The following is a 72,089-nucleotide window of genomic DNA, read 5'->3' as shown; positions in this document are numbered from 1 at the left end:
ATAAATCTATTGAATCCAAGTTTAAAGCTTTACTGTTTCTGACATCACTATGAATAACATCATATCCTGTTAGGACCTCCTGACCATCATAATGAGAACAAAGAGAATCCTGTAAACTGAGAAAACTGATTATTGGTTCTTTTGATCAACACTGCATGTAGAGGAATATTAACATTAGAGTCCTGAGATCTGCTTTCTTAACACAAGATATTTTTGCTTGAAAGTGGAAACCAGAAATAGTGTGTTTGGCCGCTCCAGTGTCAGAGGACTTGGGGGCGTGACGATGAGTTTTGTGTTTGTACCATATTCGGTGAAGAGCAATCAGGCTGTCACAAGTGGACTGGGAGGAGTGAAGGTGCAGTGAAATGTGCTTTCACAGCAGGATGGATTTAATTCTTAAACTGTCTCTGTTGAGGTTTTGTAGACATGTGACTGCTTATCATGTGACATTAACTTGTCAGCCATTCTGAACGTGGAGTAATCCTGATACATCAAGTGAGTGAAAAACCTGGAAGTATTGGCCCCGTCTCAATATGCGTACTTGTGTTCTCGTGTACTCGTAATACGTCATCAATCGGAGACCAAGTACTGTTCCAATTCAAAGCACGCATCAAGCTGAGAACGCAAAAAAATTCCCGGATGTGTTCTCGCTCCGCCTGTTTTATCGAGCATGCATTGGTGGTGATTTTTTTGTGTTTTTGGTGCAGCTAAATATCCCAGAATACATTTCGTCCAAAACTCAAATGCAGCAATGGTGGAGGAGCGCGGCTAAACACTTTTAAATATTAAATATTACTCTTTCTGGGTCACAAAACTTTATTTTCGGGCAAGAATGTATCTCTGTAAACTTTAAATATCTGCTTGATTTATCAGGATATTTCCAAAAGTGCTCTGATGTTTTCGAAGACGTCTGTTACCCACCAGCTTGATAGCAAACCAAGAGGTCAAGGATCACTGGAGCCCGGCGAGAAGAGCGGATTCAAACCCCCCGCGGTCTTTCATTACTCAAGTTAAATATGATATATACGTCTCTTAGATAACTTTGAAATGTTAATGTTTTATTTCAAACATTAACATTTCAAACAGTGTTTTAAACACTGATTTCCTTTCCGATACGATACCAAGTAAAATTCAGGGTGGTATCGACGATACTGATCCATAACTGACACTCTGTACAAACACGTAATGTTTCATTGTATTTCAAAATCCAATATATAATTGTATTATGTAATTGTAATAATAATATAATAATATAGCTTCATAATGATTACAAGACATCAGACTACTTGTTCTTATTGCTTAATGATGCAGAATTATCATATAGAAATAAAAAAACCTCAAGCGACTCCGCGAGAGACGTCTGTCTCGCCCTAGCAGCACCTGTCCCTCTCCTCCTCTTCAGTTCGCCTCAACATAAGCTCATCATTTTCTACGACAAGGTTAGTGGTGTTGCCACAACAACTCACTGTCGTGCCACATGTATCGCAAACAGTTTCTTGGCTGTTTGTGGAGGTAAAATACGCATATGACTATGAAAGGCGTAAGAGGAAGTAGTTCCTTCCAATTTAGACGATCCGAATGATACAGTTTCTTTCCACTGTGTTCTGATTAATTAAAAACTACAAATTTACCCCAAAGTACTAAAATGTTGATATTTTAATATGAGAATCAATTCTAGAACATAAATTACTGGTATCGAAAGAATCGATATTTCAACATCGATCTGCACACCACTAATGTTAACAGTGTTTTATTTGTTCCTGAGAAAATCGGTTTGGCTGAGATTAGCTGACTCTGGATTAAACCTAACATTAAAAATATTTTCATTCAGCAGGAAACAGTTTAACCGGGAACAAAAACAGCTGTTAATACGTAGTTTACTCTTAGTTAACTATGCTAACCAAGAGTAAACAAACAATTATGTATTCCTGGTTATGGAGGAATTGTGTAACGGGCTGAATATGGATGTTCACTTACTCCCTTCAAATGTGTTTACTAGTTCTATGACCTGTGACCCTGGCACTCTCTTCGTCTTCACACCAGACAGTTTCTATCATTATGTTTTCAACAAGGCCTTGAATTATACTGGACAAGATCTGAAGGCCACATACAGGTTCAGTGAAGGTGGTGTTGAAGGTGTGCAGGTGGATCAGTTTGTCAGAGGAGACACTGTAGAAGGACACAATCCCTGCAGAACAGTCCACATACACTGCTACTTTGTGAGAGAGCGCTGAGGGGAGAAGAGGGATGGCTCTTGCTATGTAATCATGGTCTCCATAGTAACCAACATCATCATGACAGTAGAGACTCCAGGACTCAGAAGTCCTTACAAACCTGCTGTCATCACTGTGTGGTTTATTCTGCAGCTCACTTACTTGTTTTTCTCTTGATGTTGATAATTTGATGTTAATAATTTATTAACATCAAATTATCAACATCAAGAATAATATCTGACAAAGTTGTATTTTACTCTATTGTATATAGTATTTGTATTCTATTTTATTCTATTGTTTATAGTATTTAATTTTATTATATTCTACTGTGTACAGTACTGTGCGCTGTCGATCTTACGTGCTGCACAATAATATTTAATAGTTAGTATTTACTGTTATATTCACATAGGTCATCACGATGATGTTTTGCTATATTTCTGTCTTTTTTTTTGCTTGTTTTCTCCTTTTTCTTTCTCAACAGGTGATCCATGTGATTGATACATGTATTTTTTGTCTGTTTGTTTTGTTGGTTTTTGTTTATTGCCCTTTATCACCGTTCCTCTTCCCCGCTGTTTTTCTTTCCCTCTTTCTTTCCCCCAGTCAAGTCTGTCCCATATTTAGCAAAGTGAAAATAAAATGAAATAAACAATAAAAAGTGAATCCAATACGGCAAGGCTGGGATGGTCCATTTGGTAAAGTCAGTCCGTTGGGCATCTTTCTTTGCCTTTAGACAATAATTCTGATGGCAAAAAACAACAACAACAATTTCCCACGTGCGGGACTAATAAAGGTTCTGTTATCTTAAAGGCACTTACTGTACTGTGATTTTACTTGCACTGACACGCCTACGCTGTCCGACTGGTTCAACAAATTTATAGTCTCACTGCTGTTGTTATAACAGAATTTTCTGCTGCTGGCTGCTGAATTTCTTATCAAGTGAAATGTTTGAACTCCAAAATATTAATGAGTCAGTTACATAAACGATGTGCAGCATTTTAATCCATCTATAATCCATACATCATCATCATCATCAAATCAGCATGAATACTTCATTACAAACTGTCTTTCAAAAGCAAACTGAATCACTGACAGAAAACCAAATAAAACCAAACATCTCAGATCAGCTTCACGTTCTCTGTGAGGCTGATGACCTAATTTTGTTTCATTTCCATAATCATAGAGATTATTTCATCATGTTATCAGGGACAGGTTGATAAAGTTTCCCTTCAAAATAATGTAAACTTGAAGAAAGTTTCCTCCATTGAGTTTATGATTATAGCTCATTATTCTGTCCATGTTATTAAAGTGAACACCAATCGTCTAATTTACAGTGTTGATCAAACTGTTTCTACTGACTGATCTGATTGAGTTTCCTGACATCCATTATTAGAAGAGTAGAAATTCTGTTTTCTATTCAGACAGTAAATAAATGAGAAGCAGCAGAGCTGCTGTCAGTCCACAGTAGAGGCCGATCCTTCCTCGTCTGTGTTTGATGTCTCAGGTTTTCTCTCAGGTTCAGGACAATCCCTCACTGCTGCAGAGACACAAACATCTGAGTCGCTCACATTCATTAAATAACTTTCACTGAAACCTTCAACTCACCACTGACGTTTAGTCGACATCTGTCAGATCTGAAGCCATAATCAGTGTTCACCTCACACAGGTACAGACCCGAGTCATCAGTCCTGAGTCTGGACAGTTGAAGTCTGATTCGTCCTTCTCTGAGGGCGTCTTTGTCACTCTGGACTCGCCCTGAAAACGTTTCATCCTGAGACTCTGACACCTCAGCTGAGCCACTTGTCGTCATGGTGATTTCTTGTCCATGAGTCACATGTTATGGAGTTTGATGGTGACCTGGATCTCTGCTCTAAGGTGGTCTCAAATGTTAAATGTGAACGGTCTCCATCTGTGTCTGACCAGCTTGGCTGATGTCCTTTGACCCCTTTGACGAGGCATTCGTGAACAAACTTCATGTTTCATGTTTGGACTTCTTAATGACCCAGATCTTTAATGGTCCAGCAGGTTATAGATGACAGAATGATGATCAGAGAGGAAGCACATTAATTAATCTAACTATTATTAAACATATTAAAGTTTCAGTGTTTTGACTCTGCTTCTGCGTCGGTTTTGTTTGGAAATACAAGAACAGTTCAGCACTTAAACCTTTCAAATAAACAAAAACTATATTCAGTGTTTGAACTGCAGTGTTGCTGCTTTATGAGGATATTTATTTAGCTCTTAGAGACCAACTCTGAGTCCTGAAATGTGTTTTTATCGTAACATTTCAGGACTTCCTCCTTCTTTGTTTTTGTCAGGAGTTCTGACACAGTTGTTGAAACACATTAGCTTATACGCTCTACTTCCTGGTTTGACAAATGTTTGTTCGGTGAATCATTTTCAGCTGAGTCTGAGAAACGAAAAAAAAAAAACCCGCTCACTTACAGAAAGCAAAAAAGAAAAGCTTTTGTTGTTTGTTATTGTTTACATCTGCCGTCGTGCTTTTATTGTTTGTTTAAATGTGACCGATGATGACGTATTCACTATCAACACTAATCAGGTTATATTATTTATTAAACCAGGTTTAATAATAATCACCAGTGTTTTTTTTTATTAACTATAAAATCGTTATTAACTATAACGACGTGTCACATTAAATGAGCATAAATGTGATCCACGGAGATCTCATGAGTCAGAAATGCCTGCTACCAAAGGCAGGAGACACAAACAGCATTAATAACATAAGTGGCTCCATAGTTCAGTGGTTTTCCCCGGTCAGAGGCCACGAGGACACAGCATTACGTCATTAAAGGCATAAAAAAATCAAATCAAAATCAAAATTGTAGATTTGTCCGCTGTTTACAGATAAAGAAACAAATCATGTTGCAATGAGATAATCCATTTTCTCAGATATGGATAAAAATTGAAATATGTCCTCAGATTTAAGGCTTTGAGGCTTTCCTGTATCATAAAGGACAGAAACCAACATGTTTTTTATTCAAATAAAAAAGCTGGTAAACATTTAACTGATGATTTAATCAATAAATAGAAAATATAAAAGGAAATAAATCTGAGTCTTTCTTTTAAAAAAAACCCCTCAAGTATCATTTTAGTGAAGCTAAAAAAAGGAATTTTTAAACAATACTGAACACGTGACCTTGACGGGTTTTTCGATTATCTATTTGTGAGCAGCGCCCTCTGGCGGTCACATGTTTAGCTATAAAAGTGTATAATGGCTCGTTTTTCTTTTCCAGGCCGGTGTCCGACTGTAATGCATCCAGTGAGCTCAGCAGGAAAACCTCATGCTCGCATGTTTGCTCCCTTTCATGGAGAGGAACGCAGACTTCCTGGATACACCTGACAGAGCGCAAACACACAACAGGTAGGACACACACAGGGTCGTTAAAACTGAGCTCAAAGAAAGTTATTAATAGGTCATATCAAGCAAGGCCACTCTGATATCAACAGCTCCTTTTATAATAGTCATAACAGTTGTCAGAAGAAGAAGAAATAAATATGGTTTAACTGTTTTATGTCCTGATTAACTAACAAACCGGTTACAGATGTTATTTTTTAAATTCTTCCTCTAATCAAAGTGTTTTGTCTTCACAGGGTAACGATGATCTGGATCTTTTTACTTTTCAGTCTGACTCCTGTCTGTGAGTTTCACATTGAAGTAATTTTAGGTGAACAGAATAAACACAATGAGAGGTTTTGTTTAAATAACTCGACACTCCTGTGTCTCCTCTGCAGGTGCAAAAAGGACTCAGCGTGTCTATGAGGCAGAGGAGGACGACAACATCACCATCAGATGGGACAGTCAGCTCCAAGCTGACGTGTCTCTCATCAACATGATGTGTGTTTTCCACTCAGGTGTCACTAAGATTCTCTATAAAATGATCAGAGGAGTGGAGGACTCTGAGTCTCAGCATGAGCAGTTTGCAGGACGGGTTCACATCGACAGAGACGCCCTGAGAGGAGGAAGAGTCAGACTTCATGTGTCCAGAGTCACAGCTGAAGACTCTGGAAACTACCGCTGTGATCTGGCTGCTGATTATAACAAGGTCCTGAGGAGATGGGAGCTCGAGGCCTCTGGTAAGCTCAGCTGGCTGTTATTTTGTTATTTTCCATTTCACTGAGCTTTTTGTTAAAGATCCAGCAGTGCTGCTGCAGCTTGTTTCACACTGACACTGATTTCCTCCACAGAACATTTTGTCTGAACGTGGCCCAGAAAATTAAAGCATCTCCCACAACCCCACTGTCTGAACTGACGGCTGCTGAAGGTGAATGAGGAAACATTACCATGATCGCTCTTTTAATAATGTAACACCAGGAAACAGTGAGCTTATAGCGCCTCCATCTGGACAGGCAGGCTCATTTCAGCTGGTAGCTGAGTGTTGATGTTCAAAATGCAGTTTTTCTGTGAGATTCAGCTGTTGCTGCTGTGATTTTCCTCCTCTATAACACGTGTGAAACTCTGGAGTTTGTACGTGCTTTGTCTCTAGGGGCCACCGTATATATTTATATATAAACATATATAAAAAAAACACATTTTTTAACATTAGTAATTCCTTTTGTGCATAATTTTATATTGTTGTTGATAATAAATTAATTAAAGCAACAAAACAACCTGAAGAGCCGGTTGGGAGCCGAAGGAGCCGGTTCTCTAAAAAGAGCTGGAATTCCCATCACTATACTAAACCTTTCTAATGTGACAATGTTGTCTCTTGTTGTTGTCCCTGGCTCTCTTTCTCTCTCCTTCCCTCCTGCTCTGTTCCTGTGCTACTGTGAGTGTAACTACGGCCCCTCCCCCGTCTGCTCAGCACGAGCGCAAGACTCACGAGTGAAGCAAAAAAAAGTGCGAGAGAGAGGGAGAGAGAAAGAAAGAAAATAACCACAGCTCCCAATAAGGAGCCGGATCGCTCCATTCACTTCAAAGAGTCGGCTCTAAGAGACGTTTCGTTCGCAACTGACACATCACTAAAGAGCACATTAAAGTAAAATGATCCTGATTTAGCTGTTAACGGTTTCTTTTGAAACATAGCCGTTCATTTACAGACAGCTGAAAAGTAAAAATCTAATGATTCTCCAGCTTTTCATCGCTCTGATTTCTCAGCATATTAAAGGGCATAAGCTAGAAATTTGTATCCGCAGTCTCAAGCTCCAAGTGCTTTATCCAAGTGTCAGACTTTTTCCCACTCACCCCAACCAGTCGAGGCAGATGTCAGCCCATCCCTGAGCCTAGTTCTGCTGGAGGTTTGTTCCTCTTGAAATCAACTTTTTCCTTCCCACTGTCACCAAGTGTAAAGTAAGGACAGATTATGGTTTCAGCTCAATGTCACCGGTTAGCTGATTATTACCTTTTTTTGCAATAGCTCTCACTGCGTTGCTAAAATTGACTGCTTAGCTTCTGTGAACTGTTTGTGCTGGAATTTTCATTTATGACTGTTAAAAAGTCCAATTCTTTTGATCTTCGGGCTGAAAGAAGAACAACACTCAGTGTTTTAATGCTCAATCAACAATCACTTTAATCAATACAATTCTCTTTATTCCATACAAACACTTCGAGCATTACAAGCGTCCGGACGGGAGATGTGGACAAAGTCATAAAAAACGTAAACATCCACATTCTTTCTCTCTCAGTGAACCTAAGTTACAACCTTGGCTTCCTGCTTTTCTCCTCCTGTGTGAGATGAGGGAGAATCTCCCGTGCAGTATGTTCTGGTATCTTTGTAATCAGGAAAGCAAGGCCACGATTCTCTGCAAACAGTATTTCTTTATAAATCAGCAGCATAATGCATCATAAAACAGTGTAATTGATTCGCAATAATAAATCAGCAGTATAGTGTAATACAAATCTGTGTAATAATTTCACAATTTCTAAATCAGAAGTATAATGCAACCTAAAACAGGGTAATGATTCTCCAACACAGACATCCACAACCTTTGTCTCTCAAAACTAGGTGCCTCCTGATCCCTCTCTATCTCCTGCCTCCTTATCTCGTGTCCTTGCTGCCCACTTCTTCTCACACTGTGTTCTCCCAGCTTTGGCTCACCAACACTGTGTCCCAGTAACGGCAGCATTCTGTCGCCTCTGCTTCTCACATGAACCTCTGACCTATTCTCCCAATTCTGTGTGTGCTCTATGTGTGAAATTTTAGTAGCCTGACCTATGACCTACTTAAATGAATAATGAATATAATGTTTTACTATGGTTCATACAGCTAAATCTCTAATACTACCATAATCTATTCTTACATGACTCAAATTCAGTATGTTAGTTGCAAATATCCATTTTAGACATGAACAAATGGCAACTAAGATTTTTTTTGTCTTTTACAGAAGCTGCTGATCAGCTCAAACCTCGGAGACCAACTTTAATATCAACAAGAAAAAGATATCATAATTGGAGTGACAGCAGCCGTAGCTTTAATCTTAGTGTTTTTTTTCTGTGGGTTGTGTTGAGAAAGAAATTAAGCCGACGACACCTCTATGCTGATGTAGAGATGTTGAGTGTCTCAGAAAAACAAACTGGGACTGACAGGATTCTCTGTGCAGGACCAACTTTGGATCAGAGCGAATCATCAGTCACATCAACAAAAGACTCTGAGCTGCTTTAATTACAGGAAGTGATGTGTGCTGTGTAACATGACTTATGTTAATTCAGGCTCCTGTTATGCTGGGATTGAATTCACAGCCGTAATCATTAATGTGCCTGAAGGGAGAGATTATTTCTTACTCTTCTGGTTACTGATGGATGTTGTAGCACAGAGCGCTGCCTTTCTGAATCTTTCTGTGTACATATTGTAAATACATATTTATTTTTATGGGTTTGAATTTTTCTGAATTTTCTGTCTATTTTTTTAACTAACTATAACAAATGGTACTGATGATTTACAGAAGATGATATAAGACAACAGAAAACATACCTGGAAATACAAACCAGAGGCAAAATGAAATATTTACCTAAAAACAAACTGAACATGGTCATCAGAGCCAAGCTTCATTAAATACAAACATTTCTGGTTATGTTGTTTAAAGGTATTTTCTATTGACACCCTGAAAAATGAGACGAGGAGACCATCAGGGAAAGTGATCGGCTTCTTTAAATTCTGATCTCATAAAACTGTCAGACTGCAGCTGTGAGTTCAGACTTTCAGGATTCATTTACAGCTTTATTTTTTAAACACTACAGATTAATCTTGTTATTGTGAATCTGAAACTCTGCTGCATTTACTGATTTTAATCCTGTGTCTTATTCAGCACACAGGAGTTTAGTTTTTTCTTCTTTTAAGTTTCCACCTTCAGCCTCGTTGTTCTTTCTTTCCAGCTGAGATGGATTTTAGGTGGAAATGAGACAAACGGTTCATGAGCTGCCAGCACGTTACAGTTTTTCTCGATTGCTAAGACACATTCCTGGAAAGCTGATCTCCTTTTTCCCACACTGTGAACACAAAACCCAATTTTCAAGCTACATTCACAAAACCTCTGACTCTTCTTTGCAAAACCAAACTTTCACCCCAAAACAATTCAAAACTGAACTATGCCATCAAATCATGCCTCAAGTCAATCTAAATTAAATACTCTACTGAGTAGTCACTAAACACTACATAGAAACAAGGAAAACACAATGCTCAGGACATGAAGCGGTAGAAATAAATCTTTATTTAGGCTAAATGCATGTTGAAAACAAAATACCTGGGCATTTCTAACACTTGTACATAGAAAAGAGAATTTGCCAAAAAACAGAAATCCTGTGCATTTACATGTAGCACTTGTACGTAGAAGCACACAAATATAAGTGCATTACTCCGCCACAGCATCATTTCTCCATACTGGGTCAGGCCACAGGACTTCATCTACGTCACAGGCCACATTTTCTCTGGCCAGGCAACGAGGGAAAAAAAACCTGGCATGCCGTATCCAGGCTTGACATGCCTCCACACCCATGTCACCACAGGCCAGTTCCATTGCTTACAAGAGATTTACCCTGGTGTAAGGTTGGCGTTCCTAAACGTTCCACCGCCATGCGGAGAAGAATTCTTCAATTGGGTTCAGGAAGGGGGAGTATGGTGGAATCTACTGATGTTTGGTTGTACCCTTAGTCCGGCCTCCTTCATTGTCATACCATGGACAAGGACGTGATCAATCACAGTAGCTCTGACTTACAGTTTTTTCTGATGGCTTAAGCACATTTTTTGTAACTATTGGCTATTTTTGCAAAACTCTACACACAAATAAGAAAACCTGTCACCCAATTATCAAAACATTGTAGTACTCTTGCAAAAGCGAACACAGCTAGATTAACTCTTCACATCTTCGTAAAAATGGTGTTTTCGTATCAAACAGTACACACAAGCCATCATCTACTAAGCACACAATGCGCCAACTGCACACTGATGGTATGAATACAAAACACATCTGGCTTTTGCTTTCTCTGTGCACAAGGTAGGCCATGTCAGATTGAGGTCATACTTTTCTCATAGGTCTGTAAACATGGAGGGATCCAAACTTCAAGTACTGGTGTTTATTTACACACATCAAAACAAACACAAGTTTTTATTTCCAAGTATAGGATTATTTGCAATCGCCATATTGACTATATGGGTTTCTTGGTCTGCAGTGAACATGCTTCCTCTGCCCCAGCATCTGGTCGTCTAGCAATTCTGTAAAGTAACAATTTCAGTATTTTTACATCTATGGTATTGTTGTGTTTCTCATTGGCATATGGCAGTGCTACAGATCTTAGTGCAAAGTGACTGTACTAACCGATTCTCATTTCAAAATGTCCTAATGATGCTTGCTACAGTGTAGCGGCTCGAGTTAGGCTGGACCCGTTGGCCAGCTTCCCTCAGGGTCATTCCACGGTTGATTACATGGTCCACTATTGTAGCTCTGATGTCATCAGCAATTCTATTTCTTACTCTTCTTACCCTTCCTCTCCCCCCTCCTCGTCCTCCTCTTGTTCCTCCTTGTCCTTGTCGTCCTCTTCATCCTACTACTTCATCTCCACGTCCTCTTCCTCGGCCTCTTCTACTTCTCACTCTTCCTGCTCCCTCCATTGTACTCCACACACAGAGCTTACCTGTATTATAGTGCTTAGGCTGATTGCAAAATGAACTAATTATCTAAAAAAGTTTTCACATGTGACAGTGTGCCAGACAGTTGGCAAAATAGTGTAAATAATGGCCGTAAATGTGTATAGTTTTGCTAGGAGTGCGTTGATCATTTGGGAATTGAGTGTAAAGCAGTGAGTTGTGTTTACAGTTCTGCAAAAAGAGTGCTGTGCAGTGGATTGTAGCTACAGGTTTGCAAAGTGTGTGTTACAAAATGGCAAACTGAGTGCAAAGCAGTGTTTGTGCTTTTAGTTTTGCAAACTCAGTGAGTGGTTTTGCTATAAGTATTAATAGTTTTAGAAATTGTGCTATAAGAATCACAGTTAGGGTTTAAGCATTCAGAAAAAACTGTAATCTGAAATGTGAAAGATTTCATCTCTCACACAAACTCCTTTTTTTGGATGTCTATCCATTGTAGTGCCTCACAAACCAGTGCTCTGGCTTATATGTACCCCCACATCATTAGCCACAAGTGTGATCAATTTTGAGTTGTCGTGTTCAACCGGTGACACCTGAGCATTACTTGTGTTTGACGTTTGCCACCTGTGCTCACCATTATGCAACACAGGTGCATCACAATGACAATGTGTTGACAAGATGTGTCTAAACAGGTGAAAAGTGCTTATGGTTTTGTCAAAAGAGTGACTGATTCAATAAGTGGGTTCAGGCAACTCAGACTTTGGTTCAGACAATAGGGTTTAGTGTTTTAGCAATTGAGAAAAACTGTAAATATCAGTGGCCTGCTGTGCAGTTTATTTATTGTGTTCGACTTCATTGCCTCCATGTGGACTTTTGTGGGAATCTGTTAAGTGGTGAAGCTGAATGATGCCAAATAAATGACAGGTTTAATAATGGACAGCAGGGTGATTTTAGGTTTAAACTTTTAGGGGGACTCAGCTGCCAGTCATGCAGTGCCTTGGAATTAGTATCAATGCAATATGCTGTCTGCAAATGTGATCAACCCTTTTCACATTTGCAAACCTCAATTCAGTTGGATGACCAGGGGTGTAATTTTGAATCGAAGGTCTTTGGGGAGATCTGCCGGTGGGTTGGGGTGGAGAAGATGAGGACAACACCGCTCCACCCAAAAAGCGAAAACCTGGTCGAGCAATTCAGCCGCACGCTGGCTACCCAGCTCGCCATCCTCCCCAGCCAACACCAGCATGATTGGCCCTCTGGTCGTGTCAGACTGCAGTCCAGGAGTCCAGCCAATGCAAGCCTGCTGCCTTGATGTTTGGGCGGGAGCTCAGGACACCAGCGGACTTGGTGTTCAGGTCTCCTCCCGAGCCAGAGATTGCTGGAGGACAGGAGATGGACTATTACAGAAAGCTGAGGGAGCGACTACAGGTGGTCCATGACTGCTCCCACTAGGCCCAGGCCAGCACGGGAGTGCGACAGAAGAGGGCTTACGACACCAGGCACCGAGGGAGAGCCTTTGTGCCTGGAGATAATGTCTGGGTGCACTGCACTTGGGTGTCCCCCAAGCTTTGCAGTCAGTGGCAGGGCCCTGCAGAAGTCTTGGCACAGCTATCTGAAATGGTGTACCGGATCCGCATGCCGGGCCAAAGGCGCACGGTGGTGTTGGGGACTGCTGTGCCCGAAACAATTGAAATGAACATAAACTAAAATGCAACATAAGCATCATGTCAGTGGCTGCCTTATCTGTATGTTTAGGATCATTATCCTCCTGCATTGACTGAAACTGAAGGACTGTTTGTTAACTTCAGTGAGAACTCTGACATTTCTAAACTGAAGTTTATTTATATAGAAGAAAGTGTTAACAAGCTTAAAAGTTGATGTGAGCAGTAAATAAAAAGGGTTAAACACACAGTATCGCTCTCAAACTGCTCCTCTTCCTGGAGTGAAGCACAGCCTGATAACCCTCCCTCTTCTTCCTGCTCTTAAACACAGCACCTCCTCTCTGTCCACGTGTTTCCTCGTTCCCTCCCCTTCAGATCTGCACTTTGAAGATGGGTGTAACCAACATGTGGTGACGTGTAAGAGCTGACAGGCTCCATTCACTGCAGAAACATGTTGTTGAGATCAGAGCTCAGACTAGTTTCAGTTATAAGGAAGAGAAACTCACACAGTCACTGACACTGAGAGGAGAAATGGCACAGAAAGGAGTTCAGCTGGACCGAGAAACCTTCTCTTGTTCCATCTGTTTGGATCTACTGAAGGATCCGGTGACTACAGCCTGTGGACACAGCTACTGCAGGAACTGTATTAAAGGTTTCTGGGATGAAGAGGACAGGAAGGGAATCCACAGCTGCCCTCAGTGCAGGAAGACTTTCACGCCGAGGCCTGTCCTGGAGAAAAACACCATGTTAGCAGCTTTAGTGGAGCAGCTGAAGAAGACTGGACTCCAAGCTGCTCCAGCTGATCACTGCTATGCTGGACCTGAAGATGTGGCCTGTGATTTCTGCACTGGGAGGAAGCTGAAAGCCATCAAGTCCTGTTTAGTCTGTCTGGCCTCTTACTGTGAGAAACACCTCCAACCTCACTATGAATCTCAAACTTTTAAAAAGCATACGCTGGTTAAAACTTCTGTGAAGCTCCAGGAGAACATCTGCTCTCGTCATGATGAGGTGATGAAGATTTTCTGTCGTACTGATCAGCAGAGTATCTGTTATCTCTGCACAATGGATGAACATAAAGGCCATGAAACAGTCCCAGCTGCAGCAGAAAGGACTGAGAAGCAGAAGGAGCTCGAGGTGAGACGACTAAACATCCAGCAGAGAATCCAGGAGCGAGAGAAAGATGTGAAGCTGCTTCAACAGGAGGTGGAGGCCATCAATGGCTCTGCTGATAAAGCAGTGGAGGACAGTGAGAAGATGTTCACTGAGCTGATCCGTCTCATCCAGAAAAGAAGCTCTGATGTGAAGCAGCAGGTCAGATCCCAGCAAGAAACTGAAGTGAGTCGAGTCAAAGAGCTTCAGGAGAAGCTGGAGCAGGAGATCGCTGAGCTGAAGAGGAAAGACGGCGAGCTGGAGCAGCTCTCACACACAGAGGATCACAACCAGTTTCTACACAACTACCCCTCACTGTCAGCACTCAGTGAGTCTACACACTCATCCAGCACCAATATTCGTCCTCTGAGCTACTTTGAGGATGTGGCAGCAGCTGTGTCAGAGACCAGAGATAAACTACAGGACATTCTGAGAGAGGAATGGACAAACATCTCACTGACAGTCACTGAAGAGGATGTTTTACTGTCACCAGCAGAGCCAAAGACCAGAGCTGGATTCTTAAAATATTCACATGAAATCACACTGGATCCAAACACAGCAAACACACATCTGTTATTATCTGAGGGGAACAGAAAAGTAACATTTATGGACCAACAACAGTCTTATTCTGATCATCCAGACAGATTCACTGGATGGTATTGTCAGGTCCTGAGTAGAGAGAGTCTGACTGGACGTTGTTACTGGGAGGTGGAGTGGAGAGGTGGAGTAGCTCGTGTAGCAGTCGCACACAAGAATATCAGCAGAGCTGATGAATGTTTATTTGGATACAATGACAAATCTTGGGCATTACATTGTGACACAAACAGTTTTCAATTTCTTCACAACAAAGTCCAAACTGACCTCTCAGGTCCTCGGTCCTCCAGAGTAGGAGTGTACCTGGATCACAGAGCAGGTATTCTGTCTTTCTACAGCGTCTCTGAAACCATGACTCTCCTCCACAGAGTCCAGACCACATTCACTCAGCTGCTCTATGCTGGACTTAGTCTTGGACCTGGAGCCACTGCAGAGTTGATTAAAGTCAAACAGAGAAGACAGGTTCATGTTGATCCCTGACCATTATATGTACTTGTGTAGTTTCTAAATGAGGCTTTACATTTTAGAAGCTGAGAAGTTCAGTGGTCCATTGATGTGTGAAAATAATATTGCACTGATTCAAACTGTACTTACATTTATATACCTTACATCAATATAAATCTGAATTTGTTCTTATGGCTGATAATCATGTGAGTTTAAATGATACTACTCTTCATATTCAGCATGTTTGAAATCTGTCATCAGTCTGGTTAGTGGTTTTATTCTGTAGTTGCTGTAGTGGGTTGTCAAATGCAACAATATATTGGAGCTGCAGTGATTCATCAGTTAGTCAATGATTAGAGAATTGATTGTTTTATCATTATTTTAGTCACATTTAAAGCTGGTTCCAGTTTCTGAAATGTGAAGATTGTTGATTTTCTTGATCATATATGACTGTAAACTTAATGTGTTTGAGGTTTGAACTTTTAAAATGTAACAAAAAAACATTTTACTCTTTGAGGTTTTTTATATTGTTATTATTGTATTTAGAGTGATGACATTTAATGTCATTTTTCAGACACAGAGACACGTGAAGAAACCAAATCACACAATAATGAAGTGAACACATTTATAGTCAGTGTTCAAGATGATGGATAGAAATGAAAATCATGGAGCATTTATGCATTTTTACGTCTGTGTCACAGAAACTGTTCAGCTATTCTCTGTTTATTATTCTATTTATCAGGAACCTCTGTTGATTTTAGATGTAAAGGATTTTTCTTCTATCACTGAACCTTTTAAGGGTTTTCTCATAGTAGTTTTGGGGAGTTTTTAATTAGATTTACAGCTTCAGAATAACTTTGTGATGTCAGATTAGAAAGTCTGTGTCCAACCCTGGTGTTTGATCAGATGTTTGATCCCTGCAGGGTTGGATTTTTTTATATGAATGTTGAATTTGTTGTATTTGATTTGAGTTAGATTTTTACTGATGAATGATTCGTTGTAAAAAGTGGATCTACCAACAGTTTATTTCTTTGTTATTGTGATTAAAATGTCAAACAAATATATTTTCCACTTTTTGTGTGACAGATCCAGGAATTTCTCTGTCCTGCATGTGGAGAAATCTGCTGTTAGATCAGAACATTAACAGGTTTCAGGTTGTATTCAAACACATATTACTGTGTATCATGTGTCAGCAGGCATGTGTTAACAGGGACTATAAGACACTTTAGTGGCTTTAATGCATATTTATATGTTTAACACAGTCAGGTGCACAGGTTCTTTATACTAAAAAGAGGGAGGAGATGTGCTTCCAAGATTTATTATCCAGACAGGGAAAGCAACTTCACATTCAACCATACAGGGAGGAGGAGTTCAGGACTGAGGCTTACCAGCAGGTGAGAATGATCAACACAAGGGGAAGGCGGATCCATCAAATAAACAAATAAATAAATAAGTAAAAATAGATCAACAGTAGCACTGTTTCGTCTTCTGTGGACTCTGTATCTCCTGAATCAGATAACTCCGCTACTGTGTGTTTGAACTCTAAAGACATTATTCAGAGTGACACCTCGGTGTCAAGTTGAAACTGTCTTTGGCACCATTAACCTAGTTTGCCCAGTGACTGTTACTGCTCCTGAGCTCCGCTCTCCACTTCCAGTTCCTGTTCCCAGGGCAGCTCAGCTGAGGACTGCATCTTTCTGACAAAGCTCAGACAGACTGTTAGCACTGTATGTGCCCTGTGCAGCTACAGTTAGCTTTGCCTCAGCCGGACTTTTCCCCACCTGCTGGCTCTGCATTCGACTCTGCTGGGGGTTCAGGAGAACTGCTCCGGCACCTCCTCGTCTCCGCTGGCGGCTCTGGTGAGCCGGTTCATCCGCCATCTGCTCCATCGCCTGCGGCTGCCACGTTGCCATCTGGTCCAGTCTCGTCGGCTGTGGTTACCACACCATCGTCTGGTTCTGCACCCACCAAGCCTCCACCAGTACGCCCGGTGCCCGAGAATCGTCGCCCAGGCCCTCGTTTGCTCAGTCGCCGCCGCCGTCTTGCACGCGTCCGGCGTCTGGATCTGCTCAGTTGCCTGCACCGCTGCCACTCTTCACTATGGACTGTTATGCCGTTGGCCTGAGGGTGGGCCCCCTAAACTGGACTCATGGTTGACCCAGCTCCTCAGGTTGAGTTTTGGGCTCCTGCTGCTGGAACTTTGATTTCTTTGGACTGCTTTCCTGGACTCCAGCATTTTTGTTTTAAGCTGTTTTCATGTATTTCTGACCTCATGCTGAATTAACACAATGTATGTGACACTGATATGTCTGCTGAAATGTCAAAGCACCAGCAGCAACAGGTGCAACATGCCAATAAATTCTACGGTGCAAACAGCTCAAGTCAGAATATTTTAGACCAAAACTAACAACACTGTGAACAGCGCACAAATATTAACAAACTCATCAGTCTGATTACAGTTTGTTTAGATAAATCCAAGAGGACGGGAGATGTTGATGTTAAAACTGTTGCAGTGTTTTCAAATGATGGGACAGAGAGTGTGCTCCTGAATACTGAGGTGATGGTGACTTTATTCATTTTTATTAAGAAATCAATTCTGTTTTTCTCCCATTGTGCTTGGAATGAGCTTGTTTCTCTTTTTGGTAAAATCTCCCCGACTTTGGAAAACCCTTTCACATGGTACTGAGGAGAGTATCCCACAGCAGGCCTGTAAAGGTTTGCATCTATGCACCTCTGCCTAGATGATACCCATAGATCAGGTGTTGTTGTTGTTGTTGTTGTTGTTGTTGTTGTTGTTGTTGTACCCCAGTTGCTTGGTACAAAACAAACATTTCACCTTGGAATAAAAAAAAAACAAAAGCTTGTGAGTATTTTAGCAGTAACACATTTCATCATTCACGTGAACATTATGTGTAATATTTTACTGAGAAAGATCAGCTCAAAGTGTTGCCACACAGGAGGAAACCCTTCTCCTTTTAGCAGGCTCCATGGAAACAAGCTCCTCTGTGTCACAGCTGAAACTGTTCGTAACTCGCACCAACACTCGAAACACTTTCTGAACCAGCGAGACTTCAGATGTCATCGGTGACATCACCGTCCCTTAAAGAAGTGAGCCTGAATATGAGCTTCATCAAAGACTTCCTGGATTTGTCGACACATGCCTCGTTGTTACATAACATCAATATCCACATTGTACACATGCAGCTATAGTGATGACAGACAGAAACAGGGTGTATGTTGTTAACAAAATGACAAACCAAAGCATCATTACCAGCAAGATAAATCCCATAAACATTAATCAGGTGTGTATAAGGTTCACCTTTTTGTACCTGACACAGAAACAAAAGCACAATGTTGTCTGCAGGTTGTTGGGAAGTCACTCTGAACCTGTGTTCCAGAAAACAACATGGATGTGCAGTTTTTCACTAAAACATGTTTTTATCTCAGATGTAAATTTATCCAGTGAATCGTTGAAACTGTGAAAAATTAGCTTGTTTGTGTTTTGTGACATAAAACACTCAGTGTTCACAACACTCATGTGTGGAAAACACATGACATAAATTATATCATGACCCTGCTCACTTGGTGGGTTTGGGCAGTGTGAATAACCCTCTCAAAGCTGCAGGAGAATAAGCAGGTGTAATGTTGTCACTACTGGAGGTGAAACATTGTCATTGTTTAAAGAGGGAGGATACTTACACACTTCATAAACCAGCAAGAAGACTTTTTCCCAGAAATAGAGTTTTGATTGGTGGAATCGACAAACAGTTTGAGGCTGATTTGGCTGATATGGGTGAATATTGTGCAGATAATGATAATGTGAGACACTTACTGACATGTACAGATGGATTTTCTAAGTATGCATGCAGGTGTCTTCAAACCAAGGCAGGAGCATCTGTTGCATCTGCTTTTGAGGATGAGTGAGGGACGTGTACCTGTTAAACTTCCAACAGATGAAGGCGAGGAGTTTAATAATAAACATTTCCATCAGCTGATGGTTCAGTTTAACATCACACATTTCTCTGCATAAAGCCAGATTGAACCAAGTGTTGTGGAGCATTTTAACAAAAGCTTTAAGGGCCGTATGTGAAAATACTTCACATCTGTTAACTTATGAAGACGTGTAAACGTGGTCCAGGACCTTGTGCTGTCAAGGCCAAGCGCTGCAGAGAGGGGGTTTCTCCAGGTGTGTGGTGGAGTGAGGAGAAGAACAACATGTCTAACCTTTCCTTTCCTTTCCTTTTTCAGAGCAGAGGTGCAGACAGGAGGGCAGGCGGGTGAGTTTTCAGACTTACTCCAGGAAGCTGAGAGGAAGAGCAGCGGCAGCGAGCAGGTAAGTTTCCAGCAGGCAGTGAACAGACAAAGAGGACCAACATCAAAATTTCCCCTCAGAGGTGAAACAAGATCATGATGAAGAAGACTTTAACACATAAAGGCGGCACCACAGAAGAGGGAGACTTTAATGTGGCTGATACGCAGAGGTGGCAAAAGTACACACATGTTGTACTTAAGTAGAAGTACAGATACCTGTGTTAAAAAATGCTCCAGTAAAAGTTAAAGTACTGATTCAATGTCTTTACTTAAGTAAAAGTGAAAAAGTACAGGCTCTGAAATGTACTCAGAGTAAGAAAGTAAAAAGTAGCTGAGCTCTGCCTCATGAGCAGAGAAAAAGAAGGAAAATAAAAAGTGGCTCTATTTTCTGTTGCCTACATTGTAGAGGGCGACTTTGTCTCTAAACAGGAAAATGAGGAGTCAGGGGTTAAAGTGGATTCAGCAGGTGGAGGAACCCTAAAATCAGTTGTAATGACTCAGTGTCTGGAAAAGAATCACAACTCCCATAATTTCTATTGAGAGCTTCAGTAGATTTTCTCAATGTACAGGCTGTGATCAGCTGACCTGCTGCTCTTTGTGGATTTACACAAGTGAATTCAACCAGATGTCAGCAGATGACATCTTTTTTTTTTCTTCCGGTTGCGCCGTAAGATGGCTGCACCAACGACAGCTCCCAGTCATCTCAGCAAAAATTGTATTATTTATTTTGTACTGCTTTCTATTTCTGTGCGCACAGCGCGATCATACACTTGGTATGACAGACAAACGCTTTTGGAGCTACGTTCGTCAGCCAGTTCGGACTTTACAGCGGGTTTTGTTAGAGTGAATTGTTAAATGTTGTCATTTTTATGCTTGCCATCTCTACAAAAGGAATTCCACTGTCCCCCTCCCCAGATTCTCGAGGTTCTGGGTGGGGGGCTGTAGTCTTTTATTACAGACACATCCTTGTGAGAGTCTTTTTGATGTAAGCTCACACACACACACACACACACGCACACACACACACACACACACACACACACACACACACACACACACACGCACACACGCACACACACACACACACACACATTCTTACAGAAGTTCACACATATACATACAATGGTCTTAGAACCATGTGGCGTTGCTTTGCTGTGATGTGTTTTGTGTGAACTGTCTCTCAATAAAAGGCAGCAGGAGGAGGCCGGATTTGGGGTCATTTTCGTGTTAGACACAGACGAGGCCTCCCTTGCAAGGAAAATCGATCGATCGCTGACTGTCTTGTTTTCTTCATGATGAATAAGTCTCTAGAACTAGCCATATGTAAATAACACAATAACTTACAGCAAAATTGGAAAACGTAAAGTCCGACACAAGTCTTTATATTAACGGCCATCAGTCAAACAATACTGTTTGGTCTGGATCTAAACAGAGCGCGTTGTGTGTGACATCTTCTTTTGCGCATGCACACAGGAGCGTGTTTGCTGTCACATTTTATTTGTAGTGTGAACAAGCAGACAAAAAAATCGGATTTGATCAAAAAATCAGAATTGAGCATTAAGACCAGCAGTGTGAACGTAGCGTAAAAGACACTGAGCATAATAACACAGACAGACAGATTTCGCAGCTGCTCTATTCCCACGTTCTCCTGCGTGACTGACAGCCTTCAGTTTGAAATCAACTTCTTAAACGTGTCTCTTAACAGGTGCCATTTTGGGGTCCTTACATACAATCTGGTTGTATTATGTTAAAGCACAGTACGTAGTACTCTGCCAGGCTCCTGACTACGGTAGCCGTAAGGGTAGTCCATCAAGCAATGCTGCTTCAAAGCTTACAAAAGTCATACTAAAACATTTTTGACGGATTTTTGAGCGACGTGTACCACATAAAATCGGTTCGAGGTCATTAAGCCCAACCAGAATTCAGACATAAGGTGCACTGTTGATTTTTGAGAAAATTCAAGGTTTTTAAGTGTACCATATAGACCGAAAAATATGGTATATGAGTTTTGTAAGGTTGATTGTTTCGGGGCAGGAGGCTGGGAGACTTGGCGGTCTGGGATACATCACACAGTTTCACACACTCTTCATTTTGCACTTAATGGTGCTGTTGTAAATGGTGAAAATACTAGTAGTGCTCAAACCTTTGTCGGGACGCTTTCCCGATATTCTCTACAGAATCCATTATTCTGCTGCTCATCTGACACTTTGAATCCGAACAATCTCCAAATAATAGTAGTAATAATAATAATAGTAATGTCCAAATGTTTTCTTTTTACCGACCAGCTCCTCTTTGATAGCTGCCGTGTCTATCTTGTTGCTGCCTGCAGGTGAAGCGATGGGGGATGGGTAGTTGTGTTCAGTGAAGGAGTGAGGCGGGGCAGAGTAACGCTGCATAGAGACAAAAGTGGACGAAATTGCAGCTCCACTAGTTAATTATAACGTAACATAGACAATAAACAATATTGTCACATCTTGTATCTCGTACAAAAGCATATTGATATATTTTAAAAATCGATATATCGCCCAGCCCTATCATGTACCCTCACATCGGTGTTTCCCTCATGCTCCTGTCTAATTCCTGGTTCTCAGTTCCAGGTTTGTTTCCTTGTTTCCTTGTTGCCTAGTTCGAGTTTCTAGTTCCTAGTTTAGTTTGTTGTATTCAACATTTGAGTTTTTCCAACAATAAGCTGCCATTTTGAATTTACTTCCCTTTACTTCCCTGGGTTTGGGTCCTACCTCCTGCCTGCCAAACTGCAAACCATGACAAAGACAAAAAACTGTTTTTATTTGTTGTTGCCTTTAATATATCCTATTACATTGTTTTAAATATTGGATTCCAGAGTAAACTACAGATATGACATTTGCAAGGAAAGTAATTTGTTATTATCAGTGGACTGTCCATAAAAAGCACTGGGATCAAACTGTTGCTCACCACCAAAATATTTCCATTATTCTGCTAATGTGGCTAATTTCCCTCTTTGGCTTTTAGTTGTATAATCTATTTCAATTCAATTCAATTTTATTTATATAGCGCCAAATCACAACAAAAGTCGTCTCAAGGCGCTTCATAGATACAGAGAAAAACCCAACAATCATATGACCCCCTATGAGCAAGCACTTTGGCGACAGTGGGAAGGAAAAACTCCCTTTTAACAGGAAGAAACCTCCGGCAGAACCAGGCTCAGGGAGGGGCGGCCATCTGCTGCGACCGGTTGGGGTGAGAGAAGGAAGACAGGATAAAAGACATGCTGTGGAAGAGAGACAGAGGTTAATAACAGATATGATTCAATGCAGAGAGGTCTATTAATACATAGTGAGTGAGAAAGGTGACTGGAAAGGAAAAACTCAATGCATCATGGGAATCCCCCGGCAGCCTACGTCTATTGCAGCATAACTAAGGGAGGATTCAGGGTCACCTGATCCAGCCCTAACTATATGCTTTAGCAAAAAGGAAAGTTTTAAGCCTAATCTTAAAAGTAGAGATAGTTTCTGTCTCCCGAATCCAAACTGGAAGCTGGTTCCACAGAAGAGGGGCCTGAAAACTGAAGGCTCTGCCTCCCATTCTACTTTTAAATACTCTAGGAACAACAAGTAGGCCTGCAGAGCGAGAGCGAAGTGCTCTAATAGGGTGATATGGTACTACAAGGTCATTAAGATAAGATGGGGCCTGATTATTTAAGACCTTGTATGTGAGGAGCAGGATTTTGAATTCAATTCTGGATTTAACAGGAAGCCAATGAAGGGAAGCCAAAACAGGAGAAATATGCTCTCTCCTTCTAGTCCCTGTCAGTACTCTTGCTGCAGCATTTTGGATTAGCTGAAGGCTTTTCAGTGAGTTTTTTGGACATCCTGATAATAATGAATTACAGTAGTCCAGCCTGGAAGTAATAAATGCATGAACTAGTTTTTCAGCGTCACTCTGAGACAGGATATTTCTAATTTTAGAGATGTTGCGCAAATGGAAGAACGCAGTCTTACATATTTGTTTAATATGTGCGCTGAAGGACATATCCTGGTCAAAAATGACTCCAAGGTTCCTCACAGTGTTACTGGAGGCCAAGGTAATGCCATCCAGAGTAAGAATCTGTTTAGATTCCATATTTCTAAGATTTTCAGGGCCGAGTACAATAACCTCAGTTTTATCTGAATTAAGAAGCAGAAAGTCAGCGGCCATCCAGGTCTTTATGTCTTTAAGACATTCCTGCAGTTTAACTAATTGGTGTGTGTTATCTGGCTTCATGGATAGATAGAGCTGGGTGTCATCTGCATAGCAGTGAAAATGTATGCTATGTCTTCTAATGATGCTGCCTAAGGGAAGCACGTATAATGTAAACAGAATTGGTCCTAGCACTGAACCCTGTGGAACTCCATAATTAACCTCAGTGTGTGAAGAGGACTCTCCATTTACATGCACAAATTGGAGTCTATTAGATAGATATGATACAAACCACTGCAGCACAGTACCTGTAATACCTACAGCATGTTCTAATCGCTCTAATAGGATATTATGGTCAACAGTATCGAACGCTGCACTGAGGTCTAGCAGGACAAGCACAGAGATGAGTCCACTGTCAGAGGCCATAAGAAGATCATTTGTAACCTTCACTAAAGCTGTTTCTGTGCTGTGATGAACTCTGAAACCTGACTGAAACTCTTCAAATAAACCATTCCTCTGCAGATGATCTGTTAGCTGTTTGACAACTACTCTTTCAAGGATTTTTGATATGAAAGGAAGGTTCATATCTGCAGTGAAATTTACAGCCTAAAACGTTGTTTCAGCCCATCACCGTTATATTCAAATTTGTTAAAGAGATGAGATAAATGTAGAGCTTCATAATTTTCCCACAATCATTTAAACCCAATAATAATTAATGCACAAACAGAGAAAAGCTACAAACCAATATCACAAAATTTGTGTTTTTCCTCTTCTTTTATGAAAACGACCACATTACTCATTATTTATTAATAATTATGGTAACTGTTCGTCGTAAAGCATATCTCTGAAAATGTAGGGCACTTTACATCTTTGAAATAAACACCTACTTGATTATACCCCAGCAAGTAAAAACAAACCTTTGACTATAGTAAAGTTATTATGGATAATAGTAATAACAAGATTTACTAGATTAATCTATCCCAGCTTAAACTAAAAAATGGAAACACAGAGGGAGCTGTAAATGAAGCCAGAGCTTCATGGTTTAACGTCAACGATGCAGGAGCTCTTTATGTCTCTGAAGCTGCTGCAGTCGAAGTTGGCAACCACGGTCTTCAGTCCAACTCTGTAGGGAGTCGTGGTAATCTTCATCCTCAGCGTGGCGTTTGGCTCTAACTCTTGCTTGTCACTGTCAATAGAAAAACTTTTTTTTTACATAATATTAATAAAATATTTTTATTTTTTATTTCACTTCAAGCCCCTGTTTGGATGCGAACCTATGACCTAAGACAAAAAGAGGAAACTTAGATTTGTTTATGCAGCATAAATCAAAATCTGAAAGTCTTTTGTGGCCACTTCAGTTCTTTAAAACTAAATTTTAATCAAAATAAAAGGCTATGGATAAAAAAATAAGTATTTAATTATTTCTCTCCTTATTTCCTTTTTGACAAGGGTTTTTTTAACCAGTATATTTTTTGAACTGCTGAGATGATGCAATGACATCTTGAATCAATCTTTTTTGTAACTCTCTCAGAAAGAATGCAGATAACTGTGTTTCAAAAAAAGCATCTTTTTGAATATGGAAAAAACATTCAACTATTCATTAACATCACTTTTAGCCAATCACATTGTTCCTTATACCCTGTAATTGTACTGAGTTATATTATATGTTAAGTCTCAGTACTGACCTTCGTATATAGTCCGATTTAAAAAGGCCACATCCAGTGACAGTCAGGGAGCAGTTTCTCAGCCTCTCATTGAGCGGGTTTTTAAATTCCACCTCCAATGTCATTTCACGGTTCACACGGACTGGCTCCAAAACCTAAAAGAAGCACAGATATAATACAGCATTAATGTGAAGCAAATTATAGAACAAAGTCCAGAATTTTCTAATATCTCATAGAACCTGTTCATCAACTGAGTTCAGGTGAAGCTTTTTTGATTGTCAAATAACCAATGACAGAGCCAGTTTACTGTATACCATGAACACATACTTTGTTATCAAGTAATGACATTAGACTGGATGTGCTTTCACTTCTTGGTATTACCCACAAAGTTAGGATTTTAATGACCTTCATGGAGATGACAGGTTCTTTTAAGGTGATGTTGGTCTCAGTCTGGTAGCATTCATCACAGTCACTGACCACTGCTGAAACCTTTATACTGTCGCAGTTCACCATATATTTACGGTAAGTTGTGAAGGGGATCAGCAAAGGTATGGTCACATCTGTAGGGCACAAGGTGAGAGGCAGGAATGTAAGAACTGATCCAGATATCATCTTGTTCTTTCTAATTTCTTTAATTTCTGAGTCTTGGGGTGGAGTTTGAAATAGTAGCCTCAAATCATAGAAATCTATATTATTTGTTATTTTTTAAAAATAAATTTCAATGCTGAACAGAATTATGAGATAATAACTGCAGACCGTGTCCAAAGAGCAGTAGCAGAGATTGCTGTATTTTCAGGATGTTGCCCGCTGGATTGCCGTTGTAACTCATGGCCTGAGCGTTGACATGGAGAACCGACGGCTTCTTGATTTGATCCTTTCTGCTCAGCTTGAGCCTCAGTTTAATGTCCTGGCCATTTATCGCCTTGGTCTCCTGGTGTTTAAAGAGAAAATAGGACAAAACCATTTTTGACTTTCTTTCTGTCCCTGAAATCAAAATGTTGTCAATTTTTTCAGGTTTTGTTTCAGAAAAAAAAAACGGACAAACAAAAAAACAACATCGTTGTTCCGAACATTTCAAACATTGAATTTTGATTTTAAGCACCACAAGTTGCAAATAAAAAACAAAAAACTGTATCAGGTGAAGCTGAAGTGTGTCCCAGGTATCACAAGCAAGGCACATCCTGGAAAGGTCGCCAGTCCATCATAGAGTTAAAACAGGCCTCAAGTGACTTTTATTTGCTCATTGGTGTTCAAGATCATCCTTACAGGCATGTCCAGAAAGCCTCCAGGCTTCTAGCTGCTATTCTTAAATAATTTCTCCTGTTCCAATCAGTTACACTCTGTATGATTTAAACACTGGTTTCACATGGGCAAAGAGCAATCACCAACTACTGTCAAAGCTAGCCTAAAATCATTTCCAACATTTTTGGGGTTTTTGACCAAATCAACATACTCGTAACTCATCACCTGCACTATTGGCCAGGTTTGGTTCCCTTTGATATTTTCCACGTCTTGAAAAAAAACATTAAAAAAGTTTAAGGATCCCTGTTAAGACACATTTAATGAGATCCAATGGATCTTGCAGAAGCACAACTACAAGGGGAGACTTTTGCTAAGAGACCAAAAAATAGAAGCCATGCTGTATATGGTACAAAGGTAAACATGGCAGTGAGGACTTTGATTTTTATAGGTCCATTCCAGGAAGTTGATTGGTTTTTCTAGGCTCATTCCAAGAAGGGGTCTATAAAAACATACACATACCAAATAAAAACACATTTTCCTAAGATAGTGTTATATACCTTACTAGAGGTATGTCCTCCAAAGCAGATGCTTTTTATATCATGCTGTAATAACACAAAGTTTTCCCAGCCGTGTATTTTGAGTTTTACCTCTTCAATTTTCATCTGAATTTTCTGGGGTGCCTCTTCTATGTCACATCTATGACCTTCCTTCGAGTTCATGCTGACTGCACGTTTGAAGATGTCTCTCTCTTCTGTGCTCCCTGTAGGGAAATACTCATCAACATAACTCTCAAAGCCTGTAGTAGTCTGGTTAGTTTTTAGGGTATTACTAATGGCTCTTTGATAGTGACTGAGTTAGTTTTGATCTGGCAATTAGTTGTTTGTAGTAAAATTTAATTAGGGACTAGCTTCATCTTGCATCTTGGATGTTCCAAACTAATGGATCATAAATAGAATGAATTAATACTGGAATTAACTAATACTATCTTACTTTTTGTTAAGACAACAGATCTCATCTTGTGATCTCAGTTTTTCAGTTCAAAAGTTCTCTGGGATCATTTGAATTGAAACTGCATTTAGCAGTTGTTCTAGGATGTTACTGAACAGTTATCAAAATAATATGTCCAGTTAATATGTGCAATGCAAATGAGCATTGTGGATTTGTTTTACCTTCCCTGTGCTTGCAGCTGTTAGTGATGTCAACTCTTCCCTGGGAGCCAACAGCCTTGGTAGAGATGCTCTGACCCACTGACATGGAGTCAGTGTACATTTTCTTCTTTGAACCGTCAGGACTGATCTGAGAAATGAGACATAGCAACAGAAAATTAGTCAATGCTTTGTGCAAGACTGCACAACTGAATAAGCTAAAGTCACTGGTAAATCTAAACTTATGTGTGTCATTCAGAATAACTTTTGGGCTGAAGCTATCACCATTAAATTGTAGATGATGTAAGTGTGATCTCTGTTTGCTTTTGAGATGGTGAATGAGTTTGAACTGGTAGCCAGAGAAATATGGAGTGAATGTTGGGCTCCTTAATGGTCTTACATCCTGTAAATTAACAATAACATATAAGAAGCAAAAAAGAGCTGAAAGGATTAATTTTTAGTATTTTGATGTCACCTTAAAATTAAATGAGATAAAATGTAGAAAAACAGATTGTACAGACAGACTGTATACTATCCATATAGTTCTGTTATAACAAGGTGTATATCTAAAGCATGGGTACAGACCATCCATTTGACAATGTCAGCGTTGACCTCAGCGTAGACAAATGGTACATCATACTTGACGTCTGTGTCACCACGTAGGATAGCGTTGACTGGAGCTGGACCACAGCAGAATACACCTGGAGCAGTAAAAGCAAAGTCTGACTTTACAAATGTAACAAAAACGTTTAAAATAATTGTTTGTACTTCTCATTGGAATCATTATTTTGTGCATCTGTCTCAGTGAATTCATTTCTAAACAAAAACTAATTAGTTTTTACCTTCACTTTCTTCCTGTGGAGTGGGATCCAAGACCTGCCAGCCATCATAAATACCACCTTTCATGAGGTCTGGTCGTTTCATCCATCCCTCCATCCACACATGGAAGTTCCTGCACAAGAAAGATAAACTTTCCAGTTTATATCGCAGACGTTTTTAAATTGCATAATCTAATAGCTCTGTCTATGTTTTCTTTTTGCTTGCACATCTGACTGACTGTCTGAATGTCTTACCAGACATTTTCAGAGGCCTCCTTGCTACGGACTCCATAGTCATTATAATATTCATCAATAGTGAGGCCATTGTTTGAGTCATGACCAGATTGAAAGTTGGTGACGACACGGCATGGAATACCAAAGAATCGCATCACTGAAATCACAGACAACAAAATGATCAAGTCAAATGACGTCTCAGTCTTGATTAAAGTTCATGGCGACACTGTCCTACACATAAACAACACAGTATTCGCAGTACCTGTACACATTACAGCAGCGAACACCCAGCACTGTCCGTACTTAACAGGATTGCAGCGGTTTTGAAACCAGCGCTGAAGGATGCTAACGCTGCTAGTCCAGCAGGTGGGGCTGCATCCATCACTATAGGTTCCATCCCAGCATCCCACTAGTACACCTTCATCATCATTGGAGTTGATCTGCAAATCAGACAAATGCTGCATTCTTTCTCATCCATTGGTTGCACAAGAGTAAATTATAGTATTCAAAACTTAACTTGTACGTTTTTAAATGAAGTGTTAAATGTAGATTGTAATGTATGTAAATTTGTGTCCTACCATTGCACTGATCACACGGCTAACATAGATGGGGTTACAACGAGCAGAGGTGTCACCAGCTGGGTCTTTTCTGTGTTAGAGTTTGGCATCCAATATTTTGAGACAAATGTCCACCATTTCCTCCTCGAACTGGGTAAGAAGCACAAGTTAGAGCCACAGTACCAAATAATTTATTATTAATCTGGCTGTAAGCTTAGGGATCTTTGTCATGAATTTGTGACCAGTCAGAAGCTCAAAGACCACTTTTTTCATGGCACTGCGTTTCAAATATTCTTCAAATTAAACGGTAAACTTTAATGTTCTTAATTCTCTTGTAGAAAAATAAAAGTATTGTAAAGATGATTTCCAACAGAATATGTTACCGGTGCGTATTGCTGCATGATTATTATCTTTGACCAACATTTAACTTTTAAATGTAAAAATTATTGACAATTGCCTTCCAGTGACTGCATCATGGAAACATCAATATTGTTAGTCTGATTAGTATTCACTTTAGTGCTGATTTTATCTGTTGTCAAGCTCTGTTTTGCAATTTTAACTTATTTTATGTATTTTATGACTATTGTTCCTTTTATTAATTTTGTTCTTTGTGAGGTGACCTTGGGTCTCTGAAAGGCGCCACAAATAAAATGCAGTATTATTATTATTAAAAGAAGTCACCTATGACCAGCAGAAAAATCACAACTTCATCATACTTTAAACCAGTTTGTTTTAGTGCATTTATGTCGTATTCAAATTCGAATCAAGTCTTAAAAAATCTAGTGTCAAATCATAACAAAAGCTGCCTCAAAGCACTTTATATAGGAAGATAAAGACCCTAAAATTATTTTAAAAAGTGAAAAAAAAAATTCTAATTCCTTCTGGTTTTAATGATTCTGGTTTCTCTAAATAATTGTCTGGTTATATTCTTGTAACTTTATGTTGCTGTCAAAACTCAAACATACACATGTAAAAATATCATTTTCATATGGCTGTAATAACACAATAGACACAATAAAAGAGGAAAGATGTTAGATGTCAAGTCACCCCAAGGTCAAACCATCCAATACTCAGGATAACTGGAAAAATCCCAGAGCTTTTCTACAGGCCTCAATTAGTGTTACATCTTGATGTTCTCTACAGTACAATTAGAAAAGACAAGTATGAGTTTTCTCTAAAAACAACATCACAGTGCAGCTCAACAAATCACAAGACTTCTGGAAGAAGAAGACAGATGAGACCAAAGTGCAAATGTTTGGTCAGAATGACATTTGGAGAAAAACCAAACAGAACATATTAGCACAAAAACCTCATATCAACGGTCAGTGGGTTAAGAAAGTCATAAAGCCATGCAGAAAGCAAAACTTTGTGTATTGTTGTTAAAGTAGGTTCTAGAAGCTGTTAAATCATGGGATGTACTTAGTTTTTCATTATGCTGGACTGTATGCTTCAGCTTATTTTCAAATATATTTTCAGCTTTCTTACTTCACACGATACTAATTATTACAGGTCTATATAAAGTATAAAACTGAAAGATAATTGACTAGCTAATCTTTTTGTAACTAACATTCAATTTTTGCGTAACCTTCAAAACAAATAAATTGGCCAAATATGGTAGACTAAGCATGGCAGCACTCTGGTGCTGACCTGTCCAAAGATCCAGGGCCGTGAACCTATGTAGTGTGATGTTCCTGTGTAGACGGTTCCCTCTTCATTCATCACATATTCCTGTCTTTCTCCTTCATCAGGGAGATACACCCAGTCACCTGCAGACACATGCAAATATAATGCAAGCATCTTTAGCAATTTTTTAGCACACTGACTCAGCTTCTATGGTAAGTTCATATATAAAAACAAAAAAACAAAAACTCCTTTGTGTAGAAAGTAACTTCTATTAGTTACAGATTGTCTGTCTTTTTTCTTTTGTTTTACTTATCAGGACTAAAACACTGCTTCTCACCAGAGCACCAGGGGTTGAAGAGCACCACCAAGGTTCCCAGACTGATTGTTTTACCATCTGTCATTGCAGACAGGGAGTATTTCCCCACAGGAGCATCAATTGGTGGGGTCACAGAGAGGGCCACAAAGCCCTTCTCCAGGACAGCACTCCTGTCAATCTCATACCTCCATATTGCTTTGACATCAGTGGTATACCTGGGAGACGGGTTACCAAACTGAGAACGTGTTCCACGTCTTTCTGATGGAGCAGGACCTGACGTAAGGATAAAGGGGGGAAGAGCACTTGTTACACTTCAGCGATCAATCAGTTTTATTTTGTTGTTTTCTTCAAAAAACTCTACTTGCACTGTTTTCAAAATCTCTTTACCCTCAATTGACCTCTTTACTTCCACCAGGTCACTGATGACTATGATTAGGCAATGTCTGTTAACCAGAGCCTAACATAATAGACTGTCAATAAGCTGGAGTATATAAAAAGGATATGTTGTAGAGTTACACGTTTGTTATGTTAATTGTTGAGTTCAAATATAATACCAGTCATGTCCTATGTGGACACTACCATATTAAGAACTTTTAAACATTATATTGTAATATATTTATTTATCAGTGCACTATTTTACAGTAATATTTTGAAGCAATGTGGCATGATGACAAGCAGTGTGGTAGAAAAATTGGCTTTTAAAACCAGTTCAAGTGGCTACCTGTCTCCACAGTGAGCAGGAGTGTGTCCCTGACACTGAATGGCTGAGCCATTTCCAGGGTCAGCAGGAAGGGCTGGCCCCGCCTAACAATCAGCTGATTTCTTGTAATTTCAATGGTGCGATGAGCAGTGTTGTTAGTCACGCAGTGAAAATTCACCTTTTTAATTCCTGCAACAAAAAACACAACAGAAGCACAAATTTAATTATCGTAGGTGCAAAAAACAAATAAATTATCAGCATTATATGAAAAGCCTTTGTTAACTGACATGCTTGAAGTTTTACATGAAGTTATGTTTCAGAAGTGGGAGTGATGGCATTTTAGTCACAGGTTTCCTATCTTACTGTTTTGATCATAGATTCCTCTGCTGTGTCCAGCAATGCCCTCTTTTAAATTTGTCATTTTCTGTTAACGCCCCTTTCACATACTGTAGGCTTTTGAAAACTGTGAAAACATGAACATTCACTGAACTTTCATTTGCATTTCTTCTGTTGCCACCAACCGGTCGGAGCAGATAGCTGCCCCTCCCTGATCCTGGTTCTACTGGTGGTTTGATTTTGAGTTGACAGTTGTTATGATTTGGCAATATAGAAATATATAAGAATAGAACTGAATTAAACTTAATGAAATTCAACTGAACTGATTTTTTTTAAATTCTCAGTTCATCTCATTGACATTTTGACAGTAATTAAAACTAAAGTTTATTTCTTTAACTAGAACTGGCTGAGCTGGTATGGTGATATAGTTGTTTGTTGTCTGGTATTCATCCTCAGAATAAGAAACTCATCTGGTTTCTTGTAGAGATGGCACGATACCACTTTTTTATGTCCGATACCGATACCGATATGAATCCGATATAGTGTGTTTTTTAATCAATAAAACAGTTTTTTAATGTCTTGCTGCTTTTTGTATAAGTTCATACTCAAGTTAAAAAAAACAACAAAAAACACTAAAGCTATTCTGTTATACCTGTATGCAAAAAATACACTGCACCCAAAATATTTCATAGTTCAGCAACACTGATCAATCTAATGAACTTAAACCTACTCCATCCTCCCTATTCTGGTATTTTAAAGAGTACTTAGCAGAAATATTAAGCAACCTAACTAATAGGGCTCTAAAACTCCCAGCAAAAAAAAAAAAAAAAAGGGAACCACCCACCCTCCACCTCATGATGCTTAATTGACGTAATCAACTTTAATTTGATGCAGTGTGAAAGAAATGCACAGAAATCGATTATTTTTCAAGAATAATTAAATAGATTCAACATCTTTCTTCAACAGAATTGCAGACTGCACAGATCGTACCTTCCCAAAGAAAAAAGTACTATAGCTTACTAGGGTATATTAGACTTAATAGTTACTATATACAGTAATGGACTTCTATACATTTTACATTTTATCAAATTAAAACTTTGGGTGTAAGATTCGGATAATTATTTATTAAAAGCTAGACATTTGAAATGAGAATAAGAAAGAAAAGTATGTCTTTGTGCCCCCTTTTCCCTGTTCATGCCCTATCGGCCCCCCTGACTAAACTTTGCTAGATCCGCCCCTGCACAGTTACCAGCCGTCAGCTACGTAGAAAAAGATCCTGGTGTAAAAAGTAATATTAAATAAATTCTAACAACAGCTTATCAAGCTTAAACGTGCTGCTGTTGTTCGCGAAGTGGGCGATAAACAAACAAGAGAGACGGACTTGAGACACAAAAGCCGATCAGCTGATCATTGATCAGTTTCATGATTGAAGTAGCAGCAGGGAGGGAGAGAGAAGAGGCAGTCGCTCCATATATCGGTTGTTAAGCTTAACGCGGGAATGCTTTACAAACATTCAGAGATGAACTTACACACTTGCTTTACTTCTCTCTGGGATTTTGCATCCAAGTCTGTGATTGGCTGGTTTTGTGGCACAAATAACGGTGTAGAGAAAGAGTTGAGCGCGCATGGGCAGAAATGTTGAGAACACAAGCAACACATTGCGAGCGAGCGCAAATGCAAAAACTGAGCGACAGGGGGTGCTATTGTGTGTGTGTGGATAATTTTGTTCACTCAAATCTAGCTTTTCTTCGCTCAAAATAAATTTCTCCTCAAAATACAACACTTGCACCTGCAAACCTTTTTTACGTGCGCTCAATTTTTTTTTTTACGTGCGCTCAGAATAGTGACACAAAAATAACGCCATATTAAACCTGATGCCCTCCAGATAAACACCTGCTGATGTATCTGGGCCGTCTTTCCTCATAACATCATCCCTCAAGAGTCTCTCCACCTAAAGCAATGCATTTTCAGGGACTGTAACATCTAGTCCTTTTTACTGAATGATTTAACACAGCCTCCAATATAAATGTCTGCAAGTAGTCTTCAGGAATATCTCTTCAAGCTTCTTGAAGGACATTCGAAGCTCTTTTTTGTATGCTGACTGCCTTCTTTGTCATCACACTGCATTGGTAGTGTGTTCTTACCCTGTGCAAAATAAATAACAACACATGTTTACCTCCAGGTGAAGCAAAGAAAGTGGTGAGATGAGAGACAAGATGAGATAAGAGATAAGGGAATATGTTTCAATTGGCAAATGTATCACAGTCATGGCTGCAGGGATGCAGATGTTGCACTGGTCTGTTGTGGTGAAGAGAGAGCTCAGTGTCAAAGTAAAGCTGTTGATTTACTGGTTGATCTGACCAGTGGTCACCAGCTTTGCGTAGTGGCTGAAAGAAGTCCTCCAAAGGGTGGCTGTGCTTTGATAATATTTAGTTTTCTTTATATGCTTTTTGTTGTAATTCTGAGCATTTTGTGGCTTATAGTGTTTTGACAATAATAACAATAACTGTAGTTATTATTAACAATAGTAGTACTAGGCCTATTCATTTTAAAGACTCGTGTTTAAATTCCTGAGGCAGCCAGGCTGCCGTTTGTTTTTTTTATAACTCCAAAAATGCCAACATCAATGGCTAAAATGCAGCCCCACATCATGACAGAACCACCAAGATGTTAAAAGATGGCTGCAGATGGCCTCTCTCCTGACCTCCTTCTATACTGATGAAAATTTTAACCAAAAATGTAAAATGTGGATTTTATTTCCACATTTTATGTAATTTCAGACAAACTGTATCTGTTCCAAATGTACTGTCATTTATATATATTGATAATTCAATTATATAAATATATAATTTCTACTCACTGTTCGCCATCGTCTCAGTTATTGGAGGAATCACAACAGTTGCAGGTTTGGAAAGCAACAGCTCGGATCTGAAAACAGTTGCCAATTCTGTAGCCTCCTGCATTTTAACCCTTTAAGACCTACCATAGAACCAAGTCCGCCAGAGCTTATATTATTTTTTTACATGTTGTAGAGCCATTTTTGGGAGCATTTCAAGTTGCTATACATCAATACAACCATTACAGCCTAGATTTTAATAATATGCATGCATTAAGTGCATAGTAATTACATAAATTGCAAAAAAGTGCAATAAACTACAAAAAAATTGAAAATCGTTTTTTTTTTTTTTTAACATATTTCTAGTTAGAGAAATTTAAGAGGCTTATCCCTCAAAACTGTAAATACAAAAAAGTTGCACAAAATAGTTTCCCACCAAAGGAAATTTATTTTGAGTGTCTTCATAGTTTTATTTGTGAAATACACCAATTTTTATATACTGCAGGAAAAACGAAAATAAATATTATAGTGCAAATTTGCAAAAAAGCAGCATATGCATCAAAATAAACTATTTCCAGCAGTGCAATATGAGTCCTAAGCATCCCAGAAACGACACAGAAAGTCATAAAGTCAAACATAACTTTTAAAAACACCAGTATAGGCTCATGAGGCCCTGATGGTAAAAAACTACATTTCCGCGAAAATGACGTCACTTCCGGTTTCGGGCAGGTCATGGCGGACATGCGATAGTTCGCGCTAACGTAGGAAGCAGCATGAACAGCTGATCGGATCGGCAAAGCCTGTTTCTGGAATATTATGTTTTTGTTGCTGCAAGTGCTTTTTATGCAGTTTTTGCAAAGCTATATGTGGAAGGAAACTGTGACCTAGATCAAGCTGATGGTATAAGATGTAAGTACAACTCCTCCGGTTTCATATGCAAAAAAAATTATTGCGCTAGCTTATGTGGTTGCAGTGCTACCGGGATTTAAAAGTAGTTGCGAAAAACGGAGCGTGTCCGCTCTGACCAGTTTTAAAGGGTTAAAGACCCAAAGATACAGGCTGTGACCTACTTAATGACAAAAAAATTCTTGTTGAAACAGGTTGTTGAAAAGACATCTTTCTTTCAAAAATGTGGTCAAACAACCTGTTTAAGGAGAAACTTTTTCTACAGTGTGTTGGGCGAGTTTTTTCAAAGAGAGCTCTTGCTTTCATAAAACCTGTCCAACAGGCTGTTTCAGGAGGAATCTTATCTCATGAACTTGGTCAGATCCTGTAATTATTTAAAAAACAGAAGACATATAAAGGAAAGTAAAATACTATCACTTAGGGGAAGCACAGGGGATGTAGATCAATCAGTAAATCCACAGCTTCACTCTTACACTGAGCACTCTCTTCACCACAACAGACCGGTACAATGTCTGCAGCCATGACCCCGGTCCATTCGTCCATTTAAACATTTTCAATGATCTCTTATCTCATTTTGTCTCTTGTTGTGGATTTTATTGTAATATATATACCTGTATACACTAGACATGTAATCATAGTTACTTTCATAAATTGTGTGTAATCATATACACTCATATATAATATGCACACTCACAATTAAGTTTTTATATAGGGGAGTCACTGTGTTAAGCATTTAATAATAATGGATTGCATTTATATAGCGCTTTTCGGGACCCCTCAAAGCGCTTTACAATTCCACTATTCATTCACTCTCACATTCATACACTGGTGAAGGCAAGCTACAGTTGTAGTCACAGCTGCCCTGGGGCAGACTGACAGAGGCGAGGCTGCCATATTGCGCCATCGGCCCCTCTGGCCAACACCAGTAGGCGGTAGGTGAAGTGTCTTGCCCAAGGACACAACGACCGAAACTGTCCGAGCCGGGGCTCGAATCGGCAACCTTCCGATTACAAGACGAACTGCCAACTCTTGAGCCACGATCGCGATTTAACCTGCATGTTCAAATCACATAACCCACATATTTAGATTAACTATATCTAAAATATATTAATGAAGAATTTGTGCCACTTGTTGTCTGAACACAGGTTGACTAATACTGCTTAAAATGTAACAATGAGGATCAGTAAGAAACCTTTGATAGTGTTATGGTGGCCAACTGTGACTAGTCCAACAAATTGGTTATTCAGTTTGGCTTTGCTAAAGTATGTGCATAGGACCCTTCTCGGCATGCAGCGGAATTTAACTGTGCAGCAGAAGCAAGTAGCTGTGTTTAACTGGACTGCTTCAGGGCGTGTGCAGCCCTTTTAATGACTGTACAACAGAAGCATGTAGCTTTTTGGAATGCGAAGGCCTGTGGCCCTTTCTGGGGCTTTCTGTAAGGCAAAAGCATACGGCCCTCTAAACGGCTGGAAGACAAAAGCATGCGGCTCTTTAAATGACTGTAAAGCCAAAGCGTACACCCCGTTCAATATCTCCGTAAGACAAGAAACCTGGCCTTTGCAGGGCATGTACCTGGAATTCGGGTTCTCGCCTCAAATACCAGAAGGCGAAGAAGTAAACCCTTACTCAGCATGCATAGCAGTTTATGTCTGGCATGCACGCCCAACAAAATTGTTGAATGTACAATGGTCTGCTTTTCTGTAGACTTTCAGACTCAATTTGGCCATTAAACTGTCGAAAGGACCCAATGCAGTGATGGATGAGAGATTGGTTTGCAAGAAGTTATGGTGTGGGGTCATGTATATCATAAGTGGAAGACAAAAGAGAAAAAACAAGAGATGAAAGGATACCCAACGACGGGAGGGGTGATCTCTGTTCCTATATAAGATGAGTTCAATATGCATTTGCTCCTCTTCTGTCTGCTGCTTCGTTCCTGTCTGTCTTTTGTGTGTGTTTGTGCTTTAAGGGGCAATCGTGGCTCAAGAGTTGGGTGTTCACCTTGTAATCGGAAGGTTGCTGGTTCGAGCCCCGGATTGGACAGTCTCGGTCGTTGTGTCCTTGGGCAAGACACTTCACCCGTTGCCTACTGGTGGTGGTCAGAGGGCCCAGTGGCGCCAGTGCCCGGCAGCCTCGCCTCTGTCAGTGCGCCCCAGGGTGGCTGTGGCTACAATGTAGCTTGCCATCACCAGTGTGTGAATGGGTGGATGACTGGCTGTGTAAAGCGCGTTGGGGTCCTTAGGGACTAGAAAAGCATTATACAAATACAGGCCATCTATCATTTACTTTAAGGCTCTACACCCCGGGGTTGCTTTGCTTTTTGTTTGCTTTCTTTCTATGTGTTATTTCTGCTTTTAAATGTACTATTCTGCTGTTCATAAGACAATGTTTAACAAACTCTGTTCTAAGAATTCTACTCTCAGAGAATCATTATGAGTGATTTGATTGTAATTGGATCTGAAAAGCTGGACATCCCCAGCATTCGCAGAGAGAGAAAAGAGCTTTGATTATCCTTTGAGAAGCTTGAAGAGATATTCCTGAAGACTACTTGCAGACATTTATATTGCAGGCTGTGTTGAAGAATAAAATTGGCCATACCGGATACTGGTGTTCAAGGTCAATAGAGTTGTGTAAACTCTTTTTGGAGTATATTGTCTATTTCCATGTACGTTTGCACACAATTCAAAGCACATATTTGCCTTTTTCCTAGCCAAACATAAAGAAATCACAGGTAGCTCAATGCTTTCACACAGTACTACTGTATTATTAGTCCACCAACAGAACAAAGATACATTGATTAAAAAAAAAAAAAAACTAAAACAATTGAAACTGTCAGAGTTTTACCCCTGATACTGCTGGATAAACAGAAACTCACTCAGGAACGAGGTCACACAGAGCTCAAGTTTTCACTCGCGAGAGGGAAGCAGTTGTCTCCAACCCACTTCAACTTGCTTTCCACCTGCAGGTTGTTTTTATTGGTTACACACATGAATATTCATAAAGCTTGTTTCTGTATTACCTATGAGAAACTACTATATCTGGTTACAAAGTGTAATTGTGCTGTGCAAGCATGGTTATACAATGTGTGTGGTTATATGATGGGAGTGCAGCTCTCCCAGATTGTTGTCGGTAGAATCTGTTCTTCTCAAGGCTGCTTGTTCCCCTTATCAAGGTCGTGCACATAGTCATATGCGTGAGTTACATAGATAGCAAACAGAAGCATTCTAGCTTTTTAAATGGCAACCTACAACACATACATTAAACCTAACAGAAGCCTTTTGTCCTTGGCTTTCATCAGCAGGTGTTTATCTGGAGGGCATCAGGTTTAAAACTATAGGCGAAGTGTCGAGTACGTTTTCATCTTTTCAGAGATTTTTCCCAAGTATGTGTTAAAGTATGTAGTCAGAAAAGAATCCAGATGATTTTCTTATTCTGAAAATGAATACATGACGACAAACAACCATAACACCATACCAGCTCAGCTAGTTCAACTTAAACAAATAAACTTTAGTTTTAGTTATTATCAAACTGTCAGTGTGATGAGTTGAGCGTCAGTACAAATCAATTGAATTTAATTTTTCAAAATTTTATTTCATTTTATTTCCATATTGCCAATAACAACAATACTCCTTTTAATGCACTTTATATTTTACACACTTTATATTGAAAGGTAAGAGCCTAAAAAACAGAGAGGAAAAAACAACAACAAGCAGACAACCCCAGCAATCACTTGGTGACACTAGGAACTCCCTTTTTACAGAAAGAAGTACAGTGGCTTGCAAAAGTATTCGGCTCCCTTGAACTTTTCCACATTTTGTCACATTACAGCCACAAACATGAATCAATTTTATTGGAATTCCACGTGAAAGACCAATACAAAGTGTTGTACACGTGAGAAGTGGAACGAAAATCATACATGATTCCAAACATTTTTTACAAATAAATAACTGAAAAGTAGGGTGTGTGTAATTATTCAGCCCCCTGAGTCAATACTTTGTAGAACCACCTTTTGCTGTAATTACATCACATGAGGTCAGGTCAGGAACTTTCATTCTCAGAACAAAAGAAACACATGAAACCCATGTCAGAGCAGCCATAGATAGTGGCACTAGCTATTTTGGAGTTAAAAGAGGCTGTCCTTTTACTGGAGCACTTTCTCATTTTCATGTTGTCAGTGGCTACCCTCCTGACATTGCCCATGATCTCTTCGAAGGCATTGTGCCTGTTGAAATAGCACATTGCCTCAAGTTACTGATATCAAAGAAGTATATCTCCTTGGATGCTATAAACAATTCCATATTGCATTTCCCATACAAGTGGACAGACAAAACCAATAAGCCTCATACTTTGCCACAAAATCTTTCAAGCAGGAAAACCATAGGGGGCAATGCCCATGAAAACTGGTGCTTGTTAAGACTACTCCCATTTCTGATAGGCCCCAAAATCCCTGAACATGAGCCAGTATGGCAGGTCTTGTTGGATCTAACACAGATTGTTGAGCTAGTGGTTTCTCCAGTTCACAGTGAAGAGTCTATTGCTTACCTTGAGAGCAAAATTTCAGATCATCAACAAAGGTATCAAGAGGTGTTTCCTAACAACAAATTGCTGCCTAAACACCACTACATAGAGCATTACCCACAACTAATTCAGCTTTTTGGGCCTCTCGTGGGACTTTGGACCATCAGATTTGAGGCTAAGCACAGTTTCTTTAAAAAGATTATGAAACACACCAGTTGCTTTAAAAACGTCCCTCTGTCTTTGGCTGTGAAGCATCAGTTTATGATTGGTTATCACCTGTCCTCTCCAAGTATTGATAAACCACTGCTGGATGTGTCAGAAGCATCCACTGTCCCATTAGATGTTTTAAAGGAAGAGCTAGCTCAAGCTTTCAAACAGAGAAATCCTTTTGTATCTGAAATACATCCATCCATCCATCCATCTTCATCCGCTTTATCCGAGGCCGGGTCGCGGGGGCAGCAGCCTAAGCAAAGAGGCCCAGACCTCCCTCTCCCCAGCCACCTCCTCCAGCTTATCCGGGGGAACACCAAGGCGGTCCCAGGCCAGCCGAGAGATATAATCTCTCCAGCGTGTCCTGGGTCTGCCCCGGGGCCTCCTCCCTGTGGGACATGCCCGGAACACCTCACCCAGGAGGCGCCCAGGGGGCATCCTTGTCAGATGCCCGAACCACCTCAGCTGGCTCCTTTCGATGTGGAGCAGCAGCGGCTCTACTCTGAGCCCCTCCCGGATGGCCGAACTTCTCACCCCATCTCTAAGGTAGAGGCCAGCCACCCTTCGGAGGAAGCTCATTTCTGCCGCTTGTATCAGCGATCTCGTTCTTTCGGTCACTACCCACAGCTCGTGGCCATAGGTGAGGGTAGGGACGTAGATCGACCGGTAAATTGAGAGCTTCGCTTTTACACTCAGCTCCCTCTTCACCACGACGGACCGGTGCAGCGTCTGCATTACTGCAGCTGCAGCCCCAATCCGTCTGTCGATCTCCGGCTCCCTTCTCCCATCACTCGCGAACAAGACCCCGAGATACTTGAACTCCTCCACTTGGGGCAGGAACTCATCCCCGACCCGGAGTGGGCACTCCACCCTTTTCCGGCTGAGAACCATGGCCTCAGATTTGGAGGTGCTGATCCTCATTCCCGCTGCTTCACACTCGGCTGCGAACCGTTCCAGTGCGAGCTGGAGGCCCTCACCCGATGAAGCCAACAGAACCACATCATCCGCAAAAATCAGAGATGAGATTCTGAGGCCACCAAAGCGAAAGCCCTCCGCCACTTGGCTGCGCCTAGAAATCCTGTCCATAAAAATTATGAACAGAACCGGAGACAAAGGGCAGCCCTGGCGGAGCCCATCACCCACCGGGAACGAGTCCGACTTATTGCCGGCAATGCGAACCAAGCTCTTGCAACGGTTGTATAGGGATCGAATGGCCCGTAGCAATGGGCCAGACACCCCATACTCCCGCAACACCTCCCACAGGACACCCCGAGGGACACGGTCGAATGCCTTCTCCAAGTCCACAAAACACATGTAGACTGGTTGGGCAAACTCCCATGCACCCTCAAGTATCCTCGAGAAGATAAAGAGCTGGTCCAGTGTTCCGCGACCAGGACGAAAACCGCATTGTTCCTCCTGTATCCGAGGTTCGACTAGCGGACGAACTCTCCTTTCCAGCACCCTGGCATAGACTTTCCCAGGGAGGCTGAGGAGTGTGATCCCCCTGTAGTTGGAACACACCCTCCGGTCCCCCTTCTTAAAGATGGGGACCACCACCCCGGTCTGCCAGTCCACAGGTACTGCCCCTGATCTCCACGCAACATTGCAGAGGCGTGTCAACCAGGACAGCCCTACAACGTCCAGAGCCTTCAGGAACTCGGGGCGGACCTCATCAACACCAGGGGCTCTGCCACCAAGGAGTTGTTTAACTGCCTCAGTGACCTCGCCCCCGGAAATTGGCGGGTCATTCCCCTCATCCCCAGACTCTGCTTCCTCCTCGGAAGACGTGTCAGTGGGATTAAGGAGGTCCTCGAAGTATTCCTTCCACCGCCTGACAATTCTCTCAGTCGACGTCAGCAGCGCTCCGCCAGCACTATACACAGTGCAGGTAGAGCACCGCTTTCCCCTCCTGAGACGCCTGACGGTTTGCCAGAATCTCTTCGAGGCAGTCCGAAAGTCTTTTTCCATGGCCTCTCCGAACTCCTCCCACACCCGAGTTTTTGCTTCAGCCACTGCCCGAGCCGCATTCCGCTTGGCCTGTCGATACCTGTCGGCTGCCTCCGGAGTCCCACAGGCTAACCAAGCCCGATAGGACTCCTTCTTCAGCCTGGTGGCTCCCTTCACCTCTGGTGTCCACCATTTGGTTCGGGGATTACCACCATGGCAGGCACCAACCACCTTGCGGCCGCAGCTCAATGCAGCAGCTTCGGCAATGGAGACGCTGAACATGGTCCATTCGGACTCAATGTCCCCAGTCTCCCTCGGAATGCTGTTGAAGCTCTGCCGGAGGTGTGCGTTGAAGATCTCGCGGACTGGGGCCTTTGCTAGACGTTCGCAGCACACCCTCACTACGCGTTTAGGTGCACCAGGTCTGTCCAGCGTCCTCCCCCGCCACCTGATCCAACTCACCACCAGGTGGTGATCAGTTGACAGCTCAGCCCCTCTCTTTACCAGAGTGTCCAGAACATATGGTCGCAGGTCTGGTGATACGATTACAAAATCGATCATCGACCTACGGCCTAGAGCGTCCTGGTGCCACGTGCACTTATGGACACTCTTATGTTCGAATAGGGTGTTTGTTATGGCCAAACTGTGATTAGCACAGAAGTCCAATAACAAAGCACCGCTCGGGTTCAGATCAGGGAGGCCGTTCCTCCCAATCACGCCCCTCCAGGTCTCGCTGTCGTTACCCACGTGAGCATTGAAGTCTCCCAGCAGGACAACAGAGTCTCCAGGTGGAGCACCTTCCAGCACCCCCCCCCCAGGGACTCTAAGAAGGCTGGGTACTCCGAACTGCCACTCGGCGCATAAGCGCAGATGACAGTCAGGACCCGTTCCCTGACCCTAAGGCGCAGGGAACAAACCCTCTCATCCACCGGGAAAAACCCCAACGTACCGGCAGCAAGCCGAGGGGTTATTAGAATACCCACCCCAGCCCGCCGCCTCTCACCAGGGGCAACTCCAGACTGAGACAGAGTCCAGCCCCTCTCCAGGACACTAGTTCCAGAGCCCAAGCCATGCGTAGAGGTGAGCCCGACTATATCTAGCCGGTACCTCTCAACCTCACGCACTAACTCAGGCTCCTTCCCCACCAGAGAGGTGACATTCCATGTCCCTATTGCCAGTCTTGGCAGCCGGGGGTCAGTCCGCCAGGGCCTCCGTTCCTGGCCGCCACCCGGCACACAATGCACCCGACCCCTATGGCGCCTCCTGCGGGTGGTGGGCCTGCGGGAGGATGGGCCCATGTCTCCTCTTCGGGCTGTGCCCGGCCGGGCCCCATGGGGCATCCTCGGGCACCCTCCCCGGGCCTGGCTCCAGGGCGGGGCCCCGGTAACCCTATCCCGGGCAGGGTAAACTGTTCCCTCGATATTCTTTTCATAAGGGTCTTCTGAATCGCTCTTTGTCTGGTCCCTCACCCAGGACCAATTTGCCATGGGAGACCCTACCAGGGGGCAAAAGCCCCCAGACAACATAGCCCCTGGGATCCCTGGGACACACAAACCCCTCCACCACGATAAGGTAGCGATTCAAGGAGGAGTATCTGAAATACACATTGCAAAAAATGTTTGTAGTAAGGGAATACAATACAGGCCTGGTATGATAGTGTCATATGGTTCTTGTGGTGGCTTGCCTGAATTTGCAAGCACACAGTCTACCTCACAGACAGTAAGTTTGACCAAGTTACAGAGGCACTCATCCTGAAGCATCCATGTTTAAAAGAAAAAGGCTCACACAGTGGCTATGCGGGATGGAAGTTGAGCCTCAAATACAAGTTATCAAACTACCGCACACATCTCCGCAAAGTAGGATGTCCTGAAGTATGTGTGAATTCTTTGAAAAATAAGCCAGCTGAGAAATGTTCCCCTGCTTCTGCCGTTAAGCGACCAAAGAGGGGTGAAGTGGATTACTGCCCCTCTTTTCCACTTGGAGAAAGTGAACAGTCCCTTGAGAAGATGAAGGTCGAACTCCTTTCCGATGTGAAGAGGCGCAACAACAGAGAGACAGTCATGGATAAAATGAACAGAACATATGCATTGAGAAGACAAGAAGTCATTTTTGATGCTCCCATGATCAATTCAATTCAATTCAATTTTATTTATATAGCGCCAAATCACAACAAAAGTCGCCTCAAGGCGCTTCATAGAGACAGAGAAAAACCCAACAATCATATGACCCCCTATGAGCAAGCACTTTAGCAACAGTGGGAAGGAAAAACTCCCTTTTAACAGGAAGAAACCTCCGGCAGAACCAGGCTCAGGGAGGGGCAGCCATCTGCTGCGACCGGTTGGGGTGAGAGAAGGATGAGGTGAGAGAAGGAATCAGCAATGTACAAGAGAGATGGCCGGCTCTTTTTTTCCCAGCAGAGGTAATTTAAGTGTGGAAAAGAGGACAGCAAAAAAATAAATAAAAAATGCATTAACCCTCTCAGGCTCAAATTAAGTTTTTGTTGCTTATGCACAACCAAGTCCTGCAGTGGTACTTCTGAGTAAAAAAACAAAAAACTCATAAAATATGTATGTGGGGTAATCAGGTTATTAGTTTTTAACTGTTGCAAATCGGCAACGCCTGCCTCGAGAGGGTTAACTAGTTGTGTCATATGGAAAAGATATATATAAATATTCTACAGTTTGTATCTGTCTTGTGTGAAACTTGTATGAAAAGCATACAAGAGAGAAAACAGATATAAGATCCCTTGAAAAGTTATATAAATGAAACTTGTATGCTTTGGATACTTACTAAAACAATATATGAAAGTGGCCACTTTCATGAGTAAATCATATAAGCCTTATGTGATTTACTATATCAAGCAAGCCAAATCTGATGCAAGTCTTTAATAAGTTGTTTCTATTTCTTTTTCATATGGGAGTGCTTGACTTTATTAGGATGTGTGTCCATATATTGCATAGCAGAGTCCAGATGAAGAACCATGCTCTATACCAGCCATTATTTTAAAATAATTTCATGTTGTTTCAGATAAACGCAGAGTTCAAGCACATCACAACCATGTCTTTACAGTCAAGGTTTCTGTCGCAGCTTGACTATCTCTCCGAAAGTCTCCTGAAAGTGTTTGCAACGCAATCAGGGGAGCAGGGCAGAAATAGGATTTAACTGCCATGATGACAGTAAGAACTTTTAAATTATTTAACTACAAAGTGTATATGCATTGCATTAGGTCAGTAAAAGATTTATACGTTGCATCCATTGCAAAGCTCAACTTTTACTTGTGAGTACCAATTCTACTGAAAGGACCCCATCATTTTCGTCATGCATTTAGTGTCCCACTGTGAGAAATTGATCTTTTTTTATATGATCTGGAAACTATTTAGTCCACTCCCTAAAAATCATGTCAAACTTTTGAAAATTGTTTTGCTGGTGTTGCATGTTGATGACTGGTTCAAAAACTCTATATTTTTTGTCTTTGATCACTTTCTGCTATGCTACTGAAAATGTATCTCTTTTTTTTCTTTGTTATAATTCTTAAGGATGACATTGATGCTTGAAGGGAGTCCGTCATCAAAGGACTGTGCTTCTATCTGAATGAAAATCCTGACATCTTGGTGCTGGAGTACATGGTGAGTGTTTTATGAGTAGATTGTGGCTTTGCAACATTTCAAAATGTATTCAGATAGCCATTTAATTCTCCTTGGACTAGGCAGGCCTAGTAGTCCTCTTTAATAATTTGGATTCTAACACTGAGATTAAAACAAAAGGTTAAACTTGTTCGCTACATCCGCTTTTGTTTGAAAAAAAAAATTGCCCAACTGTGAGGTTGAAAGAAAATCTAAATTCTTCTGAGTGACATAACCTGGCTTGCTGGTGGGCCAATGTCTTTCTAACAAAAGACTAATGTAGACCTTGAATGCCCTTCATTTGAATTAAAAAAAAGTGTGTGTGTGTTCTATTTGTTGTTGTTTTTTTCTTTTAGAAACAGATCGTGAATGGCAGCATGACAGGGCACTGCATATAAAAAAGAGGATTTGTCTAAAAAAGGAATCTTAAAGAAATGTTTTATCTTTAACCAGGATATGACCGAGGCCACTGCACTGACTGCTATAGAGAAAACAACGGGGGGCATTTATGTCTCCAGAGATACGCCAGACAATGACTGTCCTGATGTTGGCATCATCATCGAGGGTGTGGTGGTTCTTCAGGATTTGGATAGTGTGGCCCTTGCAGTTGCTGTGCTTTTTGGACTGTTTTACTCGTTGAACATGAGTTATCCATCACAGCTCCGCTACACCTTTGAGGTAATTCAGAAGGTGGTAATGGAATTGGATGCAACTCAGCTCTCAAGAAAAGCCCACAATTTAAAGACAAAACTGCTCATGTAAAGAAAGTTCACTGTTGCTCTGCATGTGAGGTGGTTTGCTCTCTCGCTTGTTCTCCTGCATTTTGGAGGTTCAATATCAATGACAAATCACTATTGTGTACTTTGTAAATGCCATATAGATGGGGCCTGGCTTGGTTTTGTTTTTTTCCTTTTTGCTCTCTGTTCAAGTTTTCTAATTGGCAGCATTTTTAGATTTTGGTTTATTTGTTTTTAAAAGTGAAGAAATGTAGGGTTGTTCACCCCAAATAGTCCCATTATGGCTGTGTGAAACAGCATTTTAGGTTTAATTCAGTTGGTGTAAGATTGCTTTGATGGTTTTATGTTTTAAACCAAGATGCTATGATAATTGCTGGAATTTTTGAAACTATTTTTTGTATTTGTTAATTTTTTTAAGTCACTCTATCACTGTTATTTCTGTGGCTCTTCAATAAAGGTTTTGACTTGCAAGTGGTATTTTTTTCTTTTTTTAGTAATTAGGGCAAAATGCATAATGTTAATGATAAGGTTAATAGGTAGGTGTTTCCCAATCCAGTAATTTTAGAGTTAATGGTAACTAACATTATGTTAAATTATTTACAATTTTAATTGTTCATTTAATCTTAAAACCTTAAGTAGAATTTTTTGTATTACTGTTCTCTATCAAAACGGTAACCTGTGTTTTTCTGTGTTTTGTCAAGTCAATCATGGCATAGATATTAGACCTTTTAGTTTTGTTTTTTCTCCCCACACAGGTTACCATCTTGAAAGAGAACAATGCGATATGTTATAAAGCTTACATTACAAAATGTGTACTTGATACTAGAATATAATAACAAATTGTTAAATGAAGATAACATGTAGTATTTAAGTGACCAATTAGTGTTGGGTAAAAGTTACTCAATAGTGTTGGATTAAAGTGAGAAAATTATGAAAGAATAAAATATTCCAAGACCTCAAATTACTTCAACAGAACATGTCTCATTCACATTTTATCAACACAGAATTCATAGGTTTATTGAAAGCGAATAACTTGTGTTAATTTAACGCAATTTTTTCATTTGCTGCCAAAGCAAAGCATCTGTGTGCAACAAATGTCCACCATTGAATTAAGTAAATCTAACATGCTCTTTTTTTAGTGTAGTACAGAAGCGGAGGAAGCAAGAAGAATGAGTTGAATAAAGTTTGATTTATCTGACTGCTTTGTTTCTTGTGCCTTATATTCGCGTGCACCTTATGGTCCAAAAAATACGTATTTGACTTTTTTATTTGGCACACTGCGGTTTCATGTTGCAAAGCTCCTCTTTTTAACTTTAGTGGATATTATACATGGTTATGGTCATAATATGTCAGCCCATTTCCACTGGAAATGCCTTTTGGTTAAACTCTCAGCAAAGAATTTGCATTTGCACTGTTAAATTTTTATATATCTATAATGCACATAAAAACAGCTGCTTATTTAAGTGAAAATAAATGGATGTTTTGGTTTTTTTGCACTAATAAAGCTGTGGAGTTGTATTTTGTCTTTCATCAGTTATATCGTTATCGCAAATTTTCAAATATATATTGTGATAAATATTTTTGGCCATATCGCCCTGCTCTAATTGGCAAGGCAAGGCAAGGCAAGTTTATTTGTATAGCACAATTCAACAACAAGGTGATTCAAAGTGCTTTACAGAGACATTAGAAACAAAAACAAATAAAAAGCATGATTTAAAATTGATTAAAACAAGCAGACAAACAAACAAACTAATTAACAAACAAACAAACAAAACAGTATATAAAATCAAAACAGATAAAATCAGAACAATAGATAAAATCAGTAGTTAAAATGCTAGTTTTGAAATTTAAGCTTAAGTGTGGATTTGGTGCTTTATTCAAATGCAGCTGAGAACAGGTGAGTCTTCAACCTGGATTTAAATAAACTGAGTGTTTCAGCTGATCTGAGGCTTTCTGGGAGTTTGTTCCAGATATATGGAGCATAAAAGCTGAATGCAGCTTCTCCGTATCTGGTTCTGACTCTGGGAACTGATAAAAGCCTACGGCAGCCTACGTCTATTGCAGCATAACTAAGGGAGGATTCAGGGTCACCTGGTCCAGCCCTAACTATATGCTTTAGCAAAAAGGAAAGCTTTAAGCCTAATCTTAAAAGTAGAGATAGTTTCTGTCTCCCGAATCCAAACTGGAAGCTGGTTCCACAGAAGAGGGGCCTGAAAACTGAAGGCTCTGCCTCCCATTCTACTTTTAAATACTCTAGGAACAACAAGTAGGCCTGCAGAGCGAGAGCGAAGTGCTCTAATAGGGTGATATGGTACTACAAGGTCATTAAGATAAGATGGGGCCTGATTATTTAAGACCTCATATGTGAGGAGCAGGATTTTGAATTCAATTCTGGATTTAACAGGAAGCCAATGAAGGGAAGCCAAAACAGGAGAAATATGCTCTCTCCTTCTAGTCCCTGTCAGTACTCTTGCTGCAGCATTTTGGATTAGCTGAAGGCTTTTCAGTGAGTTTTTTGGACATCCTGATAATAATGAATTACAGTAGTCCAGCCTGGAAGTAATAAATGCATGAACTAGTTTTTCAGCGTCACTCTGAGACAGGATATTTCTAATTTTAGAGATGTTGCGCAAATGGAAGAAAGCAGTCTTACATATTTGTTTAATATGTGCGTTGAAGGACATGTCCTGGTCAAAAATGACTCCAAGGTTCCTCACAGCGTTACTGGAGGCCAAGGTAATGCCATCCAGAGTATGAATCTGGTTAGATACCATATTTCTAAGATTTTCAGGGCCGAGTACAATAACCTCAGTTTTATCTGAATTAAGAAGCAGAAAGTTAGCGGCCATCCAGGTCTTTATGTCTTTAAGACATTCCTGCAGTTTAACTAATTGGTGTGTGTTATCTGGCTTCATGGACAGATAGAGCTGGGTGTCATCTGCATAGCAGTGAAAATGTATGCTATGTCTTCTAATGATGCTGCCTAAGGGAAGCATGTATAATGTAAACAGAATTGGTCCTAGCACTGAACCCTGTGGAACTCCATAATTAACCTCAGTGTGTGAAGAGGACTCTCCATTTACATGCACAAATTGGAGTCTATTAGATAGATATGATACAAACCACTGCAGCACAGTACCTGTAATACCTACAGCATGTTCTAATCGCTCTAATAGGATATTATGGTCGACAGTATCGAACGCTGCACTGAGGTCTAGCAGGACAAGCACAGAGATGAGTCCACTGTCAGAGGCCATAAGAAGATCATTTGTAACCTTCACTAAAGCTGTTTCTGTGCTGTGATGAGCTCCGAAACCTGACTGAAACTCTTCAAATAAACCATTCCTCTGCAGATGATCTGTTAGCTGTTTGACAACTACTCTTTCAAGGATTTTTGATATGAAAGGAAGGTTGGAGATTGGCCTATAATTAGCTAAGACTGCTGGGTCTAGAGATGGCTTTTTGAGTAAAGGTTTAACCACAGCCAGCTTGAAGGCCTGTGGTACATAGCCGACCATTAGAGATAGGTTGATCATATTTAAGATCGAAGAATTAATCAATGGCAGGACTTCTTTGAGCAGTTTTGTAGGAATGGGGTCTAAAAGACACGTTGATGGTTTGGAGGAAGTAATTATTGAAGTTAACTCAGAAAGATCAATTGGAGAAAAAGAGTCTAACTTAACATCAATGGTACTAAGAGTAGCTGTAGATAATATTACATCTGTGGGATGATTACTGGTAATTTTTTCTCTAATGATAAAAATTTTATTTGTGAAGAAGTTCATGAAGTCATTACTAGTTAACGTTAAAGGGATGGTTGGCTCAACAGAGCTCTGACTCTTTGTCAGCCTAGCTACAGTGCTGAAGAGAAACCTGGGGTTGTTCTTATTTTCTTCAATCAGTGATGAATAGTAAGATGTTCTGGCTTTGCGGAGGGCTTTCTTATAAAGCAGCAAACTATTTCTCCAGGCTAAATGATGATCCTCTAAATTTGTGACACGCCATTTCCTCTCCAGATTACGAGTCATCTGCTTTAGGGTACGTGTTTGAGAATTATACCACGGAGTCAGGTACTTCTGATTAGAGACCTTAGTTTTCACTGGAGCTACAGTATCCAGAGTCGTACGTAGTGAGGAGGTGAAATTATTAACAAGATAATCAACCTCTGTTGGGGTAGCGTTCAGATAGCTGCTCTGCTCTGTGTTGGTACAGGGCATTGAAGATGATAACAGTGGGTGGATTATATTCTTAAACTTAGTTACAGCGCTTTCAGAAAGACATCTACTTTGATAAAATCTACTCTCCACCGCTGTGTAATCAATTATTGTAAATGTAAATGTTATCAGGAAATGATCAGACAGGAGAGGGTTTTCAGGAAACACTGTTAAATGTTCAGTTTCTATGCCATATGTTAAAACAAGATCTAGAGTGTGATTAAAGTGGTGGGTGGGTTCTTTTACATTTTGAGAGAAGCCAATTGAGTCTAATAACAGACTAAATGCCATGTTGAGGCTGTCATTTTTAGCATCTACATGGATGTTAAAATCACCCACAATAATTATTTTATTTGAGCTCAGAACTAAATTAGATATAAAGTCTGAGAAATCAGACAGAAACTCTGTGTAAGGCCCAGGTGGACGATAGACGATAACAAGTAAGACTGGTTTCTGAGTTTCACAGCTGGGGTGGACAATGTTAAGCATCAGGCTTTCAAATGAATTAAAAGTCTGTCTTGGTCTTTCATTAATTAATAGGCTGGTGTGAAAAATTGCTGCCACACCGCCCCCTCGGCCTGTGCTTCGAGGTTTCTGGTATATCTGGTATATCTTTGTTATATTTTTTTTTTCATCACATTCCACCACTCATAATGTTCATATTACAGGTACAGTTAGCCAAATTAAAGTAAAAAAAAACTTAAACTGTGCTTTTATTTCAAATATTGTAAATTTTATTTAAAAATTTCTTTATTTTCTTGCCTTTCTTTATCTTCTTTACTATTTCTTCCCTTCTCCTCACTCGACAGTAAGGTGATCTGTCTCAGCCACAGTAAAGGTCGAAGGTCAGGTTAGGGGACTTTGTAACAACAGGAAGTGTGTGTGTGTGTAGCCAATAAATATTTAATAGACACAAATAAGCTGTCTTGGAGGATGGATATATCCCTCTCTTTGTGTGTGTCTGTGCGTGTCTGTGTGAGTAAATGATTAGGATCATTTATTGAAGAAACTGATTTATTATTGATAAGATTATGAAAGCCATTAATAACAGCTAATTGCATTATTGATTAGAGCCAGTAAAGCAGCTGCTGAGGTTCTAAAGCTCGTTCCAACACACATGCAGTTGTTTCTCCACTGCTTCATAAGACATTAAACTATCTGAAAATGAACATCAGGCTCCTTAATGCTTCATATTGTGATGTCATGGTCCTACGCTCAATAAGCTTATCTTCTCTGACATTAAACTCAGCCTAATTAAAACTAAACACAACCAATCTTTATCCTGTTCTCAAACTGACTTTATACCAATCTTCCCTAATCGCAATCAAACCTAGGTATAATCCTCCAAAATGATTAACTAAACCTACCATTAACCTATGCTCCTTAACCTGTCTCTGTTCTAACCTTGACCTCTGACCCTATCACAAACTTTTAACCATATTTTCTGAAGTTTGACAGCTTTAGCTCATTCATACTACAAGCAATTAATGAATAAAAAATACTATTAATTGACTGGAAAGTTCTTATAACTTGACAAAGAGCCATTCTGAAAGATTTATTTCATTATTATAGCAGTATTACTCTAACATGTAAGAAAACTGAGAGCTACTGTTGAAAATATGCATCATAACCTCGATCTTGCCTTTCAAAAGCTTAATCCTACCTAAACCTGATCTTTCCTATGTATAGGATAAAGCAGATCTTAAACTTTGTCTTTTATGCATTACTATAACCATAATTTACACTTATTCTGATCTTCACATGGCCTAAAAGTAGAGATGGCACGATACCACTTTTTTATGTCCGATACAGGTACCGATATCATAAATTTGGATATCTGCCGATACCGATATGAATCCGATATAGTGTGTTTTTTAATTAATAAAACAGTTTTTTAATATCTTGCTGCTTTTTGTATAAGTTCATACTCAAGTTAGAAAAAAACCAATACACTAAAGCTATTCTGTTATACCTGTATGTAAAAAATACACTGCACCCAAAATATTTCATAGTTCAGCAATACTGATCAATCTAATAAACTTAAACCTACTCCATCCTTCCTATTCTGGTATTTTAAAGAGTAAGCAACCTAACTAATAGGGTTCTAAAACTCCCATAAAAAAAAAAAAGAAAAAGGGAACCACCCACCCTCCACCTCATGGTGCTTAATTGACGTAATCAATTTTTAATTTGGTGCAGTGTGAAAAAAAATGCACAGAAATCAATTATTTTTCAAGAATAATTAAATAGATTCAACATCTTTCTTCAACAGAATTGCAGACTGCACAGATGGTATCTTCCCAAAGGAAAAAGTACTATAGCTTACTAGGGTATATTAGACTTAACAGTTACTATATACAGTAATGGACTTCTATATATTTTACATCAGATTAAAACTTTGGGTGTAAGATTCAGATAATGTTTTATTAAAAGCTAGACATTTGAAATGAGAATAAAAAAGTATGTCTTAGTGCCCCCTTTTCCCTGTTCATGCCCTATCGGCCCCCCTGACTAAACTTTGCTAGATCCGCCCCTGCACAGTTACCAGCCGTCAGCTGCATAGAAAAGGATCCTGGTGTAGAAAGTAATATTAAATAAATTCTAACAACAGCTTATCAAACTTAAACGTGCTGCTGTTGTTCAGCCGCTGGATTTCTCTTTCTGGCGCGAAGTGAGCATTAAACAAACAAGAGAGACGGACTCGCGACAGAAAAGCCGATCAGCTGATCATTGATCAGTTTCATGATTGAAGTAGCAGCAGGAGAGGGAGGGGGAGAGAAGAGGCAGTCGCTCCATATATCGGTTGTTAAGCTTAATGCTGGAATGCTTTACAAACATTCAGAGATGAACTTACACATTTGCTTTACTTCTCTCTGGGATAACTTCCTCGGAGATGAAATGCCGGATTGGTAGCAAGGCTACAAATACACACAGCCGCTCTATCACGTGAGCACACTGCTGCTACCTGCTACGGTTATGAGCTGAGTTATGCCATGTTGCAAGTTTTGTGAGGTGCTTTTTTGATATTTAATGGATCGGATTACATTTTTTACTTCTCTCCATATCCGATCCAGTAATTTATATCAGTATCGGACCGATACGTAATATCGGATCGGTCCATCTCTACCTAAAACTAAACTTACTCTAAGTTTTTTTGTATCCAAACAATTCCTTCCTTTCAATCTGATTTTAACCGTAATTTATTAGGATAAATCTTTATGCTAATCTGAAATTAAAGCTTAAATTAAAGCCAAAATTAATAGCAACATTAAATTAAACTTAATTTGAACCACAATTTAGCCTATACAGGGAGTGCAGAATTATTAGGCAAGTTGTATTTTTGAGGAATAATTTTATTATTGAACAACAACCATGTTCTCAATGAACCCAAAAAACTCATTAATATCAAAGCTGAATGTTTTTGGAAGTAGTTTTTAGTTTGTTTTTAGTTTTAGCTATTTTAGGGGGATATCTGTGTGTGCAGGTGACTATTACTGTGCATAATTATTAGGCAACTTAACAAAAAAACAAATATATACCCATTTCAATTATTTATTTTTACCAGTGACACCAATATAACATCTCCACATTCACAAATATACATTTCTGACATTCAAAAACAAATCAGCAACCAATATAGCCACCTTTCTTTGCAAGGACACTCAAAAGCCTGCCATCCATGGATTCTGTCGGTGTTTTGATCTGTTCACCATCAACATTGCGTGCAGCAGCAACCACAGCCTCCCAGACACTGTTCAGAGAGGTGTACTGTTTTCCCTCCTTGTAAATCTCACATTTGATGATGGACCACAGGTTCTCAATGGGGTTCAGATCAGGTGAACAAGGTGGCCATGTCATTAGTTTTTCTTCTTGTATACCCTTTCTTGCCAGCCACGCTGTGGAGTACTTGGACGCGTGTGATGGAGCATTGTCCTGCATGAAAATCATGTTTTTCTTGAAGGACAGACTTCTTCCTGTACCACTGCTTGAAGAAGGTGTCTTCCAGAAACTGGCAGTAGGACTGGGAGTTGAGCTTGACTCCATCCTCAACCCGAAAAGGCCCCACAAGCTCATCTTTGATGATACCAGCCCAAACCAGTACTCCACCTCCACCTTGCTGGCGTCTGAGTCGGACTGGAGCTCTCTGCCCTTTACCAATCCAGCCACGGGCCCATCCATCTGGCCCATCAAGACTCACTCTCATTTCATCAGTCTATAAAACCTTAGAAAAACCAGTCTTGAGATATTTCTTGGCCCAGTCTTGACGTTTCAGCTTGTGTGTCTTGTTCAGTGGTGGTCGTCTTTCAGCCTTTCTTACCTTGGCCATGTCTCTGAGTATTGCACACCTTGTGCTTTTGGGCACTCCAGTGATGTTGCAGCTCTGAAATATGGCCAAACTGGTGGCAAGTGGCATGTTGGCAGCTGCACGCTTGACTTTTCTCAGTTCATGGGCAGTTATTTTGTGCCTTGGTTTTTCCACACGCTTCTTGCGACCCTGTTGACTATTTTGAATGAAACGCTTGATTGTTCGATGATCACGCTTCAGAAGCTTTGCAATTTTGAGACTGCTGCATCCCTCTGCAAGATATCTCACTATTTTTGACTTTTCTGAGCCTGTCAAGTTCTTCTTTTGACCCATTTTGCCAAAGGAAAGGACGTTGCCTAATAATTATGCACACCTGATATAGGGTGTTGATGTCATTAGACCACACCCCTTCTCATTACAGAGTTGCACATCACCTAATATGCTTAATTGGTAGTAGGCTTTCGAGCCTATACAGCTTGGAGTAAGACAACATGCATGGAGAGGATGATGTGGACAAAATACTCATTTGCCTAATAATTCTGCACTCCCTGTATTTAAACCAACCTAAACCAAATCTTCAATTGACCCAAAATTAGCCTGTATTTATCCTAACCTTAAACATTATCCTAACTTCCCTTACTTTAATCTAGTCTAGTACTAATCCTTCCAATGATTATGATATGATAAATCTAATGCACCCCATTATTTCTTGATATAAATCTGCACCAAAACTTAAACTCCTCTAAGCTTGATGCTACTGTACTCTTGTCCACCAGATGTCATGGCGATCATCCTTTCGCTGCTCAAAGTTTCGTCACATTTTTGGAAAGCCAGCCACCAAGGAGCACAGCTACGGCAGGGTGCCAATCACGCGCAGTGTCCACGACAACCACTACTGCTCAGCCAATCCCTGCTTCATAGCTGTGGTGACTGAGTGCGTGGGAGGCGGGTCCTTTTTAGTCGTGCCCATCCATCATGTACATAGACCTTTTTAATTTAATTTCTTCTGAATTAAAATAGATAAAGGATAAAAATGGGGAAACCTAAAGTTTTAAAATAGTTTCATGTTCTCTCTCTCAGACAGGCAGAGTAGATCCTCAGCATCCGAGGATGTGTGGCCACAGCGGGAGAGTCCTGGACGTCAAGTGGAATCCATTCGATGATTATTGCATCGCCTCATGCTCAGAGAACTGCACTGTTAGTTAATGACTAACTAGGATTAACTTTGGAATTAGGTTTAGGATAAGGATGGGGTTAAATTATTGGGAATTATATAACGTTTAGTCTACAGCACATACACTTTGGTCCTGTGCATCTATTCAGGTGAAGATCCGGGATATCCCAGTCTGTGGAGTCCAACAGAACCTCACCAAGGTCAGGAAGACCCTGATTGGTCACTCCAGAAGAGTGGGTCTAATTGAGTGGCATCCAACTGCTGAGAACCTTCTGCTAAGTGCTGCCTATGACTACATCTAAAAACCACAAACCAGGCGAGAAATTTGGGTGTAGTGATGGATGCAGACCTAAACTTAGAAAAACACATTAAGACAATAACAAAATCAGCTTACTATCACCTCAAGAATATATCAAGGATAAAAGATCTGATGTCTCAACAGGACCTGGAAAAACTAGTCCATGCATTCATCTTTAGTAGGGTTGATTACTGTAACAGCATCTTTACAGGTCTACCTAAAAAATCAGTCAGACAACTACAGCTCATTCAGAACTCTGCTGCTCGAGTCCTCACTAAGACCAAAAAAGTGGACCACATCAGTCCAGCTCTGAGGTCTTTACACTGGCTGCCTGTCCGTCAGAGGATAGACTTTAAAGTTCTGATGCTGGTCTGTGTCTGAGTGTGACACTTTAATCACACTCTAGATCTTGTTTTAACATATGGCATAGAAACTGAACATTTAACAGTGTTTCCTGAAAACCCTCTCCTGTCTGATCATTTCCTGATAACATTTACATTTACAATAATTGATTACACAGCGGTGGAGAGTAGATTTTATCAAAGTAGATGTCTTTCTGAAAGCGCTGTAACTAAGTTTAAGAATATAATCCACCCACTGTTATCATCTTCAATGCCCTGTACCAACACAGAGCAGAGCAGCTATCTGAACGCTACCCCAACAGAGGTTGATTATCTTGTTAATAATTTCACCTCCTCACTACGTACGACTCTGGATACTGTAGCTCCAGTGAAAACTAAGGTCTCTAATCAGAAGTACCTGACTCCGTGGTATAATTCTCAAAGATGTACCCTAAAGCAGATGACTCGTAATCTGGAGAGGAAATGGCGTGTCACAAATTTAGAGGATCATCATTTAGCCTGGAGAAATAGTTTGCTGCTTTATAAGAAAGCCCTCCGCAAAGCCAGAACATCTTACTATTCATCACTGATTGAAGAAAATAAGAACAACCCCAGGTTTCTCTTCAGCACTGTAGCCAGGCTGACAAAGAGTCAGAGCTCTGTTGAGCCAACCATCCCTTTAACGTTAACTAGTAATGACTTCATGAACTTCTTCACAAATAAAATTTTTATCATTAGAGAAAAAATTACCAGTAATCATCCCACAGATGTAATATTATCTACAGCTACTCTTAGTACCATTGATGTTAAGTTAGACTCTTTTTCTCCAATTGATCTTTCTGAGTTAACTTCAATAATTACTTCCTCCAAACCATCAACGTGTCTTTTAGACCCCATTCCTACAAAACTGCTCAAAGAAGTCCTGCCATTGATTAATTCTTCGATCTTAAATATGATCAACCTATCTCTAATGGTCGGCTATGTACCACAGGCCTTCAAGCTGGCTGTGGTTAAACCTTTACTCAAAAAGCCATCTCTAGACCCAGCAGTCTTAGCTAATTATAGGCCAATCTCCAACCTTCCTTTCATATCAAAAATCCTTGAAAGAGTAGTTGTCAAACAGCTAACAGATCATCTGCAGAGGAATGGTTTATTTGAAGAGTTTCAGTCAGGTTTCAGAGCTCATCACAGCACAGAAACAGCTTTAGTGAAGGTTACAAATGATCTTCTTATGGCCTCTGACAGTGGACTCATCTCTGTGCTTGTCCTGCTAGACCTCAGTGCAGCGTTCGATACTGTCGACCATAATATCCTATTAGAGCGATTAGAACATGCTGTAGGTATTACAGGTACTGCACTGCAGTGGTTTGTATCATATCTATCTAATAGACTCCAATTTGTGCATGTAAATGGAGAGTCCTCTTCACACACTGAGGTTAATTATGGAGTTCCACAGGGTTCAGTGCTAGGACCAATTCTGTTTACATTATACATGCTTCCCTTAGGCAGCATCATTAGAAGACATAGCATACATTTTCACTGCTATGCAGATGACACCCAGCTCTATCTGTCCATGAAGCCAGATAACACACACCAATTAGTTAAACTGCAGGAATGTCTTAAAGACATAAAGACCTGGATGGCCGCTAACTTTCTGCTTCTTAATTCAGATAAAACTGAGGTTATTGTACTCGGCCCTGAAAATCTTAGAAATATGGTATCTAACCAGATTCATACTCTGGATGGCATTACCTTGGCCTCCAGTAATGCTGTGAGGAACCTTGGAGTCATTTTTGACCAGGACATGTCCTTCAACGCACATATTAAACAAATATGTAAGACTGCTTTCTTCCATTTGCGCAACATCTCTAAAATTAGAAATATCCTGTCTCAGAGTGACACTGAAAAACTAGTTCATGCATTTATTACTTCCAGGCTGGACTACTGTAATTCATTATTATTAGGATGTCCAAAAAACTCACTGAAAAGCCTTCAGCTAATCCAAAATGCTGCAGCAAGAGTACTGACAGGGACTAGAAGGAGAGAGCATATTTCTCCTGTTTTGGCTTCCCTTCATTGGCTTCCTGTTAAATCCAGAATTGAATTCAAAATCCTGCTCCTCACATACAAGGTCTTAAATAATCAGGCCCCATCTTATCTTAATGACCTTGTAGTACCATATCACCCTATTAGAGCACTTCGCTCTCGCTCTGCAGGCCTACTTAATAGTCAACGGTGCAATAGACTCCATACTTGAAATGTGCAATCCACTTGTATTTTTATTTTTATTTTATTCCTATTTATTCTATTTATCCCCTTTGTATATTTTTATCTATATAAGTCTTTGTATTTATATATATGTGTGTGTATATATATATATATATATATATATATATAATATTCTGTAACTCTATAACTTCTGTCGGTGCTGTGCTTATTTGGAACCGAATTTCCCAGAGGAACCCACCCGAGGGATTAATAAAGTTTTATCTTATCTTATCTTACTTGTTGTTCCTAGAGTATTTAAAAGTAGAATGGGAGGCAGAGCCTTCAGTTTTCAGGCCCCTCTTCTGTGGAACCAGCTTCCAGTTTGGATTCGGGAGACAGAAACTATCTCTACTTTCAAGATTAGGCTTAAAACTTTCCTTTTTGCTAAAGCATATAGTTAGGGCTGGACCAGGTGACCCTGAATCCTCCCTTAGTTATGCTGCAATAGACGTAGGCTGCCGGGGATTCCCAAGATGCATTGAGTTTTTCCTTTCCAGTCACCTTTCTCACTCACTATGTATTAATAGACCTCTCTGCATTGAATCATATCTGTTATTAACCTCTGTCTCTCTTCCACAGCATGTCTTTTATCCTGTCTTCCTTCTCTCACCCCAACCGGTCGCAGCAGATGGCCGCCCCTCCCTGAGCCTGGTTCTGCCGGAGGTTTCTTCCTGTTAAAAGGGAGTTTTTCCTTCCCACTGTCGCCAAAGTGCTTGCTCATAGGGGGTCATATGATTGTTGGGTTTTTCTCTGTATCTATGAAGCGCCTTGAGGCGACTTTTGTTGTGATTTGGCGCTATATAAATAAAATTGAATTGAATTGAATTGAATTGAATTGAATGAAATCACAGTGGTTTCTTAGTCAGAACATATATTGCCTTGTAAAATTCCGAGAGATGCAAGATAACAATTTCCAGTTATTTTCTTTGTAAAAAGAACCAAAATCTGAGGTTATGTAGTTTTTATCGGTTTGAGTAAACCAACACTTCAGAAGAATTATGACTCTTTGGTATTGTCATGAATCGCTGTGCAGCAGGCAGGAGTTGAACCCAAAATGCAGGCACTCAGGCACGAGGTTTAAACACAAAGAACTCAGCTTCATTTGCTGGTAGGGGAAAGTCATACAAAAGCAAACCAAACTAAACTCACAGTGAGACAGAGGGAGCTCCACACAGCATGAGGGACGACACGACACTGACTCAGAGAAACACAGGGTTTAAATACACTGGGAAGTAACGAGGGGAATGAGACACAGAAGGAGGGCACAGCTGGGAGAAATCAGAACTGACGAGACAAGGAAGCAAAGCAGAACACATTCACATAAGACACGGACCTTCAAAGTAAAACAGGAAGTATAACACAGAGACGGTGGAGACAGCAACTAAGAAACACAGACATAAACCATAAGGCAGAGGACTCTAAGAACCAAAATACACAGAGGGAAATACTAAGCTTGTAACACAAGAAACTAGACCCGAGGGAGTAACAAAAGACCAACCATGAGAACATAATTCACAATACAGAGTGACAGAAAACAAGAAGCTCAAACATGCAAAGACACAGACGTACACTGAACAGAGGGGGCACAGAGAAACATGAAGGGCAGAGGATCAAAACTAGAAACCATAGAATAAACCACACGAGTACAAAATACAAGAATCACAAAAAACTAAAAACGCTGGGTCAGGAGACCCAGGATCCTGACAGGTATGCCCAACTCTCAGGATGGAAACCGCTCAACTGGCACCTTCTCTTTGAGCAAGGATAAATATAACAGCTACTGAAAACGAAAAGCCCAAAACAAAGCAAAACAAAAGTCCCAAAGCAACGGTCCTATAGGGCAGCGGTCTCCGACCCCCGGGCCACGGACCGGTACTGGTCCGTGAGTCATTTGGTAACGGGCCACAAGAGTTGAGACTCGGGTGTGAAATGTATGGTTTTCAGGGTTTTTATCGGTTTTCAGCGTTATTTTGTTATCGGTTTTTTTTGTTAACTTGGTATTCCTGGGTCTTTTCACGTGTGTTATGAATAAATCTTCTTTTTTTCAGTACCGGTACTAGTTTTATTTTGTTGTATTTATCTGCGACACCTTAAAGGCCGGTCCGTGAAAATATTGTCGGGCACAAACCGGTCTGTGGCGCAAAAAAGGTTGGAGACCACTGCTATAGGAGACTCAGACCTCAGGATCCTGGATTAAAGGGAAGATTTTGTGTCTGGCAAATTTTTCTTCATTTTATTTAAATAATTCCAATAAAAAAGTTTTGCATAAAGGGCATGCAAAATCTTAAAACTTAAGTAAGATTAAGGTGAATCTAAAATTGGTTTATTCTTATCATAGGAGAGAGAGAGCTTGGGTTTAATCAAGGACATGAAGACTGGGATAAGGTTCAATTAATGCTAAGATGAAGACAGGTAAAAAAAATAGGTTTAGATTTACATTAGGAAAGATTGGGTTTAGGTTTGATTAAGCGTATGAATTGTTCAGATAAGGTTAGGTAAAGTTTAGGTTTAGGTTGATCCTGAGGTTATGAAAGATTGGATTCAGGTTTAGTTAAGGTTATGGAAAAGGTTCATTTAAGGTTAGAATAAAAATAAGATTAAGGTAAAACAAATAATGCTTGATAGCCTTTCACCTGCTCCTTCTAATAATCTTTTAAGAAAGGCATAAAATCCTCCCTGAAAAATATCATTTGAATGAATGAATATGGTCTTACCTTGAATTCAGTTACTTAGGAATCACTGGGATCTCTTTCTGCTAATAAACCTATACTGTTATTATTAATAACACTGTTACCAGTTTTGTGACATCCACTTGTTCTGCAATACCTTTTATTAGAGGTACTATAACTGTGATACAAATACGGCTTTTTAAACCTGCTCCCTCTGTGTCTACAGCTGAGCGTATCTGCATCCACCTCTCTGTGTGTTTCCGTTTGTGGTTTCACTCCTGATCCATGACGTCTAGCCTCTGCTCCCGTATTAGCAGAGCTGTTTATGCACGGCTGCACGCACACAAACACACCTCTACAATCCGATACGACCAGCACAGTCGCACGCATTCACATTCTAATGCAGCTCCAAGAGCTAAGACAATAACATATATGTGGGTTATTTCAAGTCTCTATAGTCTATAGTATCAATCACCCTGAACAAGAGCCTGAGACATTTAAAGTCATCCACTTGGTGCCCACTCTGGACAAAAGAGAGATTTCGGTCAATTTTGACCCAGGCCAAGAATTCTCTCATAATACGTGTCTATACTGAATTTTGAACAGCAGATCTATTTAGAATGTATAAACAGGTTTATCTGGCATTAATAAATGCAGATTAATCCTTAATTAATGTTTTAGAAAGGAGGCGAGAGTTTTAGCTTTTGTTACACTTGTTTTTAGAGAAAAACAATAATTTTAAGATACTTAATTGAAAATAAAACTGGCAAGAACATTCTGCAAGTGTTGGCATTTATTATACAACTGTTACAACTGTTAAACACTGTGTTTTTAGCACAATGACTGACTTTGTCAATCCAGCATTAATAAAATAGCTAAACACAACACCATGCTAAAAAACACATCATTGCTAAATGTAATGGCTGATTTCATCTGGCCTTTTAGCTGAAAGGATATTTGAAGTACATTATTGTTGCTGACCATGTCCATGTCTTTATGAATAAAGTGTTAAAGTGTATCCGTCTTCTGATGTTTGCTTCCACACATCACAAAGCTCAAATGATCTCAGGCGCCTGCTCCTTAATATCTAAAATATAACAGTACACTGGCGTAAATTCTCGGTCATCGCACACTTCCATTTAATCAGTTTTCTGTTTGCCGTTTATTCAGCTGTTTTTCACATGGGGGGGGGGGGGGGGGGGGGGGGGGGATTCACTGTTATTTGAATGAGTTTACCAATTTGGACAGCCTTTGTCACATCACTGTGACGTAATCGGTCTACAAATGCAGTCTCAGGAGGATGCAGCCCATGAATTTGGACACCCCCATAGGGAGTAGAAAAGGTGACTGAAATCGAAACAAATAAATGAAGTACATTTATTTCAGTCTTTATTAATATTAAAGGACATAAAGATAGAGAATACCTGTGGCTTTATCAATCAACACTGGAATCCTATTCTTAATGTCATAGAGGGTAAGAAATCTCACAGTGTTCCTCAGTGTTACTGGAGGCCAAGGTAATGCCATCCAGAGTAAGAATCTGGTTATATAACATATTTCTAAGATTTTCAGGGCCAAGTACAATAACCTCAGTTTTATCTGAATTAAGAAGCAGAAAGTTAGCGGCCATCCAGGTCTTTATGTCTTTAAGACATTCCTGCAGTTTAACTAATTGGTGTGTGTTATCTGCTTCATGGACAGATAGAGCTGGGTGTCATCTGCATAGCAGTGAAAATGTATGCTATGTCTTCTAATGATGCTGCCTAAGGGAAGCATGTATAATGTAAACAGAATTGGTCCTAGCACTGAACCCTATGGAACTCCATAATTGACCTTAGTGTGTGAAGAGGTCTCTCCATTTACATGTACAAATTTGTTAGATAGATTATGATAAAAACCACAGCAGCGCAGTACCTGTAATACCTACAGCATGCTCTAATCGCTTTAATAGGATGTTATGGTCAACAGTATCGAACGCTGCACTGCAGATGATCTGTTAGCTGTTTGACAACTACTCTTTCAAGGATTTTTGATATGAAAGGAAGGTTGGAGATTGGGCTATAATTAGCTAAGACTGCTGGGTCTAGAGATGGCTTTTTGAGTAAAGGTTTAACTAAAGCCAGCTTGAAGGCCTGTGGTACATAGCCGATTATTAGAGATAGGTTGATCAGATTTAAGATTGAAGCATTAATTAATTCATTAATTAATGCTTTGAGCAGTTTTGTTGGAATGGGGTCTAAAAGACACGTTGATGACTTGGAGGAAGTAATTATTGAAGTTAACTCAGAAAGATTGATTGGAGAAAAAGAGTCTAAATAAATATCAGTAGTACTAAAAGTAGCTGTAGATAATATTACATCTGTGGGATGATTATTGGTAATTTTTTCTCTAATGATTAAAATTTTATTTGTGAAGAAATTCATGAAGTCATTACTAGTTAACGTTAAAGGGATGTTTGGCTCAATAGAGCTCTGACTTTTTGTCAGCCTGGCTACAGTGCTGAAGAGAAACCTGGGGTTGTTCTTATTTTCTTCAATCACCAGTGTTGGGACTAACGCGTTATTAAGTAACGCGTTACAGTAACTACGTTATTATTGTGGTAACGAGCACGGTAACTAGTTATTATGCCAAAACCGGGAACGCGTTACTCGTTACTGGGATTTAGATAGGCTCGTTATTCGTTACTTCGTGTGGTGGCTATTGCGGAGCTTCCACAGATTCAATAACATTAGCAAGTGGTGGAAGCTAGCAGGTGGATGAAGGAAAAGGGAGGCAAGAGGAGAGACCCGAAGCAGCCGCTGGTCCGAGAGTGTCAGGTGAACTGAACTTCAGGTAAGAAGTTATAACCTGCAGTCCATCTGGGTCAGATATAAACCAAGTTTAGGTGGAGTTTATTTTCGTTATGCTGACTTTTTCGTACTGCGTGCTAGCTAGCATGACGGAGTTTCTATACAGCTGGGTGGGTGCTATGTTACTGATGTTGAACTTTATTTTGTTCGTAAGGTTAATTATTAGAGTTGCCAACCGTCCTGTAAAAAACGGAACAGTTTGTCCCGGACTTCAGCTACAATGAAAAAGACACAAAGCTGGAGTTATTCTGTGTTTACGCTGCACAGCTGCCTCTTCTTCTCTCATCCTCTCACCCTCCCTCTCCTGTTGCTACTTCAATCATGAAACTGATCAGTGATCAGCTGATCGGCTTTTCTCTCTTGTTTGTTTATCGCCCACTTTGCGCCAGAAAGAGGAAACCAGCGGATGTCGCGGTAAACAACAGCAGCACTTTTAAGCTTGATCAGCTGTTGTTAGAATTTATTTAATATTAATTTCTAGTATCAGCTGATGTTGGCTGGAGCCACAGCTGTAAAGCTGCTGGTCATGATATCGGTTTGGATATGTGGTGAGAGGGAAACATGCAGATGAAACCAGGAGATGTCCTTACTGAATCATCAGAGCTGTGATGGAGAAACAGGTTTACCTTTTAGGTGACATGAATGAGTTGAAGGGAAGTTATGAACTGTTTCTGAGAAATAACACCAGGATCCTTTTCTATGTAGCTGACAGCTGGTAACTGTGCAGGGGCGGGTCTAGTAAAGTGTTGCCAGGGGTCCATGTAGGGCATTAACAGGGAGAGGGGGGCACAAGGAAATACTTTCTTATTCTCATTTAAAATGTCTCACTTTTAAAAAAATAATTATCTGAGTCTTACAACAAACAATTGATAGATTGATACATATATACCATCAGAACAGTGTACATCACTGTCACAACAGTGTTTATTTTCATTCAAAGGCTTTATGATTTTTCCTATAATGGTGGGCCGGTCTCTAGTCAAAATGCCCGGGACGATTTTTTTGTCCCAGTCCAGCTCTGTATGCAGCTCATCTTCAGTCTGGTGTTACCTACATCTTCCTTTTCAGAAGGCAGAATTTCCGAGTTCTGAGTACAATCGAAAGCACCACAACTGCAGTTTTTGTGTTGGATGTAAAAAGCAGGCTAGAATAGAATCAGGCGTGGGATTTCTCTCGTGGAAATGTGCACATTATTTTTTCCTTTCTATTGGTAGGTGGCACAGTGCACTTGTGGCAAGTAAGCAAGCTAGAAGACTGGCAATCTTGCTGGGTATCCAGTTACGGAAGCAACACATTAACAAGAGAATTCTGAGTAAAACCAAAGTTACTTTCCCTAGTAACTAGTTACTCTGAAAGTAACGAGTAACTTGAAGTAACTGAGTTACTTTTGATAGAAGTAACTAGTAATGTAACTAAGTTACTAATTTAAAGTAACTTACCCAACACTGTCAATCAGTGGTGAATAGTAAGATGTTCTGGCTTTGCGGAGGGCTTTCTTATAAAGCAACACACTATTTCTCCAGGCTAAATGATGATCTTCTAAATTCACGAGATATCTGCTTTAGGCTACGTGTTTGAGAATTATACCACGGAGTCAGGTACTTCTGATTAGAGGCCTTAGTTTTCACAGGATCCAGAGTCGTACGTAGTGAGGAGGTAAAATTATTAACAAGATAATCGACCTCTGTTGGAGTAGCGTTCAGATAGCTGCTCTGCTCTGTGTTGGTACAGGGCATTGAAGATGATAACAGTGGGTGGATTATATTCTTAAACGTAGTTACAGCGCTTTCAGAAAGACATCTACTGTGATAAGGTCTACTCTCCACTGCTGTGTAATCAATTATTGTAAATGTAAATGTTATCAGGAAATGATCAGACAGGTGAGGGTTTTCAGGAAACACTGTTAAATGTTCAGTTTCTAACCCATATGTTAAAACAAGATCTAGAGTGTGATTAAAGTGGTGGGTGGGTTCTTTTACATTTTGAGAGAAGCCAATTGAGTCTAATAACAGATTAAATGCCATGTTGAGGCTGTCATTTTTAGCATCTATATGGATGTTAAAATCACCCACAATAATTATTTTATCTCAGCTGAGATCTAAATCAGATAAAAAGTCTGAGAAATCAGAGAGAAACTCTGTGTAAGGCCCAGGTGGACGATAGATGATAACAAGTAAGACTGGTTTCTAAATTTTTTCAGCTGGGGTGGATGAGGTTAAGCATCAGGCTTTCAAATGAATTAAAAGTCTGTCTTGGTCTTTCATTGATTAATAGGCTGGTGTGAAAAATTGCTGCCACACCGCCCCCTCGTCCTGGGCTTCGAGGTTTCTGGTAGTTAGAATGACTCGGGGGTTTTGATTCATTTAAACTAACATAATCATCCTGCTGCAACCAGGTTTCTGTAAGGCAGAGTAAATCAATTTGTTGATCAATTATTAAGTCATGTACTAACAGAGACTTGGAGGAGAGAGACCTAATATTTAATAATCCACATTTCACTGTTTTACTCTTTGGTTCAGTTGTGGATACTGTACTGTTCTTTCTTTGTAATTGTTTATGTTTAAGTTGTTTGTTGCTGGTTATTAGTTTGTTTTTTGTCTTTTTGGGAGCTGACACAGTCTCAAAGGAGATGGTTTTTCTTTTTTCTTTTTTTTTTGGGGGGGGGGGGGTAGCAGGAGGAGAGAAGCTGCAGAGAGGCGTGTAAGACTGCAACTCTGCTTCCTGGTCCCAACTCTGGATAGTCACATTTTGGGGGGTTTAATAATTTGTCCATATTTCCAGAAATGAGAGCTGCTCCATCCAAAGTGGGATGGATGCCGTCTCTCCTAACAAGACCAGGTTTCCTCTAGAAGGGTTGCCAATTATCTATGAAGCCCACATCGTTTCTGGGACACCATTCAGACAGACAGTAATTTAAGGAGAACATGCGGCTAAACATGTCACTCCTGGTCTGATTGGGGAGGGGACCCGAGAAAACTACAGAGTCCGGCATTATTTTGCCCTTTACCCTTAGCCAGCAGCTTTAAATTTCCCTCAATGCCGCCTGCTCTGGCCCCTGGAAGACAAATGACTATGGTTGTAGGTGTTTCTAGCTTCACATGTCTGAGAACAGAATCACCAATTACCAGAGTTTGACCCCTGTTGGGTGTGTCGCAGAGTGGGGAAAAACGGTTAGACACATGAACAGGTTGGTGGTGTACCTGGGGCTTCTGTTTAGGACTATGCTTCCTCCTCACCGTCACCCAGCCGCCTTCTTTCCCCAGCTGCTTGAGGTCTGTCGGGGAACAGCTAGCGGGGCCTACGCTATCTTGTAAAGCTGCAAAGAGCACTGATATTTAAAGCATGCAAATTGAAGGCTGATTGTCAAATTAGATAGGCGAGAAGATGATTGGACTAGAGTAATGTAATGAGTTTGACAGCATGGGAAAGTGGTAGTGATGTAAAGAACAAACTAGCAGTTTATTTCCTCTAAATGTTATAATTGCTTAATTTCTTCAACTCAAATCTGACCGTTTATGTTCACAAATTATTATAGGCCAAATAAATTATCGTTATACTTAAATGAGGCACTACTGCAGGTATAATGTACTTTATATATTTATTTATTTTTTCCTATGCTGCAAGCAGGAAATGAACTTCAAGAGGTCCATGACTGGTGTTAGTGAGAGCGAATGCTGTTCCATTATTTGTGTTTGGGCCACAGAGTATACATGGTAGACAGCACTCCCTTATAAAACACACAATAACCCCTTTTACGCCCCTTAGCATTTTGACTGTCATCACCTTACTCTTTGAAACAATGAATGCAAGATGTAAAAATGGTGTATGGTCATGGTGACTTCCCAAATTAAACCCACCTTAAAGCAAATTCCGCTTTTTCTTTCTAAATGAGCATAATCTTGTACTTGCAAGTGAGACTACGGGGTAAGTGAGGTGTCTGGGAAGTCAATCACTGCTGAGCTATCAATATTTACTAATTACTAAGTTCCACTTTTAAATCAACTCCGCTGAACTTTGATTTGCATTTTTCCCGTCGCCACCAACCGGTCGGAACAGATAGCTGCCCCTCCCTGATCCTGGTTCTACTGGTGGTTAAGATGACAGTTGGTATGATTTGGCAATATATAAATTACTATGTATAGAACTGAATTAAATTTAATAACATTCAATTGAACTTAATTTGTATTAATTCTCAATTCATCTCATTGACAGTTGGACAGTAATTAAAACTAAGTTTTAGCTGAGCTGGTATGGTGATAGGTGTCTGTCATCTGGTATTCATTCTCAGAATAAGAAACTCATCTGGTTTCTTGTCTGACTACATGCTTTAACTATCGGGAAATAACTCTGAAAAAGTGAAAACGTACTAGACACCACGCCTATGGCTTTAAACCTGATGCCCTCCAGATAAACACCTGCTGATGAAAGCCATTCAGTAAGTTTCTGTTATCAATCTTTGTTCTGTTGGTGGACTAATAATACAGTACTGTGTGAAAGCTAGGAAAAAGAGAAACCTGTACTATGAATTGTGTGCCAACGTACATGGAAAAAGACGATTTACTGCATAAAGAGTTAAATCTGTATACTGATCTGCTCCAAATTCTCTATATAACGACACATGTTTATTTCCAGGTGAAGCAGAGAAAGTGGTGAAATTGGAAACAAGATAAGATAAGAGATCATGGAATATGTATCAATTGGCAAATGTATCACAGTCATGGCTGCAGTGATGCAGATGCCGCACCGGTCTGTTGTGGTGAAGACAGAGCTCAGTTTGAAAGTAAAGCTATTGATTTACTGGTCGATACCTCCCCTGTTCTTTCCCTAAGTGATAGTATTTTTTTTCATTTATATGCCTTTTTTAAAAAAAATATATAATTACAGTATCTGACCTACTTACAGTGGCTTGCAAAAGCATTTGGCTCCCTTGAACTTTTCCACGTTTTGTATGGGCAGAAATCTGTGCCATCAGAAACTGAATTTGAATAAGTTAAATTTGAATCTGAATTGTAACCTGAATAAATGCTTTTACAAACTGAATATGAATTAGCTGAATTTGAAATTCAATTTATTGGTTTGAAAATGATCATCACTAAATTGAAATTGAATTTTATAGTTTGAAAATGAATTCATTTGCTTTGAAACTATATTTTATCCTTTAAAAGTTTAGCTCTCGAATAATTTCAGATTCACTTCTCGCCATTCAGTTTCAGTTCTACAATTCAGTTTTTTGGGACTTACATCCGGTTCCGGTTCAAGAGTAATCGAGCGCAGATTAATAGAACTACGTTTTACTAGCGGACCGAAAGTGTTACTGACGGGAATCTACAGCGTCTTGAGCTGAATTAAGACTTCAGAAGTCATTCGTCATGTCCAATCACCAGCGGATAAACTCTCAGGTTGGTAATAAATGTATTGCATGTATAAGAACAAGCATCATGTTAACAAATGATAGCCGTACAGTAACCTTTGTGCTTATTGTAGCTGTTAGTTAAAAACGCTAATTTAGCTTAGTTTGCCCTGGATTCAGCTTTGACAAACAAATATGATCGACTGTTTCTAGTAGAATTCCAAAGTTGTCATTTTGTACCCTCTCAGAGCCCTGTATGCTTGCAGAGACCCCTACAGAAGGGAAACATGCAAAACGGTGTCCAAACCTTTGTATTTTAGCTTTATTTATGTCTTACACAGCATCCCAACTCTTTAGCTAACTTAATAACTTTAGCTAAAGTGAATAGTTCGTGTAATTCATTAGTGCAGCATTACTGGATCATCTCTGTTTGAAGTGATATAATATGATATACAACTATCACTGAAACAGCAAACTTTGTAAATAAACACTTCTCATTCTCTAAACATTTGGCCACAGCTGTAGATTACACTATCAGTGCTTGTTCACTCTTGACAATAATTACATTTCTAAATTTACTTTGTGCATTTACAGGTAAACAATATCTAATATTTTATCTAAATGACTGCTTTGTCTGTGAAAAGGTGAAAAAGCCTGGGGCCGGTGACAGTCCAGTTCTACTCTAAGTACATTGTTACGGTGGCTCACAGGACAAGGCCACATTCCTGTCCTGCCAGAAGAGAAGAGAAACTTCAACCACACCTGTCATATTCCGTATGACAGGGGTCTCAAACTCCAGTCCTCGAGGGCCGGTGTCATGCAACTTTTCCATGTGTCCCTGGTTCAACACACCTGAATACAATTAGTAGGTCATTAGCAACGGTATAGAACTTGACTGCATGCTGGTAGAGACATACCCTAAAAGACTGGCAGCTGTAATTACAGCAAAAGGTGGTTCTACAAAGTATTGACTCAGGGGGCTGATTAATTACACACACCTTACTTTTCAGTTATTTATTTGTAAAAAATGTTTGGAATCATGTATGATTTCCGTTCCACTTCTCACGTGTACACATCTTTGTATTGGTCTTTCACGTGGAATTCCAATAAAATTGATTCATGTTTATGGCTGTAATGTGACAAAATGTGGAAAAGTTCAAGGGAGCCGAATACTTTTGCAAGCCACTGTACTTCTTGTGTGAAAGCATTGAGCTACCTGTGATTTCTTTATGTTTGGCTAGGAAAAAGGCAAATATGTGCTTTGAATTATGTGCAAACGTACATGGAAATAGACAATATACTCCAAAAAGAGTTTGCACAACTCTAATGACCTTGAACACCAGTATCCGGTATGGCCAACTTTATTCTTCAACACAGCCTGCAATATAAATGTCTGCAAGTAGTCTTCAGGAATATCTCTTCAAGCTTCTCAAAGGATAATCAAAGCTCTTCTCTCTCTCTGCAAATGCTTTCCAGCTTTTGAGATCCAATTACAATCAAATCACTTATAATGATTCTCTGAGAGTAGAATTCTTAGAACAGTTTGTTAAACATTGTTTTATGAACAGCAGAATAGTACATTTAAAAGCAGAAATAACACATAGAAAGAAAGCAAACAAAAAGCGAAGCAACCCCGGGGTGTAGAGTAA

The 72,089-nt window shown here is 40.1% G+C and overlaps 2 protein-coding genes and 1 pseudogene across 2 annotated transcripts; 2 read left to right on the top strand and 1 right to left on the bottom strand.

Annotated features, from left to right (window-relative positions):
- The first annotated feature begins 13,068 nt into the window (after positions 1 to 13,068).
- On the top strand, positions 13,069 to 16,556 carry LOC146390357 (tripartite motif-containing protein 16-like). Its single transcript, XM_084923427.1, has one exon. It carries the CDS (start codon positions 13,438 to 13,440, stop codon positions 15,127 to 15,129), a length of 1,692 nt encoding a protein of 563 aa, XP_084779553.1. The 5' UTR covers positions 13,069 to 13,437; the 3' UTR covers positions 15,130 to 16,556.
- Positions 16,557 to 24,597: 8,041 nt separating this feature from the next.
- LOC146390356 (protein-glutamine gamma-glutamyltransferase 2-like) lies at positions 24,598 to 35,067 on the bottom strand (annotated as a pseudogene).
- A 2,273-nt stretch (positions 35,068 to 37,340) lies between these two features.
- Positions 37,341 to 56,967, top strand: LOC146390355 (uncharacterized). Its single transcript, XM_084921259.1, has 9 exons — positions 37,341 to 37,475; positions 44,309 to 44,753; positions 44,996 to 45,030; positions 45,639 to 45,730; positions 46,168 to 46,237; positions 46,688 to 46,912; positions 56,268 to 56,468; positions 56,572 to 56,688; positions 56,815 to 56,967. The coding sequence occupies exons 1-9, from the start codon at positions 37,341 to 37,343 to the stop codon at positions 56,965 to 56,967; spliced, it is 1,473 nt and encodes a 490-aa protein (XP_084777385.1).
- Positions 56,968 to 72,089: the final 15,122 nt, after the last annotated feature.

The sequence above is a fragment of the Perissodus microlepis genome, chromosome 3 (assembly GCF_051167445.1).
Source record: "Perissodus microlepis isolate ML-2025 ecotype Zambia chromosome 3, ASM5116744v1, whole genome shotgun sequence".
Taxonomy (NCBI): Eukaryota; Metazoa; Chordata; class Actinopteri; order Cichliformes; family Cichlidae; genus Perissodus; species Perissodus microlepis.
Note: the sequence above shows the minus strand (reverse complement) of the source record. Positions and strands in the feature narration are given on the sequence as shown.

Bases quoted from the DNA above. Each gene is read 5' to 3' on its own strand.
- LOC146390357 (XM_084923427.1), top strand. From the start codon at position 13,438: ATGGCACAGAAAGGAGTTCAGCTGGACCGAGAAACCTTCTCTTGTTCC.
- LOC146390355 (XM_084921259.1), top strand. From the start codon at position 37,341: ATGCGAAGGCCTGTGGCCCTTTCTGGGGCTTTCTGTAAGGCAAAAGCA. The intron at 44,754-44,995 runs ATTTTATTTATA...TCAGCAATGTAC, and splicing joins GATCAATTCAATTCAATTCA to AAGAGAGATGGCCGGCTCTT. The intron at 45,731-46,167 runs GTTTGCAACGCA...TGATGCTTGAAG, and splicing joins TCCGAAAGTCTCCTGAAAGT to GGAGTCCGTCATCAAAGGAC.